Source organism: Papaver somniferum, chromosome 6, assembly GCF_003573695.1.
Source record: "Papaver somniferum cultivar HN1 chromosome 6, ASM357369v1, whole genome shotgun sequence".
Lineage (NCBI taxonomy): Eukaryota > Viridiplantae > Streptophyta > Magnoliopsida > Ranunculales > Papaveraceae > Papaver > Papaver somniferum.
Window position 1 is genome coordinate 96,616,283 of NC_039363.1, and position 72,089 is coordinate 96,688,371.

Sequence of the window (72,089 nt, forward strand, 5' to 3'; positions counted from 1 at the left end):
AACTGTAAATGGGTCTTCATTGGAAGATTTTGCAGCAAAATTTCCCATGAAACCAAGACTATCTCTAGATTCATAAACTCCAACTGGGAACTTCGAAGAGATGCTAAGGTTGTTATCATATGTTATTGCTTAATTTTGCATCCTAACTCTTAGGAAATATGTTAATAACATCACCATCTCCAACACTTGTAACCCAACGAACATGACTCTACTAGTTCAATAAGGATCCCGCACTGCGAGAGCATAATATTTTCCAGAAAGAGAAATGTGCACTAGCTTGATTTGATTTATGATTAACCATGCTTGAAGAATGCCATCATCTAAATCAACATCAATAACATCGAAGCAACCAGGGAATGGAAAATAAGTAAAGAATAAAAAGATCTAAAATCAGGGGTATGAGATGGAATAGCTTGATTCTGACATAATACTCACGAGTCTGAGTTAAAACCGAATCAAAAAAGTCATTTTCCACCTGGACTCACTATTCAGAACTGAGCGGAGTCGGAGAACACGATCCGTAATCCACATCCACCTTATTAAAAACCAAATTCGGAGATTCAACCTCATTTGGATATTCAACCACACACGTAAAAGATTATGAACTTCGCGCAGGGCACCTTTACAACAAGGGAAAACTAAAAAAGAAAAATGAACAAAATTTTGACGAAACTTGTAGTAAGCCTGGTTAAGGGACTCTAGAACACTTAAAAAATAAAGGCTTAAACAAGTGCAGTGGAATACCAACATGATAAACATTATTGTTAACTCAGCTTTTGACACAAAACAATGGGCTCTCACATGTTTCTATGGCAGTCCCTATCCTTCAAATAGGAACATAGCTTGAGATTTCTTAGAAGAGATAAGTGTACAAATAACTAAAATAAATATGCCTTGGATTGTCTTAGGAGACTTTGACATGATATTTAACCAATCAGAAAAGCTTGGAGGTATGCATTTCGATAAAAAGAATAGTGAATATTATTACAACATTTTAGAGAAAGCTGGCTTATATGATATAGGTTATTCAGGCTCAGACTTCACTTGGGATAATCACAAATAAGGAAATCAAAACATACATGAAAGACTAGATAGAACAGTAATCAATGCTGATTGGCATTCTCAATTCCCAAATGCTTCTCTGAGACATCTAGTGGCTATAGGATCAGGCCCTATTTTACTTAGTACAAAAAGTACAAATGCTAAACTTGAATGAGTCTTTAAATTTTATGACACTTGGTTGATTACCCTAAAAAAAGAAAAATATTTTTGGATTACCCTCAAAAAAGATAAAAAAAAACTTTTAAGAGATATTGAGAGACTAAAGGAAAGTAGGTATACTGAGTATCAGCAGAAAAAGCTAAAAGAAAAATTATTAGAATTAGAACTATTGTATGATACTCAAGAAGCCATAGCTAAGCAGCAATCTAGAGACAATCTCATTGAGTTGGGGGAAAGCAATACTAAATATTTTTACACAATTACCTTGAGAAGAAGAAAATGAAATAACATAGAAAGCATGCTAAACATATAGAATACAATAACAAGGAAAAAAACTGCACAATTCTGACAAATACTTCCAAACCCTTTTTATGGAAACTTCTTCGGAGCAACATACAAATGACCAATTGCTTAAATTTATTTCTCTAGTTCTTACTAGTCTAAACAACTTTATTATAATGCTACCCCCTACTAGAGAGGAAATCTTTTTAGTTTAAAAAAAATATGAATCCTAATAAATCTCCAGGACCTAATGGGTTTCCTATTAGTTTTTTCTTGCACCATTGGGAAACATTAGGTACTCATGTTACTTTAACTGTCCAGAACTTCTTCTTAAAAAAAAATGCACCCTGAATTAAATAAGACCCATCTTTTCCTAATTCCCAAGGTAAAACAACCCAAAAATCCCAGTCAATTTAGACCAATAGGGCTTTATAACACAATTTATATAGAAATAGAAAAGATAATAGCTAATAGAATCAAACCCTTGTTAGAGAAAATAATTTCACCATTTCAGTCAGCCTTCATATCCTCCAGAAATATTTCTGATAACATTATAGTAGCACATGAAATTATACATTCTTTCAAAAATAAGAAAGAAAGAACATTGGGGCTTAGGTTTAAAAATCGACATGTCTAAATCCTTTGATAGGGTAAATTGGAAATCTCTTATTTCAATTTTATCTTCGTTTGGTTTCAGTAGAGATGTTTGCTTGCTAATAGAACAATGCATTTCAACTACTACAATTTCTGTCCTTTTAAATGGCTCTCTTGGCGAAGCCTTTATCCCTTCCAGAGGTTTGCGTCAAGGTGACCCTCTTTCTCCATATCTATTCATCATATGTATGGAAGTTTTCTCTAGACTTCTTCTTCAACAAGAGAACAAGAAAATTTTACATGGAGTTAAGATAATTTCAAAAAGTGAACCAATCTTTCATCTCTTCTTTGCTAATGATTGCCTTCTTTTCGTAAAAGTCGATCTTGTAGAGTGCAAGAACTTACTTGACACTATAACAATCTTTAGTAAAGCCTCTGGTTAGCTCATTAATTTCGAAAAGTCTGGAGTTTTCTTTGGGAGAAAAGTGCTAGCAAAACACCAAAGAATGATGTCTAAACTCCTGAAAATAAAACGCATAAGTCTTAAAGATCTTTATTTAGGAGCTCCCCTTTTCATGTATAAATCCAAAATAAAAACCTTTCCACATATCCTAGAAAGAATGGAATCTAATGCAAAAGGATGGAAAGGCTCAGTACTTTCTCAACCCAGTAGGTCTGTCCTAAATATAGCAGTCTTAGCTAGTATACCTACCTACCAGATGGGATGCTTTATCCTTCCCAAAAGAATAACTAATAAAATTTATGCAATTCAGAGAGATTTCTAGTGAGGAAAAGAAACAAGAAGAAAAGGTTGTTACCTTAAAACTTGGTCAAGTCTTTGTAAACCGATTCAGAAAGGGGGTTTAGGCTTTAAGGATGCTCGTAAATTTAATCTAGCAGTGCATGATAAGTTAGCATCGTGATTAGTCAACGAACCAGATGCTCTTTGGGTCAAAACATTGGGCTCTAGATACTTTCGAAACTCATCTTCCCTCAGAGCCAAAGCTAAAACCAATGGCTCTTGAACTTGGAATTGCACCAGTCAGGGTTTAGAACACATATACAAGTATAGCTTCTGGGAAGTAGGCAATGGTCAGGATATTAATATTTGGAATGACAAATGGATCCCGGAATTAACTGAAACTCTAGAAAACCTTTGTCCAGTATAATACACTCACATTAGCTTAGTTTCAGACTTGTTTGATCCAAACTCTTGTTCTTAGGATATGAACATCATAAAATCTATTCTTCCTGAAGACATATATAGCTAATAAAATTAAGAAAAAACACCTCTTTAAGGATAAGAACCATATTCTTAAGAAAGATCAGTTAAGATGGACTTTTAATAAAGTCAGGAGACTACACAATGAAATCCTTATATGACAAACTGAATGAAAATGGTACTGATATAGTTACTCTAGATTTGCCTGACTCCTTTTGTACTGCTACATGGAAACTAGATATTTCTCAAAGAATTAAATTTTTTCTATGGAAGTGCCTTCAAAATGCTTTATCTACTAACTTTAAACTGTACGGGAAGGTAAAGGATGTAGAATTACACCGTACCATGTGTGGAAATGCAACTGAAACTACTGAACATCTTCTACTGCACTTCCCTTATGCTACAGAAGTTTGGAACTTAGCTCCCAGTCCGATTTCTCTAAACATAGATAGTTCAAGTACCTTTTTAACACTCTGTAAGGATCATATCAATAACCCCAGAAGAGAGATCTCTTTGGAATCAATGCTGACTAAGATGTGGTTTATTTGGAAGGAAAGGTGTAACAAAGTTTTTGAAAACAAGTCAACACCAGCTAAGTCCTTGGCTTTAAAAATTCAAGGACACATTGCTTTCTGATAATAAAAAAAAAGGAGTTTGCAGGTTAAAGATGCCAAACAACATAAGAATAATATAGCTATAGTATGGAGGGCACCTCTAAAGAACACTCTCAAAATCAATATTGATGTTGCTTGGATTTCTAACATCTTACCTTCCAGTTATGTTATAATTCAGAGAGATGATGCAGGTAATTAAGGAGGAGGACAAGATGGACATTCAACATCCCCATACCCACAAGAAGCGGAAGCTATATGAGTGTTTCAAGCAGCTACTTGGGCACATGATAAAGGACTGTAAAAGTTTAGCATAAAAGGAGATTGTGAAAGCCTCTTCAAATACATATATGGAAAGAATTCAGACATCACTTGGCGTTCCAAAGCATACTTAGATGAAGCAAAAAGACTGGCTCAATTATGTAACAACTTTTTAGTTTTTTATTTTGTCCCAATACAAGGAAATAAGGTGACATACATTCTAGCAAAGTTCGTTAGACCTTTAAACTCACCTATTTTTGTGGGGAAACACCCCCTGCTTGTATTGAAAACCAGTTATTAGTAGATAAATCTAATATCAATACATCCTCTTGTGGATCGATATTAGATGACTCTACTTTTTTTATAACACAAGTCCCACGGGATCCTTAGTTTTTTAATGAATTGTCTTATACACACACAAAAAAAAAGGCTTAAACAAGTATACAATCTTATTCCTCTACATAAACCAGTACCTCTCTTAGCTAGCTTATCAGCAGAAACATTAATTTCTCTGAAGCTATGCACAAGGGTAATACTTGCCAGGTGCAAAACAAGTCTATCCCATATCGAGATAATGCACCAAGAAAATTTCTTAGCAGCAAAAGCCGAAACAACTACCCTAAAATAAGTTTTGAAGCAAATATTGTTGAAATGATTAGAAAAAGGCCATTCACCAGCACAAATAATAGTTATAGCCTCTGCCAAATAGTGGCAATGACTAAGGCCTAGGGATGTTGACGGGTCCTATCAGGTCAAGGTAGTATACACTCAGAACCGTTTATTTTATCCGCGTCCGGGTTTTAATAGTTTGGGGTCCGGTTCTTAAGTTAATGGAACCTGAACCAAACACGCTAAAAAATCGGAAACCCATCAGATCCAGGTACCCGTTGGGTATTAAAAGAATAATAGTTATGATAAAGAAAACACAATACCTTTCACTTGTTTATTCAAATCAAATTTATTTTAATACAAACTTATAGTTATGTTTTATTAATAGCCTAAATAAGCATTAATTTTAAGCAAACGAATGAAAAATCTAATAAAATTAAAACCAAGGCTAGATAAATTTTGGTAAAAATGTATAAGTTAAACAATCTTGTACCTTTATGGTGTCCATTCGGATATACCGTCGGGCATCTACATTGCTAATGAATCTGAGTCCAATTTTAGGACAACGAGACCTTATGAGAACCATATCCGAATCAGCCGGTTTCGGTTCGGGCATGGTTTAACGGATACCCTTTAACAACTCTAACAATGCCTAAACTCCCTGAAACAACTACTATGAGTATACCCCACTATCTTTGCCAATAAAATCATAAGAGTTGCCTCTGGAAGCACGATCACAGCGAAGCAGAAGCCAGTTGGCCTTATCAGGCAAACCAAAAAGCAGTCAACATTATATTTCTTATGAATTTCTACGTAGCTACCAAAAACTAGTGCATTCCGGATAGCTAGCCTCACCATCTACGGGTTTTAGTTTCAAATGTCAATTTTCAACGATTAATTTTCGAAATAATAAACGACAGTGTTGTGTTCATTTCTGATAGATATGTACAACCCCGTACATACTACCCTCACATTAACTTCTAGTTCACCCTCTATTAAAAGAAAACATGTCAACGTATCCATCCCACCATGAATTAACCTGTTCTCGAGATGTAAGCAAGAAGAAAAGAAAACGCAATATTGTGGTCACGCATTTGATAACGTGTCCAAGTGGCATTAAAAGATTGTCCCCCCACCATTTAGCCGTATGATTAGAATTGACAGTTGGACACAAAACATAGCTTGCATTTTATTGTGTTGTTGTTATCACCATATATATATATAAGAACTCAAAACAAACCAAGCTTACTATTATTCTTTTGGATTTGGTGGGCATTAGATGGTGAACATCATATTACATTATCGAGTTCCAAATGAATAAATTTGACATTTTATTAATTAATTAAGCATTTTCTTTTCAGATGAAGATGACTTTCTAATTTGTTTAAAGACTTTTATTTGTTGTGGAAAGTCTGTTTGAACCAAAAAACCTTGATGAAGAAGATTTCGATCATGACCAAATAAACTTTCAACGTTATAACATTCATCTTACCAAAACTGCAAAAATTCAAATTTCCATGTCACTCTTGTAGATTGTTATTTTCGATCACTCTGTTTAAGAGTTGGCATGCATCCACATAAAATCATCACATCACAAGATCGCCAAACATCCTTATTTCAAACGGAAAATGGATCATTTGTCCTAATATATATATAAATCACGGTTCAAATGAACGAGTAAAAAATAGTTTGGGTGAAATGACCAAAAAAAAATTAGTAAGGATGAAACTGGTTTCATCCTACCTTAAATTTATAAAATAGCAAGGATGACACTGGATACATCCTGTGTAAAATAAAAATAAGGAAAAATATTTGAAAATTGGCACGATGAAACTGGTTACTTCCAGCCTATTTTTACATTTTTGTCCATTTAAACAGTATCAAAATCTAACTGTCTATTTCACCCAGAAATTGTTGATTTTGATCTTTTTAACCAATTTTGTGTACAAACTTCTGAGATATTTATTGTAAACTTAAGTTAGCTGGAAAATATTCTTCTTCTCCACCTTGACATGTTGTTGGGCAAGTCATATTCAAACATTAGATTTGGATGGTTCTCAACTTATGAAGAACACGGACAAAGACCACAACACTATTAAAAACACAAACTACTCATAAAAGTCATTCACGTGTACTTTTCATTTTCCTAATAATTACTGTAAGCCAAGTGCACAAGCAGAAGTTAGCTGGATGGTAGATGAGGCAAAGAAACCCATCTCCATATGCCAAACGAATAAAAGGGCAATGGCTCCGTCCAGTAATCACGTGCTCAAACATGATTCCAGAGATTCGCAGTTAACCTGGGAATACCACGATTAAATCTCAAATTGTCAAGCATGGTCATAGTTTTGGATGAATCAGTTCCTAAAATGCGACCCAAACCGCACTCTAATCAAAAATTCTAGAATGCATGCAGTACATGTACTGGAGTAAGCAATGAACAGACGCCACCTCACACAAACCAAACACCACCCCCACAAGACCAGACCAGACCAGAGATTGGTCATAGGATATCCGTGATGTACTTTATCATAGGACCACTCCACTGTTGTGTTCGTCATCATGAATCACAGTCGGTGGTAAAATCATAGACACAAATCTGGAACTAAAAGATAGATCAGTCGATCTATTTTTACTCACCTAAACTCAAACACTTTAAAATTAGAGAGAGAAATGTGTGTCTGAAACAGAGGTCTTGAAATGACCAAAATACCCTCGGTGAATAAAAGCGAGGTAATTTTGGGTAACCCAAGTACCAAAAAATGCAGAATTGGTCTTCCATTTTTCTCTCCAGAAAATGAATGAACAAAATTACAGTAAATTTTTTAAAAAAGTTAAAAAAAAAAAAAAAAAAAGGAAAAAAAGAGGAAATGGAAAGGAAAAGAAAAAAAACAGAGGAACCCCGTTTTCTTTCGTTATCATCATCTGTACTTTTTCCCTGTTGAGTGTTCAGATTGGTGGGTCTCTGCAAATAATGGCAGGATTTTTCAAATTTCCTTTAAATAACTAGGGCTGACGTTTTCCTTTTCCTTTTCTCTTCTCCATTTCATTTTTAATTTTAAGGTTTTTCAATAAATTATTTTCTATCCAGAGAGTCCTATGAAACCTTCCATTTGATTAAAAAAAAAATCACAATTTTCAGAAAAAAATTCTGTTTTTTCTTTCAGTACCTGCTGCATTGAAAACGAACCCTGTTTTTTTTTTCTTTATAAAAACGAAAATTAAGATAGAAAAACCAACAGACAAAAACGTGTTGAGCTGTTAATAATCCACACCATCTTCTCTCTATTTCAAAGCTGTATCCTCCTAATGAGATCGAATTTTGGACTCATCTCTTTCCACCACCTTCCAATCTCCATATACATAACAAAAAAAACCAACTCGCTCTCTGGGTTCTTTCCGAATGTCGATATGAGTACAGAAACATAGCTCCAGCATAAATCCCCACGCGTCACTTATCTCTTCCATTTCCTTCAGTTTCATAATAATTATTTCTTACCCTCTGCAGAAATCAAATTTCAGGATAATGTGATGTGGGTTCTCTGAATTTCAGTCATTTCATACTCCAAAAATTGAAACTTTACAACAAAAAGGAGAGGGATTTGTGTGTTTTTGTGTTGGAAGAGAAGATCGGAGAGAATGGCACCACCGACGTTCCAATGGTGGGAGAAAGAAAGCCATAGAGGGACGCCGGTAATAGTAAAAATGGAAAACCCTAATTATTCAATGGTGGAGATTGAAGGTCCAAGTGAAGAAGATGTTTTTCTAACGCCGAATAATAGAAATGCAAAAGGGAGAGGTAAAAATGCAAAACAATTGACATGGGTTTTGTTATTGAAAGCTCACAAAGCTGTTGGATGTTTAACTTCAATTGGTTCAACAACATTCAATCTTTTCTCTGCAATTAAACGTAGGCTTCATTCAGGAAGAACAGATTCAGAAGAAGATGATGATGGAAATGATGATCATACCCAAGAGATTCATCATAATGATAATGCTAATGAAAATCAGACTGTAAAAAGCAGATTTTATTCATTTATAAAACTGTTTTTATGGTTTTCTGTGGTGCTATTAGGGTTTGAAATTGCTGCTTATTTTAATGGTTGGCAATTTGAGTCACCATACTTGAATTTTCAGCAGCATTTTCATTTGCCTTCTTTTGAATTTGAAGGGGGTCTTTTTGATTTTGTGTATTCTAGATGGGTTTTTATAAGGGTTGAGTATTTAGCTCCACCTCTACAGTTTCTAGCAAATGCTTGTATTGTGTTGTTCTTGATACAAAGTGTGGATCGGTTAGTTTTGTGTTTAGGGTGTTTTTGGATCAAATTTAAGAAGATTAAACCGATTCCGAAAGGAGAGATTGTGTTGGATGTTGAATCAAGTGGTGGAAGCACTGATAAAACTAATTACTTCCCAATGGTTCTTGTTCAGATCCCTATGTGCAATGAAAAGGAGGTAAATTTGTTTCAATCTCTATTGATTCTTTTAAATAGTAGTACTACTATTTTTGCGAAACGAGTTTCATGGATTATGTGCATCTTAGTTGTAGGGATGAATTCTAATGCTAGAGCTACCATATTAGGTTGGCTTCATGTTTGTATTTGCATATGTTCATAGAAACTTTGAAATGGGGTAGGTTTTACTTCTCGGCCGCAAGATTTTGATGTAATTGTGAAATGCGGTGATCACTGATCAGGTATACCAGCAATCTATCGGTGCTGTCTGCAATTTAGACTGGCCAAAATCAAACATGCTCATTCAAGTACTGGATGACTCTGATGACCCAATTACACAATTGCTTATCAAAGAGGAAGTTCAGAAATGGCAGCAAGAGGGCGCGCACATTGTCTACAGGCATCGTGTGCTTAGAGACGGGTACAAAGCTGGGAATTTGAAATCTGCCATGAATTGTAGTTATGTCAAGGATTACGAATTTGTTGTCATCTTTGATGCTGATTTTCAACCTAACCCAGATTTTTTGATGAAGACAGTACCTCACTTCAAGGTACAGGGTGTTTTCTATGGTATCTCGACTTCTCTACTAAGAATTGCAAATAACCTAAAGCATTATTATCTTATCATAGTTTCACTGAAACTTTTTTGTTGAATTACAGGACAATGATGAAATAGCGTTGGTTCAGGCCAGGTGGTCTTTTGTCAATAAAGACGAGAACCTGCTCACAAGATTGCAGTACATCAACTTGTCTTTTCATTTTGAGGTTGAACAGCAAGTCAATGGGATATTCCTCAACTTCTTTGGATTCAATGGAACCGCTGGCGTTTGGAGGATAAAGGCTTTGGAGGAATCTGGTGGATGGTTGGAGAGAACTACAGTGGAAGACATGGATATAGCCGTTCGTGCTCATCTTCATGGATGGAAATTCGTTTTTCTCAATGATGTTGAGGTATGTTATCTACATACCACTATGAGTACTCTGTATGGATTTATTTTTCCTATTTTACCTGGGGTTGCATATTTGGTTTGATTACTGAATTCCTGTCTTCACAGTGTCAATGTGAACTACCTGAATCTTATGAAGCATATCGAAAGCAGCAACACAGATGGCATTCTGGTCCCATGCAGCTGTTTCGCCTCTGTTTGCCTGACATTATTCGTTCAAAGGTAATGGACATTTTCAGTTTATTTTTACTGCCGCTTCACTATTTTCATCATTATCATTTTGTGTATCGTTCGGTTTCTCCGTGTTCTATACCACATAAGCTATCTTCTAAAAAACATGCTCTGATATTGTAAACAAATAAGAACTTTACTTTAAACTTCGGGAAAATCATATCAAAATTCTTATTGCTGACGGTACCTGTTTCATTCTGCTTGGAAAAATGCAGATCAGTGTTGGAAAGAAGGCCAATATGATATTCCTCTTCTTCCTACTACGAAAACTTATATTACCCTTCTATTCCTTCACCCTCTTCTGCATAATTCTCCCCATGACAATGTTCATCCCAGAAGCTGAGCTTCCTCCCTGGGTCGTCTGCTATATCCCAGCCACCATGTCATTTCTCAACATCCTTCCGGCTCCCAAATCCTTCCCTTTCATAGTTCCTTACCTCCTCTTTGAAAACACAATGTCTGTCACCAAATTCAACGCAATGATCTCTGGCCTCTTCCAGCTTGGGAGTGCCTACGAATGGGTTGTCACCAAAAAGTCAGGTCGCTCCTCTGAGGGTGATCTTGTATCATTAGTTGAAAAAGATCCAAAGCACATTCGTGGTGTATCTGTGCCCAATCTCGATGAGATGGAGAAGGAAGAAATTCGGCAGAAGCAACAACGAGTGTCTGAAAAGAAGAAGAAACACAACAGAATATATACAAAGGAGCTAGCTCTTGCTTTTCTTCTCCTCACAGCCTCTGCAAGGAGTTTGTTGTCTGCACAGGGTATACATTTTTACTTTCTTCTTTTCCAGGGGATATCTTTCTTAATGGTGGGTCTGGACCTGATAGGAGAACAGGTTGAGTAAGACAGTAACATAAGTAGGAGGACTGAATTAGATAGAACAACAGAAAAATACGCCATGTGCAAATGATCCTAGTCTTCGACAGAAAACAGGTGAAAATGCGGAAGGTGAGCAAGATTTTGTTCTTGCATTTCACTCTCCCAAGACCCGTGGTTTGATATCGAAACCCTTTCCATCTCAATGCAGACCATCGATAGACTATATAGAAGAAAGATGGTAGGAACAAGAGGACGTTCGTATACTGGAGAACAAAGTGCTGTAGATACTTGACTTGCTGGGTTTTCTTTCATTTTTTTTCTCTCCTTTTTTCGTATGGTTAATTCTTTTGTTTTTTCTGTGACAATTCTTTTGTAAGAAATTTTGTTATAAAAACAGGGATTTTAGTTTAGTTTAATTGCTCCAAGAACAGCAGAAAAATATAAAGAGGAGAAGGAGGAGGACATTGTGAAGGTCCACCCTTTCACTCTCAGTTGTGTCGATCTAGTTTTTAACAGTGAACATATTCTATTACTATATCTGTAAATGAACATCTGATTCAGTAAATTCCTAGCCTTAACTTTTTAGATGGAAATTCATTGTTATTTGACATGGTTACAGTTGTGAGACTTCAGTTTTTATTTGTGGAAAGTGGATAAATGTGCAGAAATTGTAAATGCTGGGATGATTTCTTAGGCAGTTTGGCCACTGTTTCATCTCTCAAACAGCTGTTAATGGGGCTTAAATAGGACCCCAGATTGATGCATCATATTTTTCAGGCATTGAGTTTTGGAATGAAGTATGAACAGGAGGATGTTCCAACTTAAACTCTTACAGGACCACCAAGTCCACATATAGAAAGTGAAATTGGAGTCATTGTGCAGTTATCCAACTTAATACTGCTCACAAAAACATGCACAGGCATTGGCACATGCCTACCAGTTTTTGGAAGTAAGTATTTGCAGTATCCAAAGACCCTACACCCATTATGAGTGGGGCGCCTCAAGAATCAAGATATGCACAGCTGCTAGAAAGACCGGATTTTACTTCTCTAGCAACCTGGTTGTCAACATTCCAAAATCCAAACCATTTCATTAATGAAAAATCCAAAACTAATAAAAGCCCAGATTTTCATGTAGGTCAGGGATTTTTGAGTGAATGACTTGTAAGGGTCGAAGTATGAAAATCTTTTATGTCGACAATCAAATTATACCCTGAAAATTTAGGGACATCAAAGAAGTTCCATATCTTTTATGAATTCATGATCCCGTTCATAAAAACCTGGAACTTGTAGGAAAAGACTAACCAAATAAATCTTCCATTAAACCCAAATGCAGATAAGTTTTATCACCCAACTCTAATGTATATAGTAAAATTAAGAGGGATGACCAGAACATTGACGTAAAAAATACCATCAGATGCATGCTGTATATATGAACTCGTAATCGAACTCCAATGTATATATGAAATAGGAGCTGCTGATGACTCTGATGTTACTTTTTCAGATTGTCTTGGGCTCTTGGCAGTTGGTTATTATGGCTGTGGAGGGGCACTGATCACTGCACATACACAAGGCTAAACAAACAAAGACACTGACTATGACTAGTTACTAACAGTTCCGTCCCTTTTCAAAATGTGCTTGAGTTTTTCGTTTGCTGCAACAAGTTCAGCAGCTATTCCTGGTTCATTTGCAGAATGTCCAGCATCTGCAACCACCTGTCGTGAACAAAGTAGAGTTACCAGTAAGGTGACTTGTATCTATCAAGATTTAGATTATAAGTGGAAAGACTGAGACACCGGTTTCAGACAGAGAGCACGATGGTACTTAAAAGCATTCACTTGGTTAGAACTAAGTAGGAGGAGCACAATTGTATTCTTCCCTACTTTAACCTCTTTCTGTGTTCAGACTAAGAGATTACACTTATTCAGCCGTCAGCTTTGAGGCTAAGGTGCTAGCTTTGCGGGGTTTAAAGTAATGGGCACCTGTTGAAGCTAAACATTTCTCCTACTATAATATTAGCTAGACAGTATACACGATAAACGGGCAACAGATTTTCTCTTCAAATCAATAATTTAAAAAAGTAAATATAGTCACATAATATCAGTGGTCTCACCTTAAATTCTGCCTCTGGCCATGCTTTATGAAGTTCCCATGCAGACATCATTGGACAGCACATATCATACCTTCCCTGTAAAGTGACAGTTTATCAAACAAAGGTGGAAAGAAGCATAATAAACCAAATCCTGCTATACAGCTCGTTATAGCTCATGAAAAAGGCAAATTTATACAGGTAAATATTTTCACTCCTTAATACGATCCTGATACAAGGTACTGAGAGAAATGTAAGCTTTTCCGCAAGACATGAGGTAAGTAACCAAAGGAAACAACAAACTTTACCTGAACAATTGTAGTGTTAATATGTCTTATCTTATCGATGTTATCCAAGAGGAACGACTCGGTAGGAAAAAAGCCCTTGTTCACGAAGTAATGGTTTTCAATCCTTGCAAATGCCTGCATGCAGCAAACACGCACATATTTATTAAAAAGTACTTCTTAAGGTTGCACTCGGAACAAAGTTTCTTAATGAATAGTTGGGGCATTAAAAAAACAAAAACGGATGTTGGTAGCAAGCTGGAAGGTCAACCAAAATGGTTACAGACGCTACAGAATGTGTAGGTTGAAGGAACAAAAGGATGAAGATTCGGAGAGAACCATATCCTATCAAGGCATTAGTTGTACGGGAAACCAAGCTGCTAATATCACACAGATCATTACATTATATATTACCTATTGTTTGCAAAAATTATGACATGTAGAGAAAGAGGAAGCTAACCAAGGAAAACTTATCATCATCTCCTCTTTTAGCTTGATCTTCATTAGGGATAAGATATGTGGTCATCATCTCCCACCTGGTCCACCTTCTAGCAGCCTCATACTAAACACAAAAGAGATCGAATAGTCATGAAAAAGAAAGCTTTATTAAGGGAAAGGGTGAACACAAATAGTATCCTACTTAATAGACAAAGATTATTAACAAATGATAAAAAATTCCTTCCAACAACAGATAATGTTTAGTTGTTCTTGCAAGTGACACAACAATGAATAGGCAATGCACATGACCACATGACCAATCTCAATGTGCATACGGGATCCAACAAAGTCATACATATTAATGTTTACGTGTTAAGTATGTAAATGGACAAATTCTCAACCAAGTTCTGGTTACGTTGATTCCATCCATGACAGATACATATCTAATTCATGTAGTTAATATAAAGAGCCCTGTCTGGTGATTGGTCATTTGCGTGGGTTGGGAGCATGGTCCCTTCCCACCATTCTTGCCTTCCTATCAGGTAATGCTGTTACAGGTTTTACTTTTCTTGTGGTTGAGATGGGTATTTTAAATTTTTTAAGAAGTTCGAGTATGAAGTTCCAAAATTTCTTTTAGGAGAAAACTCTGATGTTTCTAGGAGGGCCTGCCAAATCTCACAATTCCATGAGATCATAGATGCTTTCTACACCAATTTCTATTGAGTTGCACAATATACACAACAAATCATGACCTCAGCTTAATATTTCAGCTACTAGTAGGCGAATTCCACTGGATTACTTGCATTAAAATATGCGTACAGATTATATTAGGCAAGTTACATAGATAGCAAGTTAGCAACTAAAAATTAATGAGCCAAACTCCGTAGGCTTTAACAACAAATATTGGGCAAAGAGCCAAAGTAAAGAACAAAACCACAAAAAGATAAAAAACATTGAGCTTTAAATCAGTAATCTTACTTGTGTTTCTAGATCCTCGGAATTCAACCTCTTGTTGTAGGCACTTATAAAACAGCTCCTCTCGTTTTCTGGGATCAAGTCTCTGAAAGACTCCCAAGCTAAAGAATGCAAGGAGAAAACAACAAGACATTATTTCCTCTTTGTCAATCAGAATGACCAGCCAAAGCAAATTTTTGTGTACATGCATATATAAAATAAACAAGAAAGAACAGATATATACTCCTTTTAAAAGGGCAAAAGAAAATCTTTCTTTACAAATATTTTGATCACCGGCTTACAAGGTTTGATTTTTCTCCTCACGTATTTTCAAAGATTTCAAGTACATCCACACACATTATGCAGACTGAAAATTTTAACTCGATGGTGGCATAGATAGTGCCAAGGAACTTCAGATATTATCACACAACTTCAATAATCAACCAATGCTACGTAAAAATCCACATTTGAAACTTGACAATCCTAACCCAAATGATCCCAGATATGAGCCTCAGTGATCATAACGGCTTTATTTAGTACACAAATTCTTATTTATAATTTTAAATATAATTTTAGAAATACTTGAACAGTGAACACATACCATCGGGAAATACAGCTGCAGCACCAACTCCTTCGTAAAACCAATCAAGCTCTTTCTTTCTTAGCAGAAAGATACCTCTAAGGACAATGCCAGTAACCTTATAATTGAATGCAAACAATCAGGAATCAGCTTATCTGTGGTTTGCGATTTCCCACCGTATGTTATTTATTCAAAAGGGAGGAAAGCAGAAGATGGTATAAAAGAAGGCACCTTGTCAGGATGTGCTTGGCTGTAGGCTAAGGAAAGAGTGCTTCCCCACGACCCACCAAAAACCTGCATTACTAGTCCAAATAGAAAGTGTAAGCTACAAAATTCACTGCTATCTCTCTCTCTAAAACATATAGGATGAAAATATTAACCTGCCATTCTGGAATTTCCAAATGCTCTCTTAGCTTTTCAATATCATTAATGAGGTCCCATGTTGTGTTTTCCTCCAAGCAAGCATGGGGTGTGCTTTTACCAGCACCTCTCTGCAAAAATAAGAGACCTTTATACATTAACAACAGAATTTACACTGCGAAACCACAAATACTGAACAAATTGGGGGTATAACGAGCATAACCTGATCAAACAAAACAATACGGTAAAATTCAGGGTCAAAGAATCTTCTATTGCTAGGTGCTGTACCACCTCCTGGACCTCCATGGAGAAACACAACTGGCTGGCAAAAAATACAAAATTGGAAATCCATTATAACCAAATCAAATGAAAAAAATTTGAATTTTTCATTCATTGAAAAAATGTAATCGGCAACAAACTACTCACATGTCCATTAGGATTCCCTGATTGCTCCCAATAGATTGAGTGAAGATCAGAAACTTTCAAAAACCCAGACTTATGTGGCTCTATATCTGAATAAAGGTTCCTGTTCAACTCCGGTAATGAATCCATAGATTGTTTTATGTGATTGATTTGCCGAGCACGGGTTACTACCAACTTACTTCTATCTACACAATCAAATCAAAACAAAAAAAAGAAAGAAATCTAAGCAAAAAGAAACTAACAAAAACCCTAACTTGGAATGGATTAGTTAATACCTGAGAAGAAGTGGGTAGAAGAGATTGGAGTGGATACGGATGATAATTTCTTTAGAGAGTTTGAGAGAGAGTGGGGAAGCGTTAAGAGAGGAAAATGCTGCTGACAAATAAGAGTACGGGTGATTAGACGACACATTGTGTATTGGACTCGTAGTTTGGCAACACATCACCACTATAAGCTTTACTGTGCCGGCCTGTGCTGGTGTGCCAACTTGCTCTTGGAAACTAAGCCTAGAAGTGGATCGGGCTGTTTGGCTCGTTGAACTGAACCTCCCCAATAAGATATGACTGAATTCACCCGACTTATTTGGATCAGACTCAAAAATTAGCGAGTCAGTGATTTGGTCTAACGAGTCAGAGATATTATGTTGCCTGACCCAAACGGATCTGAATAAAGGATTAGGTTTGAGTCAGATCTAGCTCAAAATAAATAAATAAACGGTCTGATATCTGACTTGCGTCGAGTCACGAGTTGGCTTAGATCCAGACGCTGAGTCAGATGCACACAAACATACTATAACTCATTCGGATCTGATTCACTACTTCTAATAATCTGATTCAAAAATTATTAAATAATAAAATTAAAACTGTAAAATTCAGTCAGACGTGTGTTCCACGACTCAGACACTGAGGTATATTTTACTCAAATATCTCAAGTCCGACATTAAGAGAAAACGGTCATGAGTTAGATCAAAACAGTCAAGGTGCTAGAGTCTTGTGATGATTCATGACACGCTTAGAAAAATATTTTTGATTTAGACCCGTCACCTCTTAAAAAAAGACTTTTTTTTTGGTAGGTGGGTGTAGAAGTATTATTTAGACCTTGTTTATTTGCAGCTGACTCGAGGTCTAGGCCTGAGTCAACCACTGACTCGTGCTGAGTCAGCAGTTAGACCATTTGTTTTCTATTTTGAGTCAGATCTGACTGTGCCGTTTGAGTCAAGTAACGAAATACCCCCGACTCATGGGACCAAACCACTGACTCACATATTTTTGAGTCAAATGAGTCATATCTGACTCAAAACAAGCATATTGAGCCTGATCCAGATGAGTCGGGTGATTTCAGTCGGATCAAGACGACTCAGATGAGTCATAAGTAAACAAACATGGCGTTTGAGTTATTTTATAATTGAACCCATACTTTGTTGAAGTTTTAGATTATTGGACTTGGATGCATATTTGGTTGTGGTCCTTTCTCATTGTTCAGCTGTAGGTGTCAATGTGCTGAAAAATGAATTCAGCATTATTGAAAATCAACAGCGTGAATGCAAAGCAAGACATTGCTGCCTACTTTTGGCTTATGTAAAAGTTGAGAAGGACTGAGATGGCAGAGGATAACTTCAAACTGTGTTTCAAGTGTTACCAAATGCAATCCACCTGTTTATCGAAAGAAGTTAAACTCAATGAGAAGAAACATAGTCATAGCAGAGAGTGGTACATTCAAATGATTAAACTTCGTTTTGAAGAATTGAACCCACTGGTTAAAAGAAACTGATAATTAGTCTTAATTAATAAGCAAGCAAAACTCTTAAAATACAGAAATTTCTTCACAAAGCATGAACAAAACTCCTCTCTTAATAATAAACACTTCCTAAACGAAATCATTTTTTTTTCTCTCTGACCAAGTCCTGTGAACTATGTTGTCTGACTATACACAGTTGTTTTTTTTTTTTTTTTTTTTTGCTTCTATCATCATGTCACTTAATTTCTTCTGCTAAAATTCGAAGAACAAAATGGTTAACTTAGGAGCTGCGATAAACCTATACAACTCTGAACAATTCTTTCCCTTTTAACAGTTCATTTTCTATGGGGTTTCTGTTGAATAGTTCAGTGGAAGAAACCGTGGAAACTCATCGATGTTTGGATATACTACTTGTTACAAGAGATGAACTCTTTTCCTAATTCCACTATAGCTCCAACTTCATATGACCTGCAGACAGAAACGTATGTTAGCGCTATTTATAATATAATCTGTGCAAAATCTCAAATCGAAGTTTTCACAAATAGCATTACCACTTAATCCCATATTTTCAAGAGCTTGGTTAGAAATTAAGCCCATTTGAATCATTGACTGGAGCTCGTCCTCCCATGTATTCGGCGGTGCCTGTATATAACTAACGATTAAGAATAGCTTGAAATTGATATTTAACGACCACTTCTTTTCTTATATTACTTCTAATCTTTTTTACCTGAGACATGTTGGGTAGCTGGGGATTTGTACATTGTAGAGCTTGCATCCCTGCTAGAGGATTTAAAGATGGATGAAGAGATGAGGTCGCTCCTGGACCAAATCCGTGTAGAGCTGCGCCTAAACTTCTTGAATGAAGAATCTAGAACCGAAAAAACGAAATCAGCTCACAACTTTTTATACAAAGATTTTAAAAAAGAAACAGCCAGGATTGGTTTAGAAATGAACAGCGTTCCCTACTTACATCTTTGGAAAGAATTTGGTCAATATCAAAGTTCACTTCTGGATTGACAGTGGCAAGCTTCATTGATAGGAACTGCAAAAAGAAAGAGAGAATGAATATACCTTAACATATGAGCTATCAATTCAGATAAACTCATTCCGGATAGTGGGTCATCTATAGATACTACTGGATGCTGTGTTTAAGCATGGCACTATCAACGCATAATCTTCGTTACAGAAATAACGGAAGTTATAATATACTATGGTCTTCTCAATCAACCCCACCAAGTATCATGTGGCGGACCTGACTAAGCACGACTGTGCACTCAATCCAGATAACCCCCAAAGTTAACTAATCTTCGTAGACTAACACTGTATCCAGGATCTAAAGCTAAGAAAATTTCACATTTGGGTCCTCATGGGACCAAGCTTGATAGGTTATGCAGCCCGCTAGTTAAAAAGTTTGGATAATCAACTAATCCAAGTGCAGGAATATTAACTGGATTTCTCATGTTAATGAACATCGATTTTTCTCATACTGCTAGCTACGCAAGGTGAAAAATTACTAACGTTCATAGTCATACCTCAACTTGTTGTTGCAGGGATTGAACATAGTTGATAATCTCATCCAGCATGACTGCCTTGCCAGTAATCTGTGACATAAATATGATCCTTCTAATTAGAATTTCAAACGCATTATCTAACATAAGGCTCCTACTGATAAATCTTTTCCAGTCTTACCTTATTGCAACCTGGAACAAGATCTTGCAGAAGCTTCATTCGTTCGCTTATCTTTTCTCGTCTTACCTATGATCCAAAGGAAGTTTATACTTTAAATACGAAACTAAAGAGTAAAAAGGCACAAAATGAATGAAAAAAGACAAACAACACTACGAAAGAAACAACGCCTTACCCTTTCAGCAAGACTGTGACTATTGGTTGCCTGACCACGTCTTGCCCTGAGATGAACGCAGTCGTCTTTTGGAGCTTGACCATCTTGTGAATTATCTTTAGCTTTACCGTTTGAATTTCCACGTGAACTCGTTGCAGGGTTCTTTCCAGCTTTTGATTTCTTATCATTTTGTTCGTTCGAATCATCAAGGCCCCCTTCAGAGACATCCTTCTGTTGCTCTGCGTCAGTCTCATTCTACAACAACAGAAAACAAATGTAAATCATCAAGTATCATTCAATCCGTAAATGCAAAGATATTACAATGTGATCACGAAATTCATAGAAAATTTTAACCAAGATTACCTGTACAGAACTGAATTGACCCTGGGGACTCTTGCTTGAGTTGTAATCAGGCACCCTTTTCCTTTTATTCCCATCAGGCGAAGAATTTCTTGAATTATTCTCGGCAATACCATCCTTATTCGAAGTGTAATTAGAAGGGCAACCAGAGTTAGCAATCTGGCTACGCTCAGACCCGCCAAACGAACCAGCAATTTCCGAAAAATTCCCACTGCCAAAGCAAGGAAGTTTCGGTCCTGATCCAATAAATCTAGGATCATTCGGAAACTGAACAGGATGACCACCCTGGTTTCCATACATACCATACGGAGAAATGGGAATTTGATGATGCTGAGAAGCCATTGAAGGACCACCACCACTATGAGCAAGTGAAAGCATTGGATCCCAACCAGTACCAAAATATGAATTCCCTCCTCCCCCACTAGAGGTTTCCCCTAAAGACATTGTAACCTTTCCAGACTGTGGATTTGTATAAATCCCAGAAGATGGAGAATTCAAATGACTTCCACCTCCACCTCTTTGTTGAAGACCTAAATCACAATTATCATCAGAACCCATGATCCAAAACTCAAATCCCCCTCTCTAATTAGTCTCAAATTTCACACTAGTACCAAGATAATGTAAGGAAGATTAAATTGAAAAACAGTTTATCTTCAAAGAAAAGTTGCCCAAACTAAAGCAAAAGTAGGTTTGACAAAAAAGAATAGATAGTAAATTTTGTGAAGGACTCAACAAAGGAAGAAAGAAACAAGTAACCTTTGCAGCTTTAAAGTAAAGCAACAAAACCCAACTGAGTTTTCAGAATCCAATAAACACTAAAACTAAAAAAGAAAGAAAGAAAAGATGATATCAAGCAGAAGGGCATATAATCTTCTTCTACTCTAGACTACCCACCACCACCACTACTACTACTAATATCACCACCACCTCCTCTCTTTACTTTTTAATCAGATTATTAAGGCTTATGTGATCAGTCATGTTAAAAAACAAATGCACCTAATAGACAAGAAAGTAAACCTTTCAGAGCACAAAGCAGACAGACAAACTAGTAAAGAAATGACATTTAGTTTAACAGCTCACACCACAAAATTATTAAAAGAAAGCAGATTCCCTTTTCTTTTGTTAAATAAACAAATGGATTGGGGGTTCTTTCATACATCATCTCTACTCATATGAATCATGAATTTAGTCCAAACAAACAACCTTTAAATGTTGTTTAATAATCAAACCCAGTTGGGGGTTTCATACAATATAATGCAGTTTAAACTTAAACCCAGTTGGGGGGTTTCATCAAGCTTCAGTTTTTCTATCTACTCATGAAAAATGGGTTGTAATTACAGAAACCCTTTTTGATGATTTACTCCTTCACATACCAGACCCACTAAATGATGTAGGTTTTTTTTTTGTTGTTGTTGCAGAAATCACAGTAAAAAAATAAAGAAAGGAAGATAAATCTTTGAAGATCAGAAAGAGATAATGTTAGATAGATTTGCTTACCTGCTCCAAATTTACAGGTAAAAATGGTATAAGAAATATAAAATTGGAGGAGACACAATAAACCACTGCCAACTGCTTTTGAATCATAATCTATTACTCCCTCTCTCTGTGTAACTTTTTTTATTTTAAAAAAAAAAATCAAAAATAAAGAAAAAATAATTGAATTGAATTGATTTGATTTGATTATCAGGGAAGAAGATGTTGTTCTTTCTTCTCTTCAACTAGAAGCGTTGCTTGCCATCTTTTCACTGACACATTTTTTTGCCAACTATCTTAACACATCACTTGCTGTCTTGCACTCAATTCCCTTCTCACTGCCAACTAACCCTTTTTTTCTTTCTTTCTCTTTTTTTTTTTCCTTTATCAAATTTCTTTTCAAGGAGTACAAGGTTATATTGTATCAAACTGGGGTCGATATCCCATCCATCCACCTCCCTTGCTAGCTGCTCCCTGGGGGTGCATTGTCCTGCCGTGTTCAGATTTGAGCGTGTGCTGTGCCATTGTTTTGACAAGTGATAATGGTTGGAAGACTGATATCTATGTTTTTTTGTATTGGTGACAAATTTTATAGATCACCGTCCACAGAATGAATAAACTTTGTTTTTTTTTTTTATTTGCATTATTTGATTGGTGAATTTGACCGCAACTAATACAAAAATAAATCCCAATTATCAATTCAATGTCATTTTGAGGATATCACCTGCCTGCACTTAAAAAAATACTATCTCTGTTTCAGAAAAAATGATACTTTCACTTAACTGAGACAAATTTACTAGGAAGCACTTCAACCACATCATCGTAGAGCTGAGCTGATGCTTTTGGATGGATGAAGTACACACGACTGTTGTCAAAGACTCAAAAGTACATATTTTCATGTGCTCTCCTCCTTTCACAATAAGCTTATTCAAGAATATAAACCCCCAACAAATAATCAAATCATGACCCTTGATTTCACCATGACAATTAGGTAAAGATGACATGAATTTCTAAATAGTATTTCAGTACAGCTCCCATCTTCTTTAACCCATAACAAATGGAATCTAATCAATCCTTTTTCACCATACATTTGTACGTTTTCCAGCTATCAGTAAGTGTTAGTTTTGGTCAAAGTCTCCAAATGGGTTGGTCTGAAATAGTATATATATACGGTCAAATGACAGTCAAACGTATCTACTATTAGGTGGGTTGGTTGTCCTTGCTGGAAAACTAGTTAAAAATTTGGGATCCTATGTGTCTGTGACTCTCTGTGTGTGTCTTTTTTAGTGGAATTTGGTATCTAATCAAATTTTGTCAGAGATTTTTGATTGAATTAGATTAAGTTAAAATGTTTGGTTATGGGTTTTGTTAAGGTCAAGTGGAACATTGTGATTCAGGCCTTGATCAGGGATCAGAAAAAGGTTTGGTGGGGGTGGCAGCATTATGTTTCATTTTTGCTTCTGATGGAAGATATTGGTGGTCATGAATTATGAATTAGGTTTGTGATTTTGATGAATGTTTTGGTCTTATTCTGGTTTTAGTTGCAATCTAAGCAAACTTCATCATGGAGACATGAAAATGATTTGACCATGTGCAGGACTGTATAGATATCATTAGGGTGGATCAAACTTGCATTTTTAGTTAAAGAAAGTACTAGATGATTTTGTTTTTAGAAACCTTGAAACACTTGTTGTGATTTAAAGCTAAAGAAGATGCGAGAGGTAAACGAGCATGATTTAGAACCTTGAGATTATATCCTATTCAAAGTTTTAGCAGCGCTTCAGCAGTTGAGCATAAAATATTCTGCTATATCAGCTCCCCTACATTTGGTGGTATATCATCATTGCGGGTGACAACCTAAGAGGCCTAGGCCCGGATCAACTCTCATGTATAAAAATGAATTTTGTTTCAGAAAAATGATACTTGTATTTTTTTTTTTTTTTAAATAAAGATCGGTCAAATTGGAAAAGTGAAAGTATCATTTTCCGAAACGGAAGAGTTCCATGTATGTTTGTATCCTTACTCGGGCGGACACTATTGAAATATTATTGGTGAATTTACCAGAATACCCCTAGGATAAATCTCTGGAATTTGGAAGTTGCGCTTGTCCTCCAATGCTGTCGACCCATATCTTTGGCTTATTAACACGGGTCCAGCACTTCTGGCACACCATTGTGTGTCGCGGCTGCCAGAGTATCACCGCGGGGCCAATCCAATTTATCGAACCATAACCGAGAAAACTATTTTCGCCGAATTAGTGATTTGTTAAATCATTTTGATTGATGACCTAATTCTTGACCCCCGATGGACACAAACATACCAGAGAATTTTGTCAGATCGTTTTAATTAGCTTTGCAATCTCTTTTTATATGGGGATTTGTCCAGTAGTTTTATAATTTTCGCTTTAAACCATTTGCCATCTTCCTTTAATTTTTTATTAAAGAAAATCTGCCTTCACTCCTTTTTAGAGATTATAACTTGTTTATTTTAGTCGCATGCAACTTCAATACCGGAAGATAGCCGTGCTAGATTATTTCACAAAACGTCTTGAGAAAAGGCTAACTGCCACACACTATCGTTACATCGACACAAACAGGGGCGGAGCCAAGGGTTGACTAATCCTGGCTCTAGCCCCCCCTAAAATCTAGTTAACTGTATAAAAACTCTCTATTTCTGCATATATTTTATGTTTAGCCCACTATATATTAACATTTAGTCCACCAGAGTTTCTAAAATTTATTTTAGCCCTCTGAATATCTTTTTCTGGCTCCTCAACTGGACACAAACACACCACATATGAAGCAAACCCAAGCCTGCTATATTCATTCGACGTAATTAATCACAGGAGAGTGAAAACTATAAAAGATGAAACAACATGCTCATAAACATATAGAGGTACAAACATGATATCAAACATTAAACTGCTTGAATCATTAAAAAATATTAAATATAATTAATGGCACTCCGTTCCCCCTAACAAAAAGAACTATTTTCGCTTTGTGATCATAAACATGTCTTCGTGCAGTAATTTATCCTTATTGTATAGTCATAACATAAGTGAACTGGAAAAGAAGGATATTGTGAATGTTCAAATAAATAAAGGTTTTCCTAATGTGTGTCATTAATAATAGAGGGAATGGACAATTATCACCAAAAAAAAAAAAACGGCTTACTAAGTTTTAGTTGAAACTCATTGTTAACATAAGACAAGCTTTCTTCGTAACATTTTCAGCATCTTCACCTAAACAAAGTTATCATTTTCTTAACAAAAAGAAAGAATTAGATTAATTTTTTATCTGATTCATAGAATTTTCACCCTCAGAACCTTCCCCTTGCCCAAAATTACCATGACTCAACAAATCATCAATCATCTCCTTAGGGAACCTAAGATATGGTTGTTCGTTGTCAGCAGCTCTTCCAAAAATGTACTCAACAACAGAGTTTCTTTCGACAAGCCAGCAAATATGCACCCTCAGTAGCATTAAATTGTCTGGTGCAAAAGCCAAGATTTTCAAATCTCAACATGATTAATCACAAGATAGTGAGAAACTACACGAGATAAAACAACATGCTCATAAATAGAGAGAGTTAGAGACATGATATTTACATTATATTGCTTGAATCATTGAAAAATATTGAATATAAATAATAATGACACTCCGTCCCCAAAAAAAAGACTCTTTCCACTATGTGATCAAAAACATCTCTAAAAAACCTCAATTAGCTTTGCAATCTCTTCATAAAACAAGAATTTGTCCAGCAATATAATAATTTTCGCTTCAAACCATTTATCCTCCTCCTTTAGTCTCTAATTCAAGAGCATGCATGCCTTCATTTTCTTTGGAGATTATAACTTGTTTATTTTAATCAGATGCAACTTCGGCATTGGAAAATAGCCATGCTAGATTAAGTAGTTATGATTATTTTGCCAAACGTCTTGAGAAAAGGATAACTACAATGCACAATTGTTTTGTTATTCATACCAGTAATTAACAAAAATCTTTTGTTATTTTTATTCTGTGTTTCAGGTTTCTGCTAATCATTATTTTATCTTTTTTTTTTTTACTGGTAAAGAATTTGGCGCCGACGAGTTTCAAACTCGGGTCATTGGTATGATCACCAATGATTTGACCATTGTACTACAATAACATCGACTCATTATGTTTATCTTTATTCTTCATTATTTACGCATGACCGATTAATAAAATTTCATTTTGTTTATGCTTATTTATATTATATATGTGTGTCTAAGCTTTTATATTTGATTATTTTTTCGAATAAGTTAGTATGGTTCAATATTCTTTTAACTCTTTTTACGTCAATGACGAGGTAAACATGATGTTTTTTTAATAACTAATTATCTATATGATATGATATAAAAAATTGATACCGAAATGGTTTTCTCATTTTTTTTCTTTGATATGGTAGTATTTCTATTGTTAGATCATTGCTCGGTTAAACTTGAAAGTTTTTCTATATAAAGCTTGTTGTCAATATAAGATGTACAAAATTATATATTGATTTCTAGTCTAATAAAGTCAACTCTCGGACTAGGATTTGAGTATGGTAGTTGAGTATCAGACATCACTGAATAACTATCGAAGAGAAATATGCACCAAAAAATTTATTAAAGATTTTTTATTAAAAAGGAGAATACACAAAAATTAATGGGGTCCTTTACTCTATGTGTGGGATCCACCACTTAGATAAATATTCAAAGCAGAGTTTATAATCAGTAAAAACTCTATTTTCTTCTTAAAAAATTTCTCTGGACTTCTATCCATTTTGAGGTAAGAAGAGTACTCTGGATCTCTGATTAGAGAACCGATCAGTTATTTCAGTTCTTATTTAATAATGGAGACACCAAGAAGAAAAGAGATGAGAAGAGAAGAGAAGAGGAAGAGATAATTTACAGAGAAAATAATTTTCTTCTCTTCTTCAAAAGAAAAATCATGGAGATTTTGAGTGGAACTTTTATAATGCGGCTAAACCATGAAGGCAAAGTGGCCTTAGGCATTAATACAAGGGTTGTGAGAGGAAATTATAGGAAAAGAATAATGGAATATAATAATAAGATTGAAACTGTCAGTAACAAAATTAGAGTTTTCAACAACATTATTATAGATAGAGTTGGACATCAGGAATTTAATGTGAATTCCACCCTAAAGTAAGTTTATTTTTTCTTCTTTTTTGGGTAAGATTTTACCGGTAATGTAAGTTTTTTATTTCTTCCTTTTGCTCATTTTTTGGGAGATTTTACGAGTTAACAAGGGTTTACTCAATATACTTCTATAGATGTGTAGAGATTTAAAAAGAGTCACGAAAATCAACAAATTTCTGAGAGTTCTACAATATTGGGAAAAACCTTGAGAAGTTATGCAAAGTTATCTAATGCATGATAAGAAAGTTATCATAGCTTATTGATTATACTAACTTCAACTAAATTAAAACTAAATAAATATTATTATATATACAATACAACATCTTTCTTTATTTTCTTCAATAAAATGCAATAAATAATAAAAAATAATTATTATTGCACATGTATACATAATAAATAAAATAAAAATACGATTAATCATTCATGTAATTTATATGCATTTATGATAGGGGCTTTGTTGTATATTTAGGAAATAAATAAAAGAGAAATAAATAAACAATGGTACATGATGGTCATGAATTGCCCTAAAAACAAGCAGAGAAAAATTCAACGATGATAACGTAGTGAATCTACTATTGGGGTAGTAAAGGTTTTCAGTTAGTCCCACTACATGTTTCACTCATTAGTTTCTTCGAGACAACTATTATGATCAACCTAGCGATTCTTCAAAAAAACCATGGAAAAATTGTCACTATATATAGAGCCAACACAAAAATGACAAGAGCTAAAATTGTAATAATTCGTCTTTAACTTATTATATAGGTCGTGCCGTTACGGCACGGGTGAAGTTCTAGTTCCTATATAATGCACACATAATCAAATAACTATATGCAGTATGTTATGTCGATGTCGTACTTATGAAGTTCAAAAAGATAAGCATTCATACTTCGTAATATGTTTTCCTTGACACTTTGATCATACTATTGTGACTAAGTCATATCACCAGAGTATTATATACAATATATACAACTTCACATGTTACGTTTTCAATATAGCACGACTTGAAAGATACGTTAGGAATGGAAACAAGATCAAGTCAATATTATTAACCTCGAGTGGAAGGATGATGTCGTCATTGTAATCGTTACTTCTTCACTTTTTTCAGGTCTTCGGAGTAATTCTTGTACGTTTCAACACTCCTAGACTTTGTAGTCTAACCTAAACGAAGTTGACTCTAGTATTTAATCAAGCGACTCTAGATGAGTTTTGATAACGCTTTGTGAGTTCAACCGAGCTATACTCTAACAATCCTTTGTCAATTTTAGTGACAAAATACTTATTACATATGAAGCTAAACGAATTACAAATAACTCATTCTTCACACGCTTGATTCCAAGTTTCAACATCACAATAACCTGCATATATTTAATAAATAAATGACGTTGTTGACATTTGAATAACAAAATATTTTACCCATAAGGCCTATTCCTATGCACATGCCAAAAAAAATGGTGTTTGGCATGCCAGGTGGCATGGCAAACCATTTGCGCCACTATGGGAGAACCGATTAGCGCTAGACTTTCTAGCGAACGATATTATTAAAACCGTTGTCGATATAAACAATATCGCCAGTTCTTGGTATTCTACCGCCTATAAATTCCGCACCAATACCATTCTACTCTTCACAATCCCTTCTCCTCTTCTTTTCCCTTCTCAAATCTTCTTCCCTTCTCAAAAATGGAGAGAAAAAAAGAAACAGAAAAACCAGAGGATGTACTAGTACCCCAACCAATGGAATAAATTTTGTTGTGGATAAAAATTATGAGTTTAATAATGTTAGACAAATAGCCGGTGAAGGTATCTTCTCTAATCACCTATCTAACCATGAGGAGCGAGTTAATTCGATAACTCTAAGAGGTGGATGGACTGAGTTAAAAGTGGTTTATGAATTACTTCCCCCAGTTGTTCAAGAGAGAGTTATAAGATATCCTTGGCGACATATATATTTTATTCAGCCCAGAAACCACCAGACTCAAGGAGTTCAAGTTATATTTGAAAGATGGTGGAAAACTACAAACACGTTCTTTTTCAAGGACTTTGAATGCAGTAAGTTAGTTTTTTCCAGTAATTTCTTTTTTAAATTATGTATTTAGTTTTATAAAAATCAGCAAACGCTAATTATGAATAATTATTGTTAGTAGGAGTTTCCCTGCTAGATTTGTACATGTTAACTGGAATTCAATGTGAGGGAACCTTACTTCCATACAACACACTAAATTGGTTGGCATAAGACAAATGGAAACAAAGACTTTCTTTATACTTTAGTGAATTAGAAGGAAATCCAGAACACAGACAAATAAAAGCGGGAGGGTTAAAAGTGGCTGGGTTGAAAAGTTTTTTACAACGTTATGCAGGGAACATGAATGAGAACAGGGAAGCTGGTAATCAATATTTGTTCCCTGGACATTATGAGAAGCTCGAAAGGGTGTCTGTCTTATGGACACTAGGCCAATGTCTATTTCCAAATGCTAACTCAGTCGTCTTAATTGGTTTTCTCGAAGCATTAGAAGATTTAGAGCAAGCACCATCATATGATTGGGGGTCTCCTATTTTATCAGAGATTTACATGGCACTTGGTGATAACTCGACGTGTCTCAAAGATAGTTTAAATGCTTTTTGGGGCGTTCTGGAGGTAAGAACCAATATTTTTCCAAATATTTGTTTGTTATTTTCACATGGAAAATAATAATCAATAATGTTATTATTTGCAGTATTGGTGGTATACATGGTTCCTTGTTGCAGAACCTTCTCTTAAGAATCATACCAATGTTTTTCCGATCATAAGGAAATACGATTCCGAGAATTGGCAACCTCTACAGATTGAAGATGGTCAACATACTGCTTTTGTTCATAAGATTCAGCAGTTGAGTAGAACAAGCAATAACTTTATCTCCCAGCCGTATGAAGGAATACATGAGTTCGAAGAAGAACAAGCTCAGAGAATGTTACATCTAAGCCTTACAAGGATCGTGTTATACAATCCTATTTCTCAAAAGGATGTTTGGTATTATGGTGAAAGACAACTTCTTCAGTTGCAAAGAAGATCATTTATATCCGTCAACCCCTATCAAAATTCTGAGATTTCTACGGATGACTACTTCAAATTATTAAGGGAAGGTCATCATTGGAAAAAAGCTGATCAATTGATCCAGGAGCCAACTGATAGAAATAATTACCTATTTTGGTTTGATACTATTTACAAGCCCAATACTGTTATGCAACCGCAAAGTTTGGGTCGAGTTGATTTCCCAGATTTAGGTAGGATGCCACTTGCTGATGACTATTTTCCTTCCCAACCTCCACCAGAGACGGACGACGCATTTGCATATCCTTCTCAAAGTGCATCGTCAACTATGCCACCATTTTCTTGGGAGATACAGACTATGTCGACCACATCTAGAGAGGTTGTTACGTATCCAATTACTTTGAGTGCACCTGATCGGAGTTATCCATACTGGGGGTGGGGAGGGGTCAATGCCACACTGTTGGAGTATCAGACTCGGTGTAACAATTATGAAGCTCTATTTCAGGATTTTAGAGATTCCACTTGGAGGAGTTGCAAAAGCTGAGGGACATCATGATGTTTGACATGAGTTAAGGATTTGAAGGTTATGATGGTTCAGGTAGTAGTAGGGAATGAGTCCCGGTGGTAGAGGAATGAGTCCCACTGGTAGAGGAATGAGTCCCAGTGGTAGAGCTGGTAAAGGAATGACTCATTTGAGTCCGAGTGGTGCAGTAATGAGTCCAACTGGAAGTCATCAAAGTCGTGGAAGTGAAATAAGATTGAGACGTCGTATGCAGGAGGTACCAGAAAGTTCTACTCCAAACCTAGTGTTAGATACTCAAGTAGAACGTGGAGCTGATGAACACGTTTGCATGGATACAACTCCTGCACATATGGAAATAATTACTCCCGGAGGTGGTGTGGACTTAGAATGTATTAGGAAAACGAATTTGTTTATCCCAACTGCCTCAAGCTCGTCAGCATTTCAGTTATATCAGCAAACTCCTCCAACATATCAACAACACCCATTTCAAGATTTGTATCGTGTTCCCTTCAAAGGTTTTGCTGATTCTGATGAGACTCGACCACCAAGTCAGTCTCAAACCGAACCAGGCTCGATAACTAAAATGTTGAACAGTACACTTGATCCAGAAAATGCGGGTAATTGGGTATTTGGTCAAGAAATAAACGGTCAAGGAAATCAGTAGTTTATTTGCATAGTTTAGTTTAAATATTTCAAATGTAATCTTTTTATTTTAATTAATGAAAACTATCTTTTAATTAAAAACTAGTTTTATGTTTCAACATAATATCTTAAATCTATATCCCTTGCGTCTGAAACCCAACATCGGGTGCTTATCATAATATTTTCATAGATTATAATCATGAAAAACTGCAGTCGTTGGATGATGAATTAATCAGCGATAATCATGGCGTCGAGCAACAACTTGACTGATGCTAGAGATTTTTTGACTGTCGATCGATGGAAAGACCATCGGGCGATGGAATCTCTATCGCTCGATGGAAACTCTGTCTTGCATAAAGGCATACGAGTTTGGCAGTTTGGCATACCCATAGTGGGTGCATATATGCAAAATACCATGGTTCGGCATGTGCATAGGAATAGGCCTAAAGGCGAGTTAGGTAAATATTTAATCCGAACATATTGTTATTCCCCTTTTATAATCAAAAACACTACACAACATTATGATATGTTTCTCCCTCTTAGTCTATGCTTTACTCTTTCGTTAGATATAACGTTTAAGTACAATTGTCCTTTCCTAGTGATTAAAAATCGCTTGTTTACTCCATATATTTCTCCTTCTTTTTGTCACAAAATGACAAAGGTTCGAGCAAATAAAGGTCAAACCGAAAGGATCTTACAAATCTATAAGACTTGTACAACCTAGAACGAAGGTTTCACATACCATTTTAGATAACCGATATTAAAACTGAAACTACAAAAGTAATTTAGTTTCAATATGTTATCAAGGAAACAAATTTCGCTATATTCCAACAAATTGACTAAGATACTTATTTCCATTATTGAATCGATTACGTATGTACAATCGCTTATTTCGACCAGATAAAAATAAAGATCAGAATTAACTTTATTTTTTTCATCAGGCTCTAATTATTTCAGAAAATTACTCAGACCTTTCCCTATAGACATAACAAACACTAAGTTAGTTAACTAGTTTTTCTTGTCAGGGAGTTTGATTAGACTTGAATAACAAAATCCTTCAATTGATAAGTCTAAATAAGATCAAAATTAACTTAGTTTCTCTTACCCGTAATCATATTGACTAAACAAATGATCCCTTATTTTTGTTAAGCCAAAAATAATAGATACAAACCAAAATAAATTGACTTGCAATTATTTTTCTTAACCGGAAGCAATTGAAACAAATATAAACATTACGACACCGCAATTGCACCGAATTTCGTAAGCAAAAACACTTGATATCCAACAATAAATAAGATACCAAATCATAAGCCAATAAATTGACACAGTTTTTTCTTAATCGGAGACAATTGAATCATGTAAACAATCCATACACAGCGTAATGAAACACATCAATTGTACTGAAATTTTGTTAAGCAAAAGCAAAATATTGTATATGCAATAAAAACAGGTTTTTCTTAAGCAGGAAAACGATTATAACAAATAAAACTGTTACCTCAATTTCCGCAGCCAATACTCCCCCGAAAGATATATCATTAAGTACAAGTTCAAATAAGAACTCTCCCCCAGTGTGTTGTCATCCTCTCACAAGAACAAAAGAACAACAACAAATCAATTTTTATTAAATAAATGTTGAATCGGTTTTAACTAATGCGTGCCAATAGCAAAAGTGTAAACTTGAAACACATATGTTATGTTAAACACAACTTATGTAAACATAAATTGATTATCAACATATTGTGACTTTTCACATATGATTTCAATCGGAACACCTTATGATCCTTTAATAAAGCCTACTAACATGAGCTAGAACTCAATCCCGCTAAATCAAAAAGCCAAAGAAATCATAATGGAATTCACCATATGAGATCGAATATTAAGATTAATAAAAACCGAAATCAGACATCTCATAAAACCGAAATCACATAGCAAAAATATAAACATTCTCACAGGCTATCCAATCAGAAACTATCACATGAACCAAAAATTATAATTTTATTCATCAATAAATAATGATAATTTTATTCAAATAGGCATTATACAAAATATCGAAATAACTCAATACATTGGATAGCTTATTTCCTGAGTTATAACGGAAAGTAGATTACTCCTTATTTTTAAGCCATTCTTGATAATCATCTTCCATGGTTGTTCCTAGATATCCTTCACCTCTCCAAAACTATATATCAAACTTCAAGATACCTTGTAAAGTTTCCGGATCATTAGGAGCAGCAAAGCCTAATTGCCATTGAATGCAGTTTAATTGTTTATTACCAATACGTAAGATGAGAAGGAGTAGGTCATCAGTCTCAGGAGTACGAAACTACATGATAAGTGATTTTCCTTTTCTTAGTCCACCAACCATTTGAATTGTGTTCCCCTTTGTAATTGCTTTAGTGAATTTTATATCACTAAAATTATCACCCAAGGAAGTTTCACAAAGCTTAGTAATAAGGCAAGGATACCCAAGGTTTCGATTTGAGACATAAGAGGAGGAGATTTCATAAATATTAATCATATGATTTATGATTATGCCACATAGATCAAGTTGTTTATCGTCTTCTAGAAGAAAGTAGACGAATTCGGAAAACTCTCTTTCCCAGTCAGATTTGTCTCTTGTACTTGCATATATGGATGCATTAGCAAGTTTTCCAGAAATCCTTAAGTAAAGAGGTATATCTTTGGTGGAAAGTCGATCATTATGAGTGTTACGACGAGTTTGACTGGGAAGTACAACGGCAAAAAGAAGGGGATTCATTATCTTCATTTTTTTCCAACTAGACTGTTTGAAATGGTATCGTGATCAATTTCAAAACCGGTAATCATATGATTATATTTCTCACTGTACTTGATGATATTTGAAATCACCTATCGATCAATATAAAGAATATAACATCCAACAAGCGTGACAAAAGTAAGCTTATTATGATCGACGTTGTGAATATTAAAATAAAATATTCTGACCACATCAGGTGAGTATTTTTCAAAATCAAATGGTTTTTCCCAGTTTCATTCTTGAACAAACTTCACATAATCACCATCCGAAACTTCCGAGATAAATCTCTTCTCAGCATTGAAACCCATCCCTTTGAGCAGTTGATATTTGTTAAAGCAGGTGCTATCAACGAAGTTAGTGAGCTCATGTAGATCTCTGATCATGTGTGGAAAACTGATCTTCGTAATCTGATTGTATGAAATGAGATCATTGTCTGGATCATAAGTTTTGTCACATGATTTCCTTTTTCCAATTTTTCCAAATATCAAAGATATATGAAAAACCCTAGTTTCAGTTCCAAACAATTTCTCCCAGGATGTTTGCTAAAAAAATACACAATAATCTTCTTTTACAGGGAGTGGAGATATTCGGTTTCGGAAATAACTAGTTTTAAGAAATCGTTCAAAAATCGGAACTAGGCATTTCTTTTGGAAGATCGATTTTTCTTGGACTGGATCTTTATTATGGATCAATTCTAACTTTATGTTCAAATATTTGTCAACTCACTCAAGAAATTTTCAATAGAGTACACAAAATTTAACATAACACGATATTTATAAAAAATATCATTAGAATTGTAAACCCAATAATGTTTCAAAAGATCACTTGCTTCATTAAAGCAGTTGTGGGGTGTATGAAGCAATCCTTTGTTAATAGGATTGTTAACCAAAAAAACATCCTTTGGAAAAACACAGGGATTCCAAAATCGCAGCCTGATCAACGATACATTGATAGTTTTAGATATGAAAATGTACATACATATATTTGGGTAGTAAAACCAAAATATATTTGAGATCTCAGATTTTTCAAAATCATAATAGTCATGGTTCGTATTTAGAAAAATCTCAAGTGGAATCTTATGCATTTTCAAGATAAAACATGTTACATAGAAGATTGTATCAGTGTTACTAAACTTGTTAGTATTCAATACCATGAGATACAATTCTATGATAATCAAAAGATTATGTGTGTCAGATTAGACATGCACGGACATAATCCATCCTAACAGATTTAGGAACAAAATTATGACATACTTCATTCATTTATTCCACCACGAGTCGTTGAAGTTATTAAATCGTTTAACAACGTTAACTGAATCATCCATTAAGTTCAAATCTTATAGGTTGGATCGCACCAAACACAGATTGTTAGATCATTTCGTGTTTTCCCGCTCTGATACCAATTGAAAAGACGAGGGTACCTAAATACACCATAATATTTTATTTATCAACTATAAGTCCTCTACCGGATGTGACCGTATATGGACCTAGTCGAGACAATACAACAATTCGGTTCACACTTCGTGTGATCTTCTATGGATACGAGATCGAGACAATACAACAACAAGATCACTTGTGTGATTGACTATGGATACAAGATCGAGATGATACGACAATAAAGTGTGTACTTGATAATACATTCAGAAATAACCGAAACTCGTATTACGGAATTAACGTACAAGTGAAATTTACTTTAATTATAATAAAACAATTATAATGCCGAAAAGTAAAGTAAATGGCACAACAAGATTTTGTTAACGAGAAAACCGCAAATGCAGAAAAACCCCTGGACCTAGTCCAGTTTCGAATACTCTCAGAATTAAACCGCTATACAAAATCTAATATCAACTTCGTATAGTTGAGACCAAGAAGACTACCCCTAGATACTTAATTCCCTCAGTATCCCTGCGCCTTCGACTTCTAGAGTCACAAACATGAATAGCAAGTCCTTTGGATCGTATTCCAAACAACAAAGGAAGAATCTGTTTGGTAACAACTCTAATCAATATAGCTAAAGATAAGATAAGTTCTTGACAAAGGCTCTTATGTTAACTTTAATAAACTCATTTGTCTGGTTAGACAAATCTATCTAATGACTACCGAAATAATCAAGTTTAGCTTGGCACTCAATCGATATAGATCTCAAAGAGAAAATATAGAGATTTTCCGATCTCACGCAACTAATCAATCAAGTCTATCAAAGATAAACCGATTCTATTTGTATCCCAACCGATCAAGGTTTGTGCACTAAATCCACAAGATATGAAAACTAATAAGAATTCTTCTCCGTCTTCAAATTCCTGCACAACAACACTTGAATCCTCTTGTGATTAATCAAACATAGAACGGAGTCTGTTAACAATGGATTATCACCAGATGTATTTTGATCTAAAAACAGTTCTAAAGATCTCGTCGATACTTTAATCTAGTCTGAGTGAATCTTATATCAAAAGAGAAGATTCTCAAGAAGAAACAAACAAGGTGCAATCAAAATTTCAACAACTGTTAGTCAATCAAGTTAATAATTGAAAACTAATACAGTAAAACCTCTGTATATTGATACTCCATGTATTAATAACCTCCATATATCAATAAAAAATCATGGTCCAAACTTGGGCCAGTTATAAATAGTAATAACCTCCGCATTTTAATATTACTGTTTCTTTCTAGTCCCCCTTAAAGAAATTTACCTCTATATATTAATAATTGGCACTATATTAGAGAAATATAGATCTTGTTACATTAAAAGTTATGATGAAATAAAATATTTATCTAAAATTGTTGAGAAGAATAGGTAATTTTGGGTTGTTACAGTAATTTATGGATTGTTATAGATTGATGAGTTATCTTCTGAGATACTAGTACTATCTACAATTGTAGAAAACATCAAAAAAATTCATGATAGCCTTACAAGTTCTTGGAATACATAAATATACCTACGTATTGGAACTAGAAAGATGTATTACATTATCTAATAGGTTTACATACATTGAACTAGAATTTTTTTACATTTTTAGGTATACCTCCCTATATTAATAACCTCCTTATATTAATAAATTTACGAATCCCCAAAGATAACTATGTACAATATATTATATCGATTTCGTACTTACGAAGTTCGAAAAGATAAGTGTTCATACTTCGTGATATGTTTCCTTGAGACTTTGATCATACTATTATGACCAAGTCACGTCACTAGAGTATTATATATACTATATACATCTTCACATGTTATGTTTTCAATATAGCACGACTTGAAAAATACGTTAGGAATGAAAACAAGATCAAGTCAATATTACTAACCTCAAGTGGAAGGATGATGTCGTCGTTACTTCTTCACATTCTTCAGGTCTTTGGACTAATACTTGTATGTCTCAACATTCCTAGACTTTATAGTCTAACCTAAATGAAGTTAACTCTAGTATTTAATCAAACGACCCTGAATAAGTTTTGATACTAAAATATGACAACTAAACTTGACATACCAACGCTTGGTGTGTTCAACCGAGCTATGTTGTAACCGTATCAAAAATACCCACTTCGGCTGAAGAAACTCTTAGGCTGTAAAGGACGTCAGCTAAGAGAATCAATTGCGTAAAGCCTTGCGAGGTTCAAGAGACGTAAGGAGAGCAACTAAAACTGAATTGCTTGGAGGGTGGATTCAGTCTCGACTACATTCCAGTCCTATGTATGATAGTAGGCTAGTGTTTGTAAATGCTTAATACAGTTTGGTGTTCGATCTGGACGAGAGGTCCCGGAATTTTTATGGTATTGCGGTTTCCTCGTTAACAAAATTTCTGGTATCTTGTGTTTCCTTGACCTATGATTCATTCGTTAAGATTACAAAAACTTCCTTTTATGTATTATATTAGTGTATTACCCATGCTATAATGGCACGGGATTGTTGTAAATCATTTTTGTAATCTTGACTGGATAGTTTGGCGTTGGTGATTGTTTGTGTTGCTAGTGGTGGAAAGCCAACATGGGTGCATCTTTGTTATTCTATAAGGAAGATGTTACTCTCCTTGTTTTTCTTCATCAGTGGGTGTGTAAAATACTTATCAAATAGTTCATGATTCGATGAAGATTTTTAACGGCTCATATAATAGTAGTGGATGATGAAATGATACAATGGGAATGAATGGATTAGACTTGGTTTGTCTAATATCAGTCTAAACTTGGTATGCTGCTTATAAGATCATACCAGCTGTTTATGCAGTGCCACATGTCGTAGAAAAACTTACTATGAGACACATGTGTAAAAATAAGGATGGCGTGGAAAATTAGGTTAGTTATAAAAGAAAAACAAAAAAAAAGGTTTTTCTTTACATATGAAAAGGAAAAGAACTGAACTTTCTCCTCCACCTTTCTCTTTCTCTTTGTCTCATTTTTTTCTTTGTCGATTATTAGGTACTGCAATAACTTTGGTACTGTAATCAATCATATACTCCCAAATGGATGAAATTTATTAGAAATTGGGAACTTATGATTGACAGAAATTTATCATTAGTTCCTTTGATTTAATTAAAGTTTATGGATTTGGAAAAGAAGAGTTGGTAGTGGTGGTGAAGGAGTCGGCAACAGTGGTGACAGTTACTTGGGGACTGGAGATAGGATTAACAGTGATTTTGTGTTAGGGGTGCAGAAGGAAGAGAACGAAGTTGGTATCGGTGGTGGTGGCCGTATTGTTTTGTTAATGGTGTGTAAGCTCGAAATTATACTTCATTGTTGCATCAACGGTGGTGGAGAGGAGGAGGGTGGCGGTGTTGTCTCTCTTGTGTAACAGTTGTTGGGTTTGAAGCCGAAATCGAGTTTGTTATCGAACTCCAATATCAATTTTGAAGTTGAAGATGAATATACAGTATTAATTTAGGGCATGAAATTGATAATAATATCAAATTGAGAAGACGGGGAAGCTGTGATGCTAATGATGATGTTTTTCTGTAATGGCGGCGAAGGTGTTGCTGGTGGTGGTTTCTGTAGGAGAAGATAAAACTGATGGACATCTGGTGTGTAATGGCGGTGTCGGTGTTTCGCTGGTTAAGGTAGAGGAAGAGACAACGATGATTTTGTTTTCACAGATTATCAGTTTTGTAACTACCCCTGAATTTCATATAATCTACCGTATTCCGACGATGAATTAGTCAGAAAGGCAAAAACCCGGAGGGGCGATGTTGTCCAATAAAAAAAGTAACGAAAATTTTATGGGACAATAAATAAATCATTTTTCTTTATATTATAGATTTACACGGGTATGCGTGTATTCAATCTAAGTAAATAGGTCCGCTTAATTGTAATTGATTACGAGACTTGTTTTTTGTACAATTCATATATTTAAAGGAAGATAACAAGTTTAATAATTACTTGAAAAAATTCTGATCAAATTATTTTGATACGACTAGATTGATCTAAGATATTGATTTGTGAGATTGTCCAACAACTTTTCTAAACAATCAAGTTGATGGACTTTTTGTCTATATACATACTGATTGAGAAAATGTGGAGATATAAACTCTATACACATATCGTTAAGGATCTTTCAGTTGGTCTACTTGCAATCGTATTAGGTTTTGTTCATATAGATTTCCGAACAAAAAAGTTGGTGGTGTATTTGGTACCCCTGCGTTTTCTATCCAACTGTTTTCTTTGAATCTGTCTATTTTTACTCACCCATCCTTATTTCAAAATCACACTTTCTACACCAATCTTGTATAAAAAAAAATCTCTCACTTTAATCTCCATAAATATGGTTAATCCTCTAACTTTACCCTAGATTCGAAGAGGGGTGCATAACGCTGACAAAATTGTTTAGTCTGTCAGAGTTATTGGGTAAAAGTTCATGAAACTTTCTATAATGACATAAGTAACCTTCACATCCGGGAAGTGAATGTCGTTTTATCGATGTTCTGAATAAGAACATAAGTTAAAGAGTTTATAGCTTTAGTTCGGATTATAAATAGATATCAATATAGGTGTAAAACCTATGGTAAAGTAGTGCGATCTCTAGAGCAATGATGAAGATGGAAAGGAAGAAATATTAAATACAAATTTTCCAAATTCGTAAGGAGTTTCTGAAAATGCAGGGGTCTAACAACCTCACGCAGTATTTCGATTAGCAATCTGTATGGACTAACTCCAATATACTTTCTAGAGAATCAACTAGACAGTCAGACTCAATGTAGAGTAAAGTATATCAAAGAGTACAATATCTCGACCTCTCGATTTGATCTATACTCAAACAAATAGAAATCTACGAGTCTTTATCAAATACTAGGGAGATAAGTTGGATGGTACCAAAGACCAATATCCAAGTGTCAATCAATTTAAATCAACAACCAAAGGTCGGATATTCTAATTGATTGATCTTAACGCGCAACCTGTGATATTTCAATTATATAAAAAAATATAATGCGGAACAGAAATAACACAGACACCAGAAGTTTTGTTAACGAGGAAACCGCAAATGCAGAAAAACCCCGGGACCTAGTCCATATTGAACACCACACCATATTAAGCCGCTATATACACTAGCCTACTACAAACTAACTTCAGTCTGGACTGTAGTTGAACCCCAATCAATCTCACAGTGATTCAAGGTACAGTTGCGCTCCTTACGTCTCTGATCCCAGCAGGATTCTACGCACTTGATTCCCTTAGATGATCTCACCACAACCAGTAGTTGCTACGATCCAAATTCGAAGACTTTAATAAACAAATCTGTATCACACAGAAAAGTCTACGATAACAGATAAATCTGTCTCCCACAGATAAACCTAAGGGTTTTGTTCCGTCTTTTGATAAAATCAAGGTGAACATGAACCAATCGATAACCTGGACTTATATTCCCGAAGAACAGCCTAGAATTATCAATCATCTAGCAAAACTAGATATTGGGGAATCACAAACGATGAGACGAAGATGTTTGTGATTTCTTTTTATCTTGCCCTATCGGAGCTATAATCTCAAGTCAATTATTCAATTGAACTCGTACGATAGAAAATGGCAAGATCAAATCTCAAAATTACAAGAGAATTAGTTTCGTCTGGCTTCACAATCCCAATGAAGTCTTTCACTCGTTAACCTACAGGGTCTCGAGAAGAAAACTAAGATTAAGGAGAACCGACTCTAGCAAAACCAACTAGTATCACACAGGAGGTGTGGGAATTAGTTTTTCCAGTTGCTAGAGTTCCCCTTCATATAGTTTTCAAATCAGGGTTTGCAATCTAAGTTACCTTGGTAATAAAGCATTCAATATTCATCGTTAGATGAAAAACCTGATTTAACCAAGATAATATCTTTCAAACGTTAGATCGAAACTTAGCTTGTCATACACAAATGAAATGTATTTCATTTAGGTTTGAGTAACCGTACCTAAACGTGTACACTTGGTTGGTTCACAAATAGTTAACCAATGATTAGCCATATGAGCACTTTCATATTAACCGGGTTAATCTTTCTCATAACTAGTTCAAATGACTTCAAAAGAACTAGTTCAAGAGTTGTTCAATTGCTTAGATCTTTATATATAGACACAATTGAAACAAAATCGGTTTGATTCACTTGAATCAATTCATGAACAATATATCCACGGTTTGCAAAGATTGCATTCCTTATTGATTTATTGTTTAAGTTCATGAACTTCCGATTTGAGAAATATAACCAGCTTGGGTACGCGTACGGGTACGTGTACCTTAGCTACCAGATTGAGTTTACAAACTCATCTGAAATTTTCGGTTCGAAAACTTCCATGACTTGTTTACTAGTTTGCAAACTACAAACTCAGCAGAAATTTTTGGTTAGAAAACTTCCGCCAGTACTCGTACAGGTACGCGTACCCAACCTGTCTCCTTTACCAATACCATATGCACACATATGCACAAACTTGGTTTCCGGCACATGGTACACTAATGTGCGAACACACTATATATGCTCCATAGATGGGTTAAGTAATCTCAACTCTACATTTCAATCATTGAAACATTCTTCTATAATGTTGTAACAGTCGTTATTCACAACTATCGTCATCAAAGATATTTTCAAGATTGAAACGTCATCATGACTTTCTTCACGGGTAAAGATGAAAAGTGGTTAAAGCAAAAGCTTACCAACACATATTTCGAGAAAAAGATAGGCGAGTAAACTCGGCTCGAGATAGCAAATGCGTGTGTATGAAAACTATCATACTTATACGACTTTGTCTCAAGAGTAGGAGATAGAGAGATATACTTTTGAGTGATAGATAAGTTCAAGTCTCCACATACCTTTTTTGTCGGATGGATTTCTTTTCGTCTTCGTAAGATGATTGCCGTGGAGTCTGGAGCTCAACTACACTTAACTGTCCTAGTCCGAGACTTAGTTATAAGTGGTCCAGAAATCAAGACATATAGTTTTGACAATTAAACTTGACAAACATGCTTGAGATAGCAACACATGCGAGTTTGACCGAGCAATGCTCTAATAATTTCTTTTAATTTGCATGGAATTTTAATGATGTTTAATGGAGTGCAATGATGTTTAATGCGATACAATGATATTTAATGAGGTTTTAAGATTTTTTATATAATACGATTTAAATTAAGTAAAACTTATTATCGTTTCAAATTCAAATTAAGTATATTAAGTAAAAATTAATACATCAATTGCTAAAAAAAATTAATACGTCTATTGCTAAGAGATTTTGTTTCATCAACAATTGGGTTGTTGTTCCATTTGTCATTGTAGCATGTTAAGATCTTATGTCACAAATATTTTTGTTGCTCGTTCACTATTTTAGTGTCCGCATTAAAAATCTTATGCTTGTCATAGTTGTATGCAAATTTGTCGAGAAAGACGATTTTTCTTCATCTCTTTATTCGTGAATGTACAATCAAATGCGCTTTGTTTCTCGATTGTTCGTTGATGAACCATACACTCCCCCATGTTAAAACCTTCAAATCCTTCTTCTTGGGTTAACCATCACGCCAATCGATCTTGACGGATTTCGTCCCGCTTGACAAGCTCCGACCTCTAGATACGACATCAAGTAACGATACTGACTTTCGATTTCATCTCAACTACTTTGTAAGCAGTCAAACACAATTCTAACTTCGAGGGTCATCAAATAACTCAAAATATTTTATAATTGCTGATGTGATAATTGATATTTATTGAAACCAACAGATGATATGAATAAACTTAGTAGTTGATAATCAGTGTGTGTTCAATCTGGACTAAGTACCGGGGTTATTTCGTATTAGATTGAAATATCACAGATTTTATTTAAACCTAAATAGTATTAACTCAACTGTACAAAACCTACAAGACTCGTTCTTGTTGAATTTTTATCTTAGAATGTATATTACAAGACTTATTCTTGTTGGAATTCGGTTTGTGAACAATTTTAAGTACATACTAGGTTTACCTTGTTAAAACAATCTTAAATACAGTTTCAAAGCCGAATGTATATATTGTACAAGAATTGTCCATATTGGTTCCTAAACGAAAAAGTTGGTATACTAGTTACCTCTCCTTTTGAGGTTGTATGTAATTAAATCTTGGGTTTCATTTAGTCGTTACGATAGTCATAGTCAGGGTCAATGTGACTTTTATAGACAATATACAAGAAAATCATAATTGAAAAGTAAACTAGAACAACGCTGTCACGGTGGGGAGGGCTGACCAAAGAAAAATGAAACAAGTTTGAAAAAGTGAAAGCATCACTTTTCCTGAAATGAAGGGAGTACATCGTTTTATTAGTTGCAACAGAAAATTAGTTGATGCATAAACCAAAATGTGGCTGCATAATGTGTTATGCATCCTTTGTAGTGGTTTGCATAATGGCTATGTCAATTTTCGAAAATTGTGCCTAAATGGATAAACACCTCCGAATTTTTCGTAAAAACTTTAAATTTGATTATTTTTTCTTTACTCGGGTCTCTTTGAAATCTTTCCAACGAGATAAAATTTATGAAATTCCAAGACACGAATTTTTAGATGTGTTATATTCTAGTTTGCTAATTATACCCCTAAAAAATAGGATACATAAGGATTTAAAATAATTATAGCATGTTTGGATACATGAGCAGAAGAAGGAAGTGCTTCTAAATGTAAAAAAATAAATAGAGAAATTAGTTTGGGAAATCAATAAGCTTTAATGGCTAATCTCGACATTTTTCAATGGATGACATTTTCTGGTTAGTTAAGTTTAAACTTTTCGTGATCTTCATCCGTAATTTTTAATAGATCTCCTTTAATTACAAAAAATTAAATGATTGAGTTTATTGATGAAGCGCATAAATATTGTGTTTCTAGAGAGATGGATCCAATCTTTATGAATGAACAATGCTAACAATGTGGTTGAAGGAAAATCACTTCATCGTTTTGCATTAATCAGACCTAATTTAAGATTTTCGTAGTAATAAAAAAAGTGATGATATGATCCGATATGAAATTCAAAGGAGAAATATAAACATATACACTTCAAAATCATATTTGAATGGATATGAAATACCAGTTGATTTAGACATAAAAATCTCTAAACCATTTAAAATATAAGATACAAGATCCCAGAAGGACAAATTCGTTGGCCCAAGTCTCAGAGATGAGAAGTTAATAATGGATGATAATGTCAGAAATTAATAATTGGCGATGAAGGGAAAGAAAAATAAATCAGAAAAACAAGGAAAATATTTTATTCTCAAAATTAACGAGAACTAACTTCTCGAGAAGCAACAAGCTAAGTTTTTTTGCTTCTCCCAGAATTTCTTTTTATGCTTTTAAGTAACTTCCAGAAGTAGTTTTTTTTTGTGCATATCCAACCTTACTCCCGATGGGTTCTTTTAGAGTCAACTTGAGAAAGTTGGTTTCAGTTTTGGAACCAACTTGCTTTCATTTTTTGGAAGTAATTTGTGCTAGTTGCTCTCATTTTTGAAGCAACTTGTACTAGTTGATTCTAGTGAGGGTATTTTTTTTTTAAGTTTAATAAGGATATATTTCAAAAGGATATTTAAATAATGGTCCTTAAAGTATTTATATCAAAACAAAAAAAATGTTAAACTTGTCGGACAAAAAAGCACTAAAGAAACACCAAAATGGACATTCAGCTGGTGTATTCTTCGACTGTGTCTGTGGGATTGGAGTGAGCAAGGCTACTAATGGGTGTACCATATTGCTTGGGGATGTACCAACCAAGGAATAAATATTTTATCTTATATATATTTCGGTATACCCGTAGTAAAATGGTAACCCCGTCAGCAATGTTGCGTGTGCAAGTCCATGGATTTTGTAAGGTAGTACATTAAAACTTAATTGTATGTGTCGGCGGACCGCGTTTGTTATAGGGAGGAAGAAGATATCTTATGGAAGGAAACGAACTTCAGCAAAGAAGACATCATAAATCGGTCCGCGGACATCACTATCAGTCATCTGTCCTATTACAGATGCCGGGACAACTTTTCTAAACTCCGAACGATTTTCGACCACCACATTCATTGGTCTGCTACATTTACCCCAACCCACAAGCACAAAACATCGACGTGTAATATAATCCTAAAGTACTCCAAAGACTCAAGTATTGTCAGTCAAGAAAATGGTAAGACCTTAGCAGAGTTCCCCAACAACATAGAGCTTGGGAAGCTCGGACCCGGTCACGACCCGACACTCAACTACATCGATGTAGTGGTTTTTTCTATTAGTTGCAGATTTCTTCGTAGAGTAGGCGTTGTCTGGGACCTTGTCGGAAAGTTTTCTTGCATTTATTATTAGCTCCGGTAGTCTCCGTTTCTGGTGTTTCAGTCACCTTTCAATGATTGCCTTAGCCAGTCAGTATCATAAGAAGCAGGTTGGGATACTCCCTGAAAATGCCCTGTTTGTAGCTTTCTTTTTCTTCGTTGTTGGGGGACAGAGCAGGTGAGAAGTCAAGTCAGATTGTCTGAACTTGACGTAGCGTAGTGGCTTCTAGATTGAACTCTTTTATTTCAGAATCCTTGTATTAGTGTCTTCTTGCCCCAATCCGACTAACTGAAACTAAGGGGTAGCCTTTCGCGGGAGTTCCTTTTTTCCTCAATAAAGAAAGAAACTATCAAAGCGTAGCCTTTAAGAAAGGATATTCCTTTCAGAACATGCATGTAGATCGAATATTTCTTTGGGTGAGTCTTTCTTTTTGTAAGAATTTTTGTGGTGTGTGTTCAGCTTCTTGTAAGATCTTAATTTGATGCTTCATCACCTACATCCAGGAGATATCTACTCTCAGAAATATCACCTCACAGTCGTTTTTATTGTTATCATCAAATTAATACCTATCGGTCTATCTATAATGGGTTTCACATAAATCTATTGTCCATCAAGAGAATACGATATTGGATCTCCAAGATGATCTAGGTAAATTGGATTAAGGGCATGAATACACGGCTCCTTGTTAATCTTCGAACAAAGGAAAACGATAATCCATACAGGGAAGATAGTTTGGTAGAAGAACTAGAAGAGAAGACAATTTTTTTAATAATTCTTCATCAACAAACTAGAGATTTCCTGTAAGCTTTGGAAATAGAGATATAACTCCACCAAATCGTAGGAAATCATCCCTAAAGCTTTAATCATGTTGGAGATGTCAAGAAAAATCCACTTACAAGGAAGATAACATTAATTTATGCATCCCTGATGTCACTGAGTAACTTGGTCGAGTCGAGGACAAACTGGGTTGAAGAATTGGAAAAGAACTCAGTTATCAATACCCACGCGATTCAACCCCCTTTAAAGTAGATTCGGGTTGCAATACTCCATACAGGGACATATCTTGTTTTAGGGAAAGTGCTAGTCCTTTTGAACGACACGTGGAAACACTTGGACAAAAGGATGTAGAACATAAATTGGGTAACCAAGTGGGCTTTTGCTATCCCATAAAGATAATGATTGAAACTAAAGGTAATAAGATCGAAACACATTTTCCAGGCCCAGATACATATATGCGTATAGCTGAAGCCAAGGAGGATGTAGAGAGAGCAATAGTTCAACTATGGAAGACACAACAACATATGTCGTCATTGAAGAAATGCGAGAGTTTGTCAAGGTCCGACTCTCGCAAGATGAATGATTACTGTACGGTTAGACTGTCAAAAGATGCAACCATGACAGTATGAAATCTGCATAGTCCTACGCATACTTCTAGGGTCAAGCTCGGAAATTAGACTAGTATTTCCCTTCATGTTAATGAATAATCAAGATTTAGGTTTAGTATATCCCTTTCTGGTTTTTCCTTTCATGTTTTTAAACAAGTATGTTAGAAGTATTAAGGATACTTCAGGTAATGTGAGATTTCAACAACATGATTCCTTTATGCAAGTTTCTCATAATCAACAACGACAACAACTGAGCATAGAAGGCGAGGACGACAGACATACACCTCACCACAACAACGACAACTACCAACCCACCAACCACTCAGTTACACAACCACCAGCAACACCAAGGGATCACTTCAATGTTCAGACAATGAAGTATCCGTCAAAATTTAGGCTATTCTTGTGAATAATCATTGAAAAAGATCACACTCCGGATTTATCACCACCACACCAACAACAAACATCGGGCTAGCTATATCTGTTGTGTTCTACACCAACTGTAGGCCAAAACACGAAAGTCAAGAAATAACCAACACTGTGATGAAATCATGCAGGTGACGAAGATCACAACAGGACTCGAGGCTCGCAAGAATAAAGAATCAACGACACGTCGGTCAGAAGTTAATGCTTATAGTTGGGAATTGGTTACACAAATGTTTTTTTATCCAATTGTAAAGACCAGGAATGATACTTTGCTGAAATATGACTGATCGCCTATATAAATAAATTCCTCTTTTAAAAAATGAAATAACCGGAATAAAAACCTGAACCGACCATACCGATTCGGATCGATCTCAAATCCAACTAATGCCAACCCTGTTTGGCTACATTTTGAAAATCATAGCATATACAGTTCGGCCAGCGGTTTTGCCCTGCCCGGTATGGAAAAATTTGCCATGGAACCGACCTTAAATTGAAAATATGGGCCGAGTAACCGCCATGGCCGTAAACTTGTCAAAAGAAAGCCAGCCCGTCGTCAGTAATCAAGGGTAAGTTTATAACTTGAATTTTACTTCTCTCTGCTCTCATGATCTTCATTCATGATTTTGATCGAATTTTACATCTATTTGATTGGGATTGATTTCAATAAGGTATAAGGTTTTCCTCTTTTTTTGATTTTGTTAGGGTTTTCTGCTCAAGATCGTATATATTAGGTGTTTTCTAAAGAAGAATTCCTCGTTTTGAATAGGAAGAAAAAGAAGAATTGAGATTTCCTCTTCTTTGGCATCATCTTCTGGTAGTGAGAACAACCAAAACATGGTGGATTCTGCTAATAAGCGTGCTGATGGGACAATCGTTCCTCGAGAGAACACGTAAGTGACACTTAACTATCTAAATACATAATATAATGTCTAAATATGTTGTTTGATTTATGTAGGAAATACCAATAGGTCATACAAATAATATATTAAAGGGAGTCTAGTCCAGTTGACCTAGTCAACTGTCTGTTTGGTCCTTTTTGGAAATATATATTATAGTTTGGTACTAGAAATAATGATTTGGTCATATGGTGACGTCATGGATGATGTAATTGTCATCTTGTAGTGGCAGAAATACCCTTTTGGGTCCATATATACACAAAAAAGAGAAGAAAATATCTTATTTTCAGATTCACGTTCTCTCTCTTCTTTATTTTCAGATTTACATTCTCTCTTCTTTATTTCCAGATTTAGTTTTTTCTTCTCCCCATTTTTTTTGTAGGAAATACCAGTTGGTCCTACAAATAATATATTAGAGAGAATATAGTCCAATTGACCTAGTCAATTGTCTGTTTGGTTCTATTTGGTAATATAAATTATAGTTTTCTTCTCCTCTCTTTTTTTTCCTGCTGCTGCAAAGAAACAATGAAGATTTGTGTTTTTTCTAGGGTTTTGATTTTCAGAGATGATGAATACGATTTGCAGAGATGATGAAGACGATGAATCATATAAAGATGATGAAAACGACGAAGATGAAGATGTTGTTGAAGACGACAAACTCAGTTTTGAAGACGTTGTTGCTGTTTTGATGATGAAGATGATGGTGTTTTGAAGTTTCTGCTACTGTGTATGATGAAGAAGAAGAAAACAATGAAGAAAACGAATATAATCTTGAATCTTCATCTCGGATTTCTGTTCTTGATTTTCTTTCGTCTTCATCATCGTTTTGATGTTTGTTGCTCGAGTTGGTGATGATGATGAAGATGAAGACGAACTCAAGATATATCTGCTGTTGTTGAAGATTTAATTAGGTTTTTGGTTTCCTGATGTTGTTGAGATTGGAGATGATGATGATGATGAACTCGTCAAACCCTAGAAAACTGTTGCTGCTGTTGAAGATGAAGATTTATGCGTTTTGTTGTTGTTGTTGTTGCTGCTGCTTAAGATGAACTTCATTCCTGGAATGAACTTCATTACTGAAATGAACTTCATTTTTGCAATGAAATCTGTTTTTATATAAATGAACTCTGTTTTTTTAATTTTTTTATATGGAGTTCATTCCAGGAATGAACTCTGTCTTTTTAGCTTTTTTATATGGAGTTCATTTCTGGAATGAACTCTGTTTTTATATGGAGTTCATTTCTAGAATGAACTCTTTTTTTTTTTAGCTTTTTATATGGAGTTCGTTTCTGGAATGAACTCTGGTTTATATGTTTTCTGAAAAATAAGTAGAAATTAACATGAATTAGATTTGACGAATGAACTGCTACAAGAAAATAAATAAAAATTAACACGGAATGGTACTTTTGTCTGTTTTATATTTTTAAATAATTATGGACCAAACAGTAAAGGCGTTTTTCCAAAGGACTAAACAGACATGAGCCCACCTCAAAAAGGACCAAACGATATTTTCCCTTTTTTTTCTCTGATCATGATGAAGAAGATGAAGATGATGATGAACGACGATGGTTTTGGGCTCTTTTTTCTCTGCTAATGCTACTATTGATGATGATGATGATGATGATGAAGACGATAAAGAAGATGATGAAGTTTTTGCGTTTCTTTTTCGTTTTTTGTTGATTTTCTGCTGCTGTTTAAGATGAGGAAGATGATAAATACGATGAAGATGATGTTGCTGATGCCAAAGACGATGACGATAATTTAGTTTTTGTGTCTCTTTTTTCGTCTCTACTGTTTGATGTTGTTGTTGAAGATGATGAACATGATGAATACGATATTGTTGGTGCTGTTTTGAAGACTATGATGTTTGCTGCTGCTGTTGAAGACGATGGAAGAGTTTTTATTAGGAGTTCATTTCTGGAATGAACTCTGTTTTTTTAGCTTTTATATGGAGTTTATTTCTGGAATGAACGCTGTTTTTTTAGCTTTTTATATGGAGTTCATTTCTGGAATGAACTCCGTTTTTTTAGCTTTTTATATGGAGTTCATTTATGGAATGAACTATGTTTTTTTAGCTTTTTATATGGAGTTCATTTCTGGAATGAACTCTGTTTTTTTTAGCTTTTATATGGAGTTTATTTCTGGAATGAACTCTGTTTTTTTAGCTTTTTGTCCATTTAATATTTTTAAATAACTATGGACCAAACAGTAAAGACGTTTCCCAAAGGACTAAACAGACATGGGACCACCTAAAAAAGGACTAAACGATATTTTTTGTGACTCCATTCACCCATCTTCTTCTCTTGTTGCTGTGGTTCTGTATGTCTGTCTTTCTATCTTTCTTTTGGTGTTCATATTTGTTTTATATCAATTCTTGTTAAAATTTCCTTCACAACTGAGAGTCTACTTTGATTTCACAGCTTTGCTGGTATTCTCGATATACTTAATAAGCAAAGAGACTACGTTGAACCACCGTATCATGGTCCTCAACCCAATTACAGTTATGGTCCTAAAGTGAAAGGCAATTTGGTTTCAGACTCTGATGATCCAGCCAAAGGCAATGTGGTGAGTTTTAAGGCTTCAGACATTAATTTTGGAAATATTTTTACATAAGCAGCTCTTGGATATCAGATCTTAATGAAACACTGATCATCAATTCAGTTGCTATACTGTTGTGCTCAAAGTTCATGAAAAATATTGTGTATACTCATTTTTTTTTTATCTATGTCCAAATTCTAGGCTGATGATAGAAAACGTGCTTTGGAAATGCACCCCGAAGATGAAACTGAAGAACTTCAGGTAAGAAAGAAGAGTACGCTGGGTGCAAACCACACATTGCGGAGTTGGGTGACTTATGAAGACCCTATTATAACCGACTGGGCAGCACATAAAAAGGTTAGTAATTTCCGATACTTTTTCAGTGACGACGAGGGTAATTTATGTGAATATTGATACGCAGAACATATTAAAATTACACATGCTAGGAAGCTAGGAGTATCAGGATTCAGGACGGTTACAATTAGACTTTCAATGTTATTATTTTCGATTTTAAACATTTATGCATATGTAACAAATCAGACTCTTCATGTGGCAAGCTCTTAATGATTGTTTACCAGTCAGAGAATGAAGCGGAAACACATTCCAATCTGTATAAACCGTCTTTATATGCTGGTGCTCTAGTTAGCTTCACAATAACCAGTATCAAGAACATGGCACAATTGGTACACTACTTTGGCATCCGTGGAAATATAGATTTGATGAATTTTCTTCGGAAAGTTCTCTCTGAGTTATCTCAGACAATTCCAACTAAAAATAGACCGCAGAACAAATTATCATGTGATAATGATCATCTAGGTTATTGTCGTGGATAAGTGAAGTGGCCTTCGGTAAAAACCTGCATTTTGATGCTGCTTTTGCTAAACAATCTTCAAAGTTTGCTTTGCTTATGGAATTGTCAAGGTTAATAACTTTGGGTTGGCTACTGATCTTGAAGAAGCATCAGGCTGGTAATCTAGTGCCACAGAAGCTGGAGGAAGAAGGGCTGCCCGAGAAGCAGCAAAGTGTGCAGTTAACAAATGTGGGTTTCCTTGCAACAAAAGTGTAGTTGATTTTCTTGCTAAATACTTTACTGGTATGGATTGGGGTAGTAAAAACCACTTTATTAGAAATACTTTATGTGTATACTCATCTCTAAATCTATGTCCAAATTCCAGGGTGATCTTAGAAAGCATGATTTGGAAATGCACACAAAAGCTGAAATTAAAGAACTTCCTGTTAGAAAAAAGAGTAGGTCGGGGGCAGAATACACCATCTGCGGTTTGTTAACTTATGAAGACCCAATTATAGACTGGCTAGCACGTAGTCTCTGATACTTTTTCAGATTTCATAGACTGTTGATTGACGATGATGGTAATTTATGCAAATATTGATAGGCAGAACGTATTATAATCACCACACATGCTAGGATTACCGAGTCACTTACAATCACATTCTCAATATTATTACTTTCGGTTATAAACATTTTTGCATATGTAACAGTAAATCACTGAATCAGAGATTGAGAGTCTTCATGTGGAAAGCTTTAATGACTGCTTATCAGTCAGAGAATGAATAGGAAGACACATCCTATCAACACAAACTGTCCTTTACGTAACAGTGATGACTCTGAATCCGTCTCACGTCTATTTCTTCATTGTGTTTTTGCTAAAACAATTTTGAGAGGCATCAACTTACCTCATACATTCTCTAGAAATGTTTCATCTTTCATATGCTGGTGCAACAATAGTTTACTTCAGGATAACCAGCATCAAGAGCATAACAAAATTGCTAAAATACTTCGAATTTTAGGAATTACGCCAAGGACAGAAATCTCCATAACGAGCAGGAGGAGATTCACGAGGCCTGCTGCTCTCCGAAGGACTCCAACCGCGCGGATCGGGAATCCAACCATACGCCCAAGGACCAACAATTTCAATAACAGTGGCGTGCCACTCATAATCATGGTCACGCTTGATCCTTTCGCGCGCGGGAAAAAGTTTCCGCTGACTCGACCCCTCGGTGCTTAGAACATATTTCAGTTTGGCATCGCTCACCTCACTTAACAGACGAATTTCGCCCCGAGGAGCAGCGAGGTTCCGAAGGCTAACACTACACGGTTTACGGTTCCTACTATTGACATAATCCCCAAAGGAGTTGTTGAAGTTTTCAGGAGTATACCATTCCCTCTCAGCGGGATTGGGAACGTAACATGTCATCGTCGTCTCCCCCTTACTCCGCAGGTAACATTCCCTCAGTGCACGGAGATAATTCCCCGATAATTACGACACGGAACGACTGTGAGTATTGGTGGAAGAGCCTTCACGACCAGACAACACATCGTAATAAAAAGAATCACCAGACTTGTACAACGGCAGCATAAGACCTGCCTCGAAGGCTCCAACCGTAGTCAACAGGTGAAACTCATCAAACTGATACTTCGAGATGAGCTCGTAAGTAATATCATCCTCAGGGTCATAGAAACGAACCTCGAAGGCTTGAAGCTCATGCTTTTCCTTGAAAACTTCAAGGTCAATGTGCTTGAACGTGACTTTCTTCTTGCTGACCGAAATGCTGCGTATCACTGGGGCAGCATCATCCTCTTCCGCGGGATCGTACGAACCAATAAAAGCTTCGGAAGCTCTTCTTTTCAAAGGAGGATTCTTAGACGATTCATTTCTCGGCACACCACCTTTGGAGTTCTTCCCTTTGAAAGAAAGTACTGGAGGCGGCGGCAGAGAATGTTGTACGGGCGCTACAGAACAAAGAGGAGGAATATCGAAGGCGCCACCACGAGGAGGTGTCTGCGTACACCTAGAGTCATCACGAGGACGAGAAGCAACACGACCAGCAGCATATCGAGACCCGGAAGGACTCTTCGATGGATCCCCTTTCCTAGGAGGAGAGGCCTTCGTCCCAGAAGAAGACGAAACTTTACTTCCGCGGGGATCCATTTGAGACAATCTAGAGAGATCTCCCCCAGGTGGATATGTATCAGACTCTCTACGAGGAGGGGATCTCGGTAGACTGGATGAGGGAGTTGGATAAGGAAGCCGCGGACGGTCAGACATGGCTGCGAAGACGTACAACATAAACAAGTTAGAACCAAACACGAGGACATCACCAAAGATCAAAAAACCACAAAATTAGCAGTTCATCTCAATATAACCCAGAAACCCTAAAACTAGCATACATGCTTGAATTCCCCAAAACCCTAAAACCTTAAACTTAAAAATCCAATCAAAACAAAACAATGGCCTCCTCGACTTGAGAAGAAGAACAGGGGCAAACTAGCATACATGTATCAAAAGATGTTCTTCATCACAAACAAGGGACGACAGCAGCAAAAAAGACACAATCAATACAACTTAAAACAACAGAAACGAAGAAAAGAAACCTTACCACCACAAACAAAATCCTGGAAGAAGACAACAAACCAGAAACAAAGAAGAAACGAGCGTGATTAATGCTAGGGCAGAGAGAATTTAATGGTTGAAGAACAAAGAATGAAGACTGACAGGGAGAATGAAATTAATTTTGTGGAACGTTGAGTGAAATTAATTTTTCTCCTCTCCTTAATATACTCGAAAGAAATAGAAGGAAGTTAAAATAGGAACGGGAAACGTGCCCATTAAATGAGCAGTTAATGCACAAGTAAGAAACATGCCCAAGTATCTAGGAGAAGTTATTAGGAGAGAGGAAGAATATGTAACGTCTGTTTTCTTCAATGCTCCCACTAAACACTCAAGCCCGAAGAAAAGGGGCAAATTTGTGTACATATTTCATCATCAAACACGTGTATACAGGAAGACACGTGGAGAGCATGCGGACAAAGTCATCAAAACATGATGACACACGCCCACAGCCAAGAAGCCCATCCCGTCGATGTCGGATCTTTGCCCGAACAAATCTAAGGGCATAAGTTAAAAGATGTATCGAAAACACGATGTACTGCGGAGCACCAAATAACTCCCGAAGAGTTACTTTATCTCATCCCCAAAAGAAGCTAAGATCAAAGATGAAGAGAAGGTTAACTGACATGGATGTGACAGGGGCAGAAGACACTTGTATGACACGAGCATGCGTCTCAACTACCCTCATTAAACACTCTGATCAGTATACGTGTCGATCAACCTGTGGAACGAACGAGGATGACTCTGCGTAATCAAGTAACTAGCAAAGATCTCCGCGTGATGGACACAAAACACAAGAAGATAAGGTTCCAACGGCCCTCAGAAAATAGGTCCCACACTCTAACCCTATAAATACCCCCTCTCCACCAAGAGTGAGGGGATAGGAAAAAGGAGGGAGAGAAGGAGAGAGAGAGAAGGATTGTGAGTGTAAGTTTGTCCTTTACAATACACAGACCTATGTAAACTCCAAAGTCATTCGACTATCTCTATAATCATCAAGTACATAGTGAAACAACAACCCCGTGGATGTAGGCCTTAGTGCTGAACCACGTAAATCCCGGTCTCATTTATATTTCAGCACTTTATATTCGTCTAACGCTCCATGAGTTTTACTTTTATACTTCGTTTTCTTTATCTTCCCCTGCGTAAACGCCTCTCGCGGTATTATTAGATGAGGCTATGATAAACCCGAAGGTTTTGAGCCAAGGAATCAATGCACTTGTATCACCAGTGCGAGTATGTACCTAGAGTGCGAACATTGTTTGTGAACATATAGATGCCTTCGTGATTTACGTGTTCACACAGATGTAAAATAGTATTTGAAAATACCAAACATAACCCCTTGGATTTGATCACTTGTCTTGGGAAGTTCTCTCTGGGTTATCATAGACAGTTCCAACAAAATATAGATTGCAGAACAAATTATCATGTGTTAATGTCTTAATGATCATCTAGGTTAATGTCTCTGAATTACATAATTTTTGATGTTGCTTTTGTCGAACAATTCTTGTTTATGGTATTGCTAAGGTTAATAACTTTGGGTTGGCTACTGAATTTGCAGGAGGATCAGACTGGTGTTCTAGTGCCAGAAACTGAAGGAAGGGGGTCCAGCAAAGTGTGCAGTAAAGGTAAGAGCTCTAAATATTGAATGAGCTTCTCTTTGAAAGATTGAACTTTCTCATTACGACTCGTTCCCATTTGAGATGATGAATCATTCTCAGCAACTACATCACCCAGTTCCAACTGTCTTTCCCCCTACTGATTCTCATGTAACTCACCTCCTTGACCAAACGAGCTTTCGAATAAAAAACCCAGCTGTCCTGTTGTTTCTTTTCCCGTGCTATTTCTCTCCACTAGAGGTAAAGTGACTAAAGAGGAAATAGCACATGAAAATCAACTAAACTGGGGAGCAAAAGAATCAGATGACACTGACAGCTTTTCTGGAGGGGATTTACTTCACGCCCATTACCTCGCTCCACAGGACTTTAAAGACCTGTCTTATAGTTGAAAACCTCCATAATCACTTCACTTGCATAATAACGCATCACTAAGCCCCTTTTTAATCCCCAAAACCCCCCGTGTATCTTATCTTGACAAACCTAATTTAGAAGTCACTTTTAATCTGAAGAAAATGATCCTAGCTTCTGAAACGGAAAATCGCACTTTTTGGTTTGGTTTGAGTATGTTGTTTTTATGTTGGTTATATTGACGGCCCAACAAGGATTTTTATTTTTTTCCGCCTGTTACTTTTTACTATACCAGTAGAATTGCATGTTGGTTTCAGTCTATATCATTATTACAATTCTAGGAATTACTGTTTAGTCCAATTTTTCATGACCCAGTTAATGGCTAGTCCACCCGTGAAAAACATTTACTCCCTAGTCCAAAAACATGTTTTTGGACTAGATTATTTACTCTCTAGTCCAAAAACTTCATGGAGATTATAGAGTGTATTTTCTAAATGCCTAAAACACCGTTCCAGGTCTAATTAGTATCAACACATGTAAATATTACTAGTAGTATGTTGCTACATACTAGTAATATCAATACGGTGATACTACATATTAATATGTACTATACTAGTAGTAACAAAAATATCTTATTAATTTGTTACTAGTAAATTAAGTAACTACTTTACTAGTAGTAACTAGTATAGTAGTATACTAGTAGTATAGTATACTAATTAGTATAGTATACTAATCTGTTACTAGTAAATTAAGTAACTACTTTACTAGTAGTATATCAGTATACTAGTACTAGTAGTAACATGTTGTATCAATACATAACAATTTTTTGATATGTAGTATCAATACATAAGATGCTACATATCAATATATAACATACTACATATCAAACATACTACATATTGATATGTAGTATCAATATATAACATACTACATATCAATATGTAGTATTAATGCATAACATAACAGTAATGAACATAACATATTGATACTACATATTAATATGTAGTATCAATATTAATATGTAGTATCAATATATAACATATTACATATTAATATGTAGTATCAATATATAACATATTACTACTAGTACATATTACTACTAGTATACGACATATTACTACTAGTATACTAGTTACTACATATTACTACTAGTATACTATATATTAATACTAGTATACTAGGTATTACATATCAATATATAACATATTACTACTAGTACTAGTATACTACATATTACTACTAGTATACTAGTTACTACATATTACTACTAGTATACTACATACTACATATGTTATTACTACATACTACAAATGTAGTAACATATGTACTAATATACATAATTTATATTAGGGTTAGTAGAGTAATTTTACTATTTTCAAAACTTTTTTGGACTAGCGAGTAAGTATGTTTTCCCGCTGGACTAGCCATTAATCCGGGTCGGATTTACTGGACTAAACAAGAAAGTTCTCATTACAATTTACAATAAGTCTATGACAACTACCTACCATATGACAACTTTGAAGCCACCTGAAGTCATGGACAAGTGGTCTTCGACAAATACCTGCATTATAGTGTTTGATTCTGATTTTTTTAAACAATCTTCAAAGTTTTCTTTGCTTATGATATTGTCAAGGTTAATAACTTCGGGCTGGCTACAGAAACTGCAGGAGGATCAGGATGGTATTGCAATGCCAGAAAAGCTGAAGGATGGGGTGGCAGCGAAGCAACAAAATGTGCAATTAAGATAGGAGCTACAAATACTTAGAGGAGATTCTCTTTGGAAGATTGAACTTTCCAATTTGAGATGATTGAATCATTCTCAGCAGTTACATCATCCAATTCCAATTATCTTTCCCTCCGGCTGATTCTCATGTGGCCCACCTCAACTTAGTGAGCTTTAAATGAACAAATTAAATGAAAAACCTAACTTTCATGTGGCTTCTTCCCTATGCTATTTCTCTCCACTGCCCGACTTACGACCACTAACAATCGTGCATCCTTAGACCACCTTTTAAAATATAATCAGCGGGTTGATAATAAATACATATACTATCACTTTTGCAGAAACGCTGATATAAGGGTGATCCAGGGGAGTAAGTAAGCAGGAAGATATGCTTATCACGATGACTGTTTCTTTTTGTTATCCAGGAGATTAAGTAAGTCATATCTCGTTGACCAAAGTCATAGACAAATGTGGATAGGGAACACCGGTAACCTAATGGCCAAAATAACATCGAAAATTTTCTCATTGTGTTCAGTCTCAAGACCTCGAGCACAATACAACATAACTCATTTAAAGTAATACTCGATAATATAATATTCTCGTTAAAATAATAAAATTTTCTGGTCCCGACTCGGGCCCTTAGTGCTAAAATAATAAATTCGATAAAATCATAAATAATACATTTCAGAAGTTCTCCTTAATGATTATTAGGTTCCAAATAATATACAAAACAATAATGCTACTAGAAAAATAAAAAATTAATTTCATACATATTAAACTTTCTCAAAATATGATTTAATATTGGTTTGTTTTTCTTTAAAATTCAAATAAAGTTGTATTTCATCCTTTAAATTCGTAATGCAATCAAAGAACCTGAGGCCACATTGTTATAATGCAACAAGAAGTAATTTTGAAGTTTCATTAATACTTGGAGTGCTTGTATTTGTATTATAATTAGTCAATAATATAATACTTTTACAAAATTAGTCGATATTTTACTTAACCTACAAGTATTATTCAACCTCCAGGCTAGGAATTACTTTTTAAAATAATTATATATTGTTTAATTATAAAATAATAATTTATTATATTATAAAAAGGGGAAATTTATTTGATGAAAGGAAAAAGATTTTACAAGAAACTTGTCGGAAGTCTAGCAACAAGTTGGGCTCCGACACCTTTTTGAATAGCTAAACCTATTCTAAGGAAAAGGAAATTACCAACTTTTATATTTACATCATGCCTAGCTATGTAGGTCTTCAACCTTTTCAAAAACTCAATAGTTTCAATACCAAGTTCACAAAAAGTAGTAAAAGCTGTGGTACCAAAACTATAACCATTAACATTACATACATCAAGCTATTTAACCCGCTTGCGCTCAATAGCATTAGTCAATGCTAGGCCCGGAGAGTAAAGGCTTGCACACCACCCCCAGCAAAAGGAGAAACCCCGGTCACATCAAAACAAGTATCACGACCCTCCTCCCAATTATAGAACAAAATATCTGCCGGCCTAGCATCACCACCATCACAAAAAGGAATCCCAAAGCTGCTTCAACTTTAGAAGCTACACTAGAACGATAACAAATATGCGCAAAAGTATCTCTAACAAGATCAAGGCGGAACTTAATAACGTCCTCACTAGCACAGTGAAGCGCGTGATCACCATAAACATGCATGTCTCTATTACAAAAAATGCAAGAACTGTTGGCAGCAAACAAGGGGATACCGAGTCTGTAACTAAGCACGACACTAAACTGACGTGGCCCAATCTTCTGTCCCAAACCATCAGCAGGAATAGCAAGAAGATAATCTTGTGTATGTATAGTTTTGTGCATGTATAGTTTTGTTATATTATCGATAATATAATATTTCTTTAAAATAATAATTTTTCTTGGTCCCGAGCCTGTTATCTTATAGAAGTTATACTGTACATTCAAAAAACATTAAAAGTGCAGCAATTTTGTATATACGTGGAACCTGGTATAAAATGTTGTGCACCAGTTCGGAAACTATTTATAACATATGTGCCTTGAGCATGGTTTTTAAAAGCGTATGCTTCATGCTTCGGAGCGTACGCCTCGCTTCAAATCTTAGCATTTCACTCTGAAGCGGTCATGTGAAGCGCATCTTTCATGAAGCGTACGCTTCACGCTTCAGAGCATACGCTTCGCTTCAAATTTCAGCATTTTGCTCCGAAGCGGTTATGTGAAGTGCGCTTTTTGGCTTAGTCAACTCCTTTCGCGCCTAATTTTTAAAGCTTTTAAAAGAAAAATATGAATGTTTTAAGGGGGAATCAAACACCCCACCTCCCACTCGCCTGGCGAAGGTTGAATTGATGTGCACACGCTTTGTTTTTGTTTTTTTTTATAATAATTAGACTTATATATGATTTATATATATATTATCTTCCTAATAAATTTATAATTACTAGTTATGACTAATTTATTTATAACAAAACATCTGCTTCAAACATCAACCATGAAGCGACGCTTCACGCTTTGATATATGCATTGCTTCCTAAAAATGAAAAACGCTTCACGCTTTTAATACCTTGGCCTTGAGTCTTGACTAAGAGCTGGCTCATATGAGCCGACACAGCTCCACAAGTCTAGTGCATAGAACATGGTGCACTGCGTGGTTTGCCAAAGTAATAGTTATATTTATCTCAATTCCCAAAGTTAGAATCTCACAAGAAAATGACTATTCCATTACTCCAGGACATTTCCCAATCACCTGAAATTCACGTATAATTTCAACCAATGATGTAGCATTGTGGGACTTTTTCGTGTTGAAAGTCACAGAAATATAACAAATCAATGTATAATTTCACGTATAGTTTAAATCAAGGCTTTTGTTAACTTGTATACCTGTATACATGTTAGGTTCAATCAAGAATTATTTTATTTGATTGGAAATTGTGTTTTTTTGTCTTATTCTACTAGAAATTGGTTTTTCTTGCATTAAAAACAACAAATCTTGTTCCCAATGCAAAGAATTATTTTTTTTCCTTCCAATAAAACAAACAAATTATGTTCCCAATGCAAAGAATTGTTCCTTTAATGAACCTTAACATGTAAAAGGGTATACAAGTTAACAGAACCTTCAATTAATTATGCAGCATTGTGGGATTTTTTTTTATGTCGAAACAAAAGAATGTTAAACTTGCCGGACAAAAAAATACAAAGGAAGGTTGCTAATGGGGATACCATATTGTTTAGGGGTGTACCAATCAGGTGATAGATATTTTATCTTATATGTATTTTGGTACACCCTTAAAGGAAAATGATACCCCTATTAGCAATGTTGCGAGTGCAAGACCATGGGTTTGGTAAGGTGGTTCATTCAAACTTAGTTGTATGTGTCAGCGGACTAGTCTCTGCTATAGAGAGGAAGAATATATCTTATGGAAGGAAAAACAGTTTATCTGATGGTTCACATCAGTTAATCCAAGAAAAGCTGCCTTCCATAAGATATTTTCTTACTTCGTAAAGCAAATCAACCATATTTTTTATATGTAGTTGCAGAAAAAGAAAATCAACCATATTTTTTATATGTAGTTGTATTTCTGCTAATGGTTAGCAATAATCAACCATTTTCATTCAAAAATTATGCATACTCTCGATAAAACTAATTAGTAATTGGTAGTCTCTTATCTGATTAAAATGCGTTTTCCTCCTGAAAAATTAACCTTTGATCTTACACGAAGAATTTTACCAAGAGAAAGTAGGTTTGCTCCTCTCATGACAGATAACTCAGATAAATGGAAATTCGACAAACCACATCCTATTTTTCTAATCTTACTTTGCACTACAATGCAACTTATACGTTAATAACTGTTAAAATGGTTTAGGTTAAATTAATATAAAGTTCGCGTAGTACCCTATTTTAAATGGTCCATGTGTGCGATATATTTCCATCATTCCAAACCTCAAAATTTGTTGATTTTAATTTTTCATAGCAATTAAAATCATAGTTGTGGATAATTTTTATACACATTTCAGATGAATACTAGTAGTAAAACTTGATAGAGAAAAATAACGATAAACCTGGAATCTATATGTAGGGGACAAAAAAATAAAACCAATGTTAGAGCATTGCTCGGTCGAACTCACAAGTGTTGTTATCTCAAGCTTGTTTGTCAAGTTTAGTTGATCAAAACTATATGTCTTGATTTCTAGCCTACTTATAGCTATGTCTTGATTTCTAGCCTACTTATATCGATTGAAGACGAAGATATACTGAGCAGATCTTGGGGGAACTTCATCAACAAAAGGTATGCGGAGACTAAAACTTATCCATCACCCATAAGTCTATTCTATTCTATCTCCTAATGAGACTAAGTCGTATAGCTATATAGACTTTTATATTATACACATTTGATATTTCGAGTTGATTTTAACTCGGTATCTATTTAAATATGTGTTGGAAGCTTTTTGATTTAGCTACGTTCATCATATTCTTGACTAGTTTAGTTGGAAACAATTTATTTGTTGGAAAATAAATAATAAGTCAAAAGATGATCATGTGAAAATTTCCTTGAAACATCTTACATGATTTGTGTGAGACAATCATTTGATGTCGACTCGGAAATTTTCGTATTGATCATTCAATCACTTGAAAATTACTTATAAGTTAATCATTTGTGTGAGTCAGCTACTATCGTCTTCTAATGATGTTTCAATGATTGAAATCGGAGTTTAGAACAATTAACCTTTGTCTGGATACAACACAGTATGCGTACCAGTATGCAAACTGTTGTTGTATGATTCAGGTCCGGAAACCTTGTTTGCATACCAGTATGCGAACGGTTTTAACTGTTAAAGTCCGGGAACCAAGTTTGCATACCAGTATGTGAACGGTTGTACCTGAGTTAAGGTCCGGGACAGCAGTATGCATACCCGTTTACAAACTGCTGGACAAGACCAAAGTCCGGAAGCTATAATTTGCGTACCTGTTTGCAAACTTAGTGGTTAAAGTTCTAAAATCGGTTAAATATGTTTTTATACTCATGAACAAATACATCTATGAATTAAGGAATGCAATCTTTTCAAATGATGGCTTAATGTTCATGAACTGATTCTCACGAATCAATCCGATTTTGATTCAATTGGTTCATATATATTTCTGTGAAATAGTGAGCAATTGAACAACTCTATTTGAAACACAATTAGATTTATTTGATTATCTTTCATGATTGATTGATCATCATATTTTATCTAGAAGTGTTAGATGAATGTGGTTAAGATAAAAGTGTTCATATGGCTAACTTCGGTTAATTATTATTGAGCCAACTCAATATACACGTTTAAGTACGGTCACCCATATCTAAATGAAAGTATATTTCATTTGTGTGTAAAAATCTAAGACCATCTAACGGTGGAGAGATATTGCTTTGGTTTTAAGCAGACTTAGCTTGAATCTTAAACCAGGTTTTCATCTAGAGGTGAATACTGAATGCTTTGTTACTAAGTTATCTTAGCTTTGATTGAAAGCAAATCTTGATTTGAAAAACTATATAAGAGAGAACTATAGCAATTGGAAAACCTAATACCGGAACTTTCCTATGTCCTAGTTGCGACTAAAGTCTATTCTCCTTTAACCTAGGTTTTTACAAAACCATTATAGGTTAAGGATTTGAAGACTTCATTTGGGATTCGTGAAACTAGACCCAACTATTTTCTCTGTAGTTGCGTGATCTGATCTTACTTTTTCTATCGTATTGATCGAGATTTATGACCGATAGGTAAGATATAAAAAGTAATCACAAAGCTCTTCGTCTCATTCTTTGTAATTCCACAGTAACCTCTTCTACTACCATATAGTTAAGTTATTATGAGGTGATTAATATTTCTAGACTGCTATTCGGGAGTATAAGACCAAATTATCAATTGGTTCCTGTTCACCTTGATTTATCAAAAGCCGGAACAAAACTTCATAGGTACTTCTGTGGGAGACAAATTTATCTATCAGAATAGACTTATCTGTGGGAGACGGCTTTGTTTATAAGTCTTCGACTTTGGGTCGTAGCAACTCTTAGTTGTGGGTGAGATCAACTAGTGGAATCAAGTGCGCGGAATTAGGCGTGGTTCAAAAGGTGTAAGGAACGTGATTGTACCTTAATCGGTGCGAGACTTGGTTAGGGCTCAACTACATTTCAGTCGAAGTTAACTTCTAGTAGGATAGTGTCGGTAGCGGCTTAATACAGTGTGGTGTTCAAATCTGGACTAAGTCCCGGGGTTTTTCTGCATTTGCGGTTTTCTCGTTAACAAAACTTCTGGAGTATGTGTTATTTCTTTTCCACATTATATTTGTTTATATAATTGAAATATCACAGGTTGTGAGTAGTTCAATCAATTGGAAAATCCGACCTTGTTTGTTGGATGGTAATTGATTGGCACTTGGACATTGGTATTTCGTACTGTCCAAGTTATTTCTCATATCAATCGGGCTCACAGATTTCTATCTATTCGATTGCAGATTGTATTAAAAATTGAGATATAACTCATTGGTATATTTCTTGATTTAGCTCTCCTTTTAAGTTGGTTCTCTCGGAATTATATTGGACTTAGTCCATACAGATTTCCGAACGAATTATTGGATGTGGCTGTTATACTCCCGCCGTTTTCGTAAATGAAGAATAATACCTCATACCATATATTGATTAGAATCATCTTCAGAAATCTGATGGTCATTGATAGGTACAAGATTGATGAAGTTTCTTAAATGTAAACTGTTTAAAATGGCTAAAAGAGGATCTACTTTCCACGTGTTCTGTATGGCATTCCCGATATATAAAGTGGATATGTCTGCAACATTCTTAACGTTATATCTAGATTTTAAAACTAAAGAAATTACTTTAAAGTTTATCACTGGATTTGTTTGATCTAGGAAATTATTGCTAATTTTATATCTCTGTTCTCTTGCATTTGTGTATCTTCCCATCACCAGCTTTAAAGTTGGTGTTGAGTCACTTTGAAAGATGATTTTGTATCCACTCCATTCAGTTTCCCATTGGAAGGCAGCTTCTGCACCTTTTTCTTCTAGTTTCTCTTGTTGTACAATTTTTATAGGATCCCCTAGCTTCAATTGTAGTACTTGTGTAGTCGATACGAATGAGACCAATATACCTAAAGAAGTAATGGGATTTTACATTGATAGTGTTATGTTTATTCTCAAGCTCATAAAAATAATCTCCTCATCTGGTTCTTTGTCTATTACTTCTAGCACTTCATCATGCATATGGTTATAATACAGATCTGCATGATATGGGAAAAATATCGTTTGGTCCCTTTTTAGGTGGGCCCATGTCTGTTTAGTCCTTTGGGAAAACGCCTTTACGGTTTGGGCCATAATTATTTAAAAATATAAAACAGACAAAAGTACCCTTCCGTGTTAAATTTTACTTATTTTCTTGTAGCAGTTCATTCGTCAAAATGAACTCTTGTTAATTTCTACTTATTTTTTCAGAATACATATAAGCCAGAGTTCATTCCAGAAATGAACTCCATATAAAAACCTAAAAAAAAGAGTTCATTCCAGAAATGAACTCCATATAAAAACTTTAAAAAACAGAGTTCATTACAGAAATGGAATCCATATAAATATTCATCTTCTTCGTCATCTTCATCGATTTCATCTTAAGCAGCAGCAACAAAACACATAAATCTTCATCTTCAAACAGCAGCAGCAGATTTCTAGGGTTTGACGAGTTCATCTTCAACATCAACATATTTCTAGGGTTCATCTTCAACAACAAACACCAGCAGAGAATCATATTTGATGAGTTCATCTTCAACAACACACAAGTTCATCGTCGTCTTCATCAGCAGATTTGAATTCGTCATCTTCAAAGGCCGTCTTCATCTTCAACATCAAACAAACATGAGTTCAGATCTAAAAAAATCTTCAAACAAACGTCGTCTTCATCTTCAACATATTTAAAAGATGCAGCAGCAGATTAAATCTTCAAAAATTTTTTTTTACATCTTCAAACAGTAGCAGGAAGAAATATAAAAAGAAAAAAAGAGAGAGAAATTCTATATCTGAAAATATAGGAGAGAGAAAGTAAATATGAGAATGATTTCTTCTCTCTTACTTTTTGACTATATATATGGTCCTAATATAAAAGGGTATTTCTCCCACTACAAGATGACAATTACTTCATCCATGACATCACCCTAGGACCAAACCATAATTTCTAGGACCAAACTATAATGTATTTTCCCAAATAGAACCAAACAGACACATGACTGAGTCAACTGGACTAGACTCTCTCTAATATATTATTCCTAGGACTATATGGTATTTCCTACATTATTAGAAGGGTTGTTCACATGCATGTAGCTATATATAAATCTAACTATTTGTCTTGTTGTGTTTCCACTGTTTTGGTATTTGCTTCCGAAATCTGCCACCCACCTTGCTTTCCTTATATGCCAAGAAATTAGACTACATAATTCTGGTAAACCTAATATGAATTTATCTTTGTTTCCTTCTTTGAACCTGTTGTTTAATCATTCATGAAAAGTGTTTCAATTGTCATTGAACCTAGTATTCATGATTTAAGTGCAAACTAACATGTTTGTGAAGTTACATTTACGGAAAAGGCGAGCTAGAGTTTTTTCATTATTTTTGCAGAGGCTAAATTTTGTGTCAGTGTTCGGCAGAATGTCATTTATTCTCATCCCTGTTGGAAGAATAGAATGTGTCGCTTTCCAAGTAAACATTTTGATAGATGGTGTTGTATTTATATTCCATATATTTTTCCAATCTTAGGTTGGGTTATCACTACTATGTATAGAGTCATATAGAGAGTGCACATTGAATTTAACTTTGTTTTTCAAATTCCATTAAATAATATCTTTTTAATACCCATGTTCTTTTTTCATAAAATATTAGGGTGCGAGCCCAATCCATTTGGATTGGAAGACAAGAGTAGCACAATGTGGACTGTGAAATATAGTTATCACTTGGATTTTTTCCTGAGAAATTATATTTCTCTTTGTGTGAGACTTCCCAGGGTGTGCACGGACGTTAATAGAGTTTTTAAAATCGAATTTGCGATAAAACGACACACGCCATGGTTATGTGTCGAGTTAAAAGAGAGAAAAAAGGGCATTTTAGATATTTTACTTGTTTTGATAAATATTTTCTAATGAATTTCAATACAAATCCATTTCTTTCTTTTTAGCTCTGAATTCTCCTTCTTCTTATATCAGAGAAAGAAAATTCTACAACAAAGCTCGATTTTGAAGTTTATACTACATCTTTGGTGGTTTGATTTGGATTTGGATAGCTTTGGAAGATTCAACTACTCAAAAGGTAGGGGAATTCTTCTTATAACTATTTTTGAATATAATTCTCTGATTTCATGTTCAATCAAATTCAAATCACTTCATACTCTTATGAAACTCTATATGATGGATATGTGACGTTTTAATCATGGTTGTTCATCTTGATATTGATTTTAGGTTCGTGAAACAAGTTAGGATTTTCTTATAATTTGACGTTAAAACTATATTACTTTTAAAAATTAGCCATGGGTAATCTCAATCTATTAGAATTGATCTCTACTTTCTCTTGAAACTCAATTTTAAAGCAATTCAGGGATTTCTGAAACAGTTTTCTGTCCTGGTTTGGGGATAAATTATCACCCAGTTCTTTTGACTCTTCTTTTTGTTTATATTTTTATGCAAATAGGGCCTTATTTTATTTAAAACTACCCAAGAATCAATGTATTTCGATAAATAATGAAGTCTGGGTGAATATTTGAGTATAGACTTCCAAAACTGTAATTTCTGAAGAACTTGGTTATTGTCCCGTTTATTTGAGACTTTTTGAATCAGATATATACCTGATTCTCCTGGTTATGATTTTTATTCGAGTCTCTCATCTTTATAACAATACTAAGTTTTCTAAATTCCGTTGTATAATGAATTTTACACGAAATTTTGATTGCAGACTATCAAAACTAAATTATTTGAAGAACTACATATTTGTCCTATTTTATTGAGATATTTAAACATATCTATGTGCCTCGTTACTTTTTTTTTATCATTTTTATATCAAAGTGAGGCTTCTTAGAATTGCAATGAAACCAAAACTTCTGAATTTCATTGTGTAATAAATTTTGTAAGAATTTTTGAATGTAGATCTGAAAAACGTGCCTTATGTCCTGTTTTGCTGAAACACTTTGTCACATATATGAAACTCACTAATATTCCCTATCATTTCATCTGAAAGATTATGTTTTCTTCTTTAAAACGATCCAAGAAACACTCGATTTTCTTGAGTAATGAGTTCTACAGAGATGTCGAAAACAGGTTAGGCGAGCTAAAACTTTTGAAATTTCTGATGTTGTTTTACACTTGCATCTTTAGTTATTCCATCTACTGAATTTACTCTCTTTTTAGTAATAATTACCTGAATTGAAGCATTCTACAGTTTATAAATCTATAAGAATTATTGAATTTCTGACTTGTATCAAGTCCCTTAGAAATTTTGAGTTTAAGTGGTTTGAAATGGTTTTGTTACATAAGTACTTTGTTTTGGCGTGTTTGATAGTTTAGAGTTAATTCCCAGCAATGTAATTTGATACTTCCTTGTAATTTAAATGTTTTTCTTTGCAAGGTAAGTTGTTTTTCACGGATTATGAATTCATAGTTGGGATGGTTTAATTGTTACTCATACTTAACGTTGTTTGTAACGTACCCATCGATTGTGTTGAGCACTTCTTTTGTTTGAATTCAACTGCTGAGATTGTCGGCCCCTAGAGGGGCAATCCATACTAATGGTGACCTGCGGAAGATCGTCTGGAACGATAGTGTGGTTTTCTGATAAACCTCGACAACTATGTGAACCCTCACAATAGAATATTTCAATTTGTTTATGCTTTAGATGAATTCTATAGTGTATTGCTTTGTAGAGCCTTCAAGACTTTGTTAAATGCGTGCTCAATAACCTTATGCATTGTTTATGATTTAATCAATTCAATAACTCATTTTAATCCTTACTTGGGCATTGAATCCTTTTACGCATTCCTTTACTGGGTCGTGGCTCACCGTTTTTTTTTTGTTTTGTTTTGTTTTGTTTTGTTTTCCATAGAGTTTGAGAGCGGCTTGAGGCAATAAGCTTGTTAAGGCTTGATGCATAGATCCTTGGGGTTCAAAGTGAGTACCTTCACTTTGTTTTTCATATATATAATCATGTATAAATGGTTCAAGAAAAACACAATTATCCTTTCTTGTTGTTTTGGTCTGTAATTAGGTGTGTTTGGAAACTTTTTAAATCAATGTAGTTATATATAGTCCTTTTGTCATTACTTTTGAGTACTAAAGCTAATGTAAGTGAATCTTTCATTTTGGTATTGTTTAATAATATCATAAAAATATGTTTTTAACCTTGTTTGTAATGGGAAGAGTGTGGCCATATTTTACTGTGTACCATCTATAAGTATTTGTATTTCACATTTTTCTGGTTAACCGATTGATTATGTGGATGGGTATGCTATTTTCATGTTTAATAAAACCATACCTCATACTGTTTGGATCAAACTGTTTTCATCCCATATGGAATCTCAATAATTTTGGAACTTGCCGGTTAGCCGAACTCCACGGCCGACTGGAAGGGAAATTTTTTCCGAGACGTCACAATCTTCTTCTTCATATATGATAAATGAAAAGGTGGGGGTACCAAAATACACCACCAACTTTTTCTTAGGCAACCTGTAAACTCAATTATAATTCCAAGAGTTCAACTTAATGAGTCTCAATCAGGAAAGATATGATGATCTTATATCTCTTTCTCTCACAATCAGAATGTTAGAGAGACAAGTTGAAAAAACGTGGGTCTAACAACCACACCCAATATTTCGCTTAGCAATCTGTATGGACAAACTCCAATATACTTTCTAGAGAATCAACTAGTCATTCAGACTCAATCTAGATAAAAAAAGTATATCAAAGAGTTTATATCTCAATCTCTCGAGTTAAATATTACCCAAGCAATCTGTGAGTCTCGATTAAATACAAGAGAGATAAACTTGGATAGTACCAAAGATCAATATCCAAGTGTCAATCAATTTAAATCAAAACCAAAAGGTCGTATATTCTAATTGATTGAACAACGCCCAACCTGTGATATTTCAATTACATAACAAAATATAATGCGGAAAAGAAATAACACAGACACCAGATTTTTATTAACGAGGAAACCGCAAATGCAGAAAAATCCCGGGACCTAGTCCATATTTAACACACACTGTATTAAGCCGCTATATACACTAGCCTACTCCAAATTAACTTCGGTCTGGACTGTAGTTGAACCCCAACCAATCTCATACTGATCCAAGGTATATTTATGCTCCTACGCCTCTGATCCTAGCAGGATACTGCGCACTTGATTCCGTTAGCCGATCTCACCCATAACTAAGAGTTGCTACGACCCAAAGTCGAAGACTTGAAAATAAACAAATCTGTCTCACACAGGAAAGTATACAGTAATAGATAAATCCGTCTCCCACGAATATACGTACGAGTTTTGTTCTGTCTTTTGATAAATTAAGGTGAACATGAACCAATTTATAAACCGGATTTATATTCCCGAAGAACAGCCTAGTATTATCAATCATCTCACAATAATCTTAATCGACGCAGCGAAAAAAGATATTGTGAAATCACAAACGATGAGACGAAGTGTTTGTGATTAATTTTATATCTTGCCTATCAGAGATATCAATCTCAAGACAATTATTACAATTGTACTCGTACGGTAGAAACAACAAGATCGGATCACACAACTACAAGAAAGTAGTATCGGTCTGGCTTCATAATCCCAATGAAGTCTTTAAGTCGTTAACCTGGTTTAGAAGAAGAAACCAAAGGTTAAAGGAGAATCTACTCTAGCTTAGCACAACTAGTATCACACATAATGTGTGGGGATTAGGTTTCCCAGTTGCTAGAGTTCTCTCTTATATAGTCTTTCAAATCAGGGTTTGTAATCAATGTTAGCTTGGTAACAAAGCATTCAATATTCACCGTTAGATGAAAACCTGATTAGAATCAAGCTAATATTTATCAACCGTTAGATCGAAAACATAGCTTGTTACACACAAATGAAATGTACATTTCCAGGCTTGTGTAACCGTACCCAAACGTGTACATTTGTTGGTTCAACAATAGCTAACCAAATGGTTATCCATATGAGCATTTTCATATCAACCATATTCTTCTTCACCATAACTAGTTCAAATGACTTCAAATGAACTAGTTAGAGAGTTGTTCAATTGCAAGGAAATCTTATGTACTACACAAGACACAATTGAAGCAAAAACGATGTGATTCACTTGAATCGGTTCATGAATTTTATATCCACGGTTTGAAAACTTGCATTCCTTAGTTTATATAAGTATGAGTTCACGAATAATCGTTTTTAGATATAACCTACTCAAGTTCGCGGACTGGGTTCACAGACTTAAGTTCCCGGAAGGAGTTCACAAACTCCAGCAGAAATTCTCGGGTTTGAGAACTTCGCCAGTTCGCGGACTTAGCTCACACCACTATTCCGGTTCTCTTGATCAACAAAGTTTGCAAACTTCGGTTCAAGGAATAGGACTTATACATATATGTATGTCTACAACAATGCGTATATCCAACTATGGTTATATAGTCTAAACTCTCATTTCAATCATTGAAATATTCTCAGAGGACGTTATATAGTTGTTATTCACAAACCATTTTTCGTCAGAGCAATTTTCAAAGTGATTGAAACATAACATAACTTTCGTCACTAGGTAAAGATGAACTTGGCTAAAGCTAAAAGCTTACCAACGCATATTTCGATTAATAGATAGGCGAGATAAACTCGACTTGCAATACCAAATGTGTATTATCTAAGTCTATATAGCAAAACGACTTTTGTCTCAATATAGGAGATAAATAGACTTTTGATGATAGATAAGTTCAAGTCCCCACATACCTTTTAGTCGATGAAGATCCACCAGTTCCTTGAGTAGTCCTTCGTCTTGTATGATGATTTCCATGGAGTTCTTGAGCTCAACAACACTTTCTAACCTAGTTCGAGACCTTAGCTATAGTAGACTAGAAATCAAGACTTATA

At 35.0% G+C, this 72,089-nt stretch overlaps 3 protein-coding genes across 4 annotated transcripts; 1 reads left to right on the forward strand and 2 right to left on the reverse strand.

Annotated features, from left to right (window-relative positions):
• The first annotated feature begins 7,652 nt into the window (after positions 1-7,652).
• On the forward strand, positions 7,653-11,820 carry LOC113288495 (probable xyloglucan glycosyltransferase 12). Its single transcript, XM_026537543.1, has 5 exons — positions 7,653-9,255; positions 9,497-9,805; positions 9,915-10,205; positions 10,310-10,423; positions 10,648-11,820. The coding sequence occupies exons 1-5, from the start codon at positions 8,440-8,442 to the stop codon at positions 11,278-11,280; spliced, it is 2,163 nt and encodes a 720-aa protein (XP_026393328.1). The 5' UTR covers positions 7,653-8,439; the 3' UTR covers positions 11,281-11,820.
• Positions 11,821-12,474: 654 nt separating this feature from the next.
• LOC113288496 (proline iminopeptidase-like) lies at positions 12,475-16,792 on the reverse strand. The gene is made up of 11 exons (XM_026537545.1): positions 16,658-16,792; positions 16,386-16,567; positions 16,183-16,281; positions 15,980-16,090; positions 15,831-15,893; positions 15,621-15,717; positions 15,044-15,141; positions 14,088-14,189; positions 13,652-13,765; positions 13,368-13,442; positions 12,475-12,969 (listed from the first exon to the last, which is right to left on the reverse strand). Exons 2-11 carry the CDS (start codon positions 16,509-16,511, stop codon positions 12,856-12,858), a joined length of 999 nt encoding a protein of 332 aa, XP_026393330.1. The 5' UTR covers positions 16,512-16,567; positions 16,658-16,792; the 3' UTR covers positions 12,475-12,855.
• A 1,523-nt stretch (positions 16,793-18,315) lies between these two features.
• Positions 18,316-22,182, reverse strand: LOC113288497 (transcription factor bHLH74-like). 2 transcript variants are annotated; one of them, XM_026537547.1, is made up of 9 exons: positions 21,817-22,182; positions 20,323-20,849; positions 19,981-20,214; positions 19,809-19,874; positions 19,652-19,720; positions 19,090-19,161; positions 18,847-18,987; positions 18,671-18,761; positions 18,316-18,587 (listed from the first exon to the last, which is right to left on the reverse strand). In XM_026537547.1, exons 2-9 carry the CDS (start codon positions 20,761-20,763, stop codon positions 18,565-18,567), a joined length of 1,137 nt encoding a protein of 378 aa, XP_026393332.1. In that variant the 5' UTR covers positions 20,764-20,849; positions 21,817-22,182; the 3' UTR covers positions 18,316-18,564. The 2 variants fall into 2 exon arrangements, with proteins under 2 accessions (XP_026393332.1, XP_026393331.1); XM_026537546.1 differs by lacking the exon at positions 21,817-22,182 and having other exon boundaries at positions 20,323-21,796.
• Positions 22,183-72,089: the final 49,907 nt, after the last annotated feature.

Bases quoted from the DNA above. Each gene is read 5' to 3' on its own strand.
- LOC113288495 (XM_026537543.1), top strand. From the start codon at position 8,440: ATGGCACCACCGACGTTCCAATGGTGGGAGAAAGAAAGCCATAGAGGG. The intron at 9,256-9,496 runs GTAAATTTGTTT...ATCACTGATCAG, and splicing joins CTATGTGCAATGAAAAGGAG to GTATACCAGCAATCTATCGG. The intron at 10,424-10,647 runs GTAATGGACATT...GGAAAAATGCAG, and splicing joins CTGACATTATTCGTTCAAAG to ATCAGTGTTGGAAAGAAGGC.
- LOC113288496 (XM_026537545.1), bottom strand. From the start codon at position 16,511: ATGGATTCATTACCGGAGTTGAACAGGAACCTTTATTCAGATATAGAG. The intron at 16,091-16,182 runs GTTATGCTCGTT...TTATTTTTGCAG, and splicing joins GTATTGTTTTGTTTGATCAG to AGAGGTGCTGGTAAAAGCAC. The intron at 15,142-15,620 runs GTATGTGTTCAC...TGCATTCTTTAG, and splicing joins TGCAGCTGTATTTCCCGATG to CTTGGGAGTCTTTCAGAGAC.
- LOC113288497 (XM_026537546.1), bottom strand. From the start codon at position 20,877: ATGGGTTCTGATGATAATTGTGATTTAGGTCTTCAACAAAGAGGTGGA. The intron at 19,721-19,808 runs GTAAGACTGGAA...TTTATGTCACAG, and splicing joins TTGTTCCAGGTTGCAATAAG to ATTACTGGCAAGGCAGTCAT. The intron at 19,162-19,651 runs GTATGACTATGA...TTCTTTTTGCAG, and splicing joins CCCTGCAACAACAAGTTGAG to TTCCTATCAATGAAGCTTGC.